At 56.3% G+C, this 64,215-nt stretch overlaps 2 protein-coding genes across 3 annotated transcripts; both read left to right on the top strand.

Moving 5' to 3' along the window:
- The first annotated feature begins 14,303 nt into the window (after positions 1–14,303).
- ALG14 (ALG14 UDP-N-acetylglucosaminyltransferase subunit) lies at positions 14,304–28,413 on the top strand. 2 transcript variants are annotated; one of them, XM_016216310.2, is made up of 4 exons: positions 14,304–14,564; positions 15,823–15,974; positions 22,471–22,602; positions 27,797–28,413. In XM_016216310.2, exons 1-4 carry the CDS (start codon positions 14,429–14,431, stop codon positions 28,025–28,027), a joined length of 651 nt encoding a protein of 216 aa, XP_016071796.2. In that variant the 5' UTR covers positions 14,304–14,428; the 3' UTR covers positions 28,028–28,413. The 2 variants fall into 2 exon arrangements, with proteins under 2 accessions (XP_016071796.2, XP_087683875.1); XM_087827749.1 differs by lacking the exon at positions 27,797–28,413 and adding an exon at positions 26,683–26,898 and having other exon boundaries at positions 22,443–22,602.
- A 14,485-nt stretch (positions 28,414–42,898) lies between these two features.
- Positions 42,899–63,469, top strand: CNN3 (calponin 3). Its single transcript, XM_087828293.1, has 7 exons — positions 42,899–43,059; positions 57,948–58,069; positions 58,267–58,333; positions 59,088–59,225; positions 59,535–59,651; positions 60,881–61,027; positions 62,361–63,469. Exons 1-7 carry the CDS (start codon positions 43,003–43,005, stop codon positions 62,700–62,702), a joined length of 990 nt encoding a protein of 329 aa, XP_087684419.1. The 5' UTR covers positions 42,899–43,002; the 3' UTR covers positions 62,703–63,469.
- Positions 63,470–64,215: the final 746 nt, after the last annotated feature.

The following is a 64,215-nucleotide window of genomic DNA, read 5'->3' as shown; positions in this document are numbered from 1 at the left end:
GTGGATACACTGCCCGCCCATTAGTCACTTAGTCTCGGTTATCAGATCAACTGTTGAAGTATCACAGTGTTCGTGTTCAAGTGACCCTTATTTTATTAATAACGGCTCATTCCCTTCAGTTCATCATCAGGGAGGTGTCTCACATCACTGAAAGGAGGGTGAGTCCAGTACAGTAAAATACTTTGAGATCACATTCCCAACTGTTCTATTTTAATCTCTTACTGTGCCTAGTTTATAAGTTAAACTTTATCATAGGTATGTATGTATAGGAAAAACATAGTGTTTATAGGGTTCAGTACTATCTGTGGTTTCAGGTATCCACTGGGGGTCTTAAAACAGGCCCCACGGATAAAGGGGGACTGCTGTAGAGCTAAATCATTTAGATGGCTTTTTAGTAGACCTGCCCTTTTTTGGTGTGTAATGACCATGACAATAAAAACCAGTCTTTACATTTGGAAGTCAATATAAAAATACAAAGCATTAACTCACTGACATCCCTGTTATTGCTCCATCACCCTGAACCCAGATCGCATCTCTTCTACTAGTTTCCATAGAAAAACTATCTCCAAGAATTTCATGGTTTTCCCCAACTTAACAGGAGATTAAAGGGCTCCTGAGGAGTTGAATGGCCCCCACTGGTTCTCCATTCCTCTCTTCCCTCCATGGGAACTGAGTGAGCACCTCCTGTTGCTTAAGCTCCTTGGGGTTTCCCTATGTACACTAGTTCTTTCAAACACACACACACAGTCTCCAAAACGCGTCCCAGAGCTTCTTCCCCTTGACCCACAACCTTCGCTCTCGTTTCTCAACGAGCTCTTGCCTTCTCCTACCCTTGGTCTTTTCATCGCCAATTGAGATGACCCCTTGCACCTGGTAACACGGGGCATTTTCTGCTTTAACTATGACCTCTAAATTTTGCAATTGACATGTCCCACCCACTGCAGTTCACGGCCTCAGCCGATGTGCACGGGATCCCAGCTTTGGCTTACCTCTGCCTTACCTACTCATCCAACCCACGGAGGTATATCTGACATCAACTCCACTTACACAATAGCTGCCAAAACTCTTGTGAGCTCCAGAACTATAATCCAAACATGCTAGTGTGGGTTCCCAGGTTCTTCAAATGCAATTAGAATAACTTGCTACCTCCACATGCTCCTTTCTCAATTCTCTCCACTTATGGAGTCATCATGCCTCTAACCACCCAACCCAGAAACCTCAATTTTCCTAGACTCATCCCTTCTGCTTAACCCTCTGTGTCCACGTAGAGAAAAAATTCTGTCGATTCTACTCCCTCAAGATCTTTCGTATACGCATCTCCTCTCCCCTCTCCTTTCACTCACCAGGTTTAGGCCCTTACCTCTGACGTCTCTCCAGCACCTTCAAGTCTTGACACACAGTCTACGAGGATAGTAACCCCTTTCCCACCTTCTCCCAGTGCTCAGTACCACGTGTCTCACACACAACCGGCCCTCAATAAATACTCATTAATTACAGAAGAGACTTCAAATCCTTTAGATCTCACATTTCCTCCCTGGTCAGAGACTGCCTCTCTCTCCAACCTCACATTTCTTAGGGGTCTTCTAACTGCAGCTACCTTCTTACCCTTCTCCCTCCATCAAAGCTGGCTGTGCTCTTTACCGCCCATGAAATAACTGCCTAGCGGCCGACCTGCTTCTCCTCAGACCCACCTTTCCGGTCTGACTGTTCACTCTCCCTCTCACGCTCAATCCAGCCAAATCCGACCACGAGTCATTCCCCAGAAATGCTGTGCATCTTCCCACCTCCTTGCTCAAGCTGCTTCCAAAGCACAGAATGTCCTTCCCTCATCCTTCCCTGTGAAAAGCTTCCCTAGTTTTAAGGCCCAGATCAAATGCCATGTTCTTCCTAGAGTTAGATCCCTCCAGGCAGGATTTCTCTCCTCTTCTCTTTCCTTAAAACTTACTTTATAACTTGCTTTGTACAAGTATTTTCTTTCTCCTACTAAAAAAAGTAGTATCATGAGTCATTCAAAGCAGTGCTTTTCAGACCACCTGCAACAGACTAACTGGAGTCCTGTTAAAAACAAGACAAAACAAAATCCCGACTGAATCAGAGCTTCCTGAGGTGGAACTCAGACTCCACATTTGAAAAGCAAGCTCCCCGGAAAGGTGGGAAGGTGCATGGTGAAGGCAGAGGCCTTTGAGCTGCAGGATGAGCCTGGAAATCAGACAGACTGGGAGTCCCATTTCAGTCATCTCTCTGTTAAAAGATAATTTTCAGAAAAAAGCTAAAATCATGACTCTGATACAGATAGGGAAAAAAAGAAGATTTTATTTAACTCATTCAATGAGGGAAGCAGGCAGGTGCTATAACCTGTTCAAAAGAGAATCTGGAAAAGACACATTAACACTGAGTCATAAAGTGGCTCAAAGATGGTGAGAGGCGACATCAGATAAAGATGGTGCGAGATGATCAGATCATCCAGAGGAGGTCCAGTGGCTCAAAGATGTGAAAGGAAGGAGCCAGGTGGCCTGGAAGGTGGCCTCTAGGCAACACGAAGTTTTCTACTGAAACAGGAATAGTTATCTACACCTCTTACTAGCTGTGTGACTTTGAGTATGTTACTTAACTTCTCTGAGCCTCAGTTACTTTATTGGTAAAATGGTAACAAAATTTCATAATTTAAAAAAAACTTTAATGGGATAATGCTCACTTAGTAGGGCAATTATGAGAATTAAATGAGGTCATGAGTGCCAAGAGCTCTGGACAGTGCTGAGCCCATTATACTTGATGAACAAGACCAGCAGCAGTCATATAGTGGTAGTAACACTACTAACTGTAAGTTCCTTCAGATTCGGTCTTGTTCACTAATAAGCATGCTCATTCCATCAATCAACCAATGTGTGTTAAAGACCCACTCGTGCTAGGTTTGGGTGGGTAATGAGACGGTCCTGTCCTCAAGGAGTCCAGGCCAACAGGGGCAATGAGGAGACTTCAGGTCCATTCTGCTCTCCCCGTGGTCCCCTCTGCTCCGGGCTGAAACAAGGGCATCTTCTCATCGATGACAGGGGCTGGTGGGGTGGGAGACAGCAGCCCATCCGACCGTGGTGGTGCAGGGCACACACCACAGGCTCTAGAATCCTCATCTTCTAACCTAAGTGCTCTCAGCACGGAATTAAGCAAAATGCTGGATGCTACAGATCTTTTCGCTGTCTTAACTTTTTTCTATTATTTAACTACAGGCTATAGATTTCTTAGTTCTCACAGAACTTCTATCATTTTAAACTGACTCGTATGTTAAAAAAAAAAAAAAGATCTTAAGTAGGATGTTTTGTTCTTCAGCTAGACCCTCTTCTGCGATGAGTAACATTTGATTAAGATTTTTTCAAAAATGTAGCACTTGACTTATTGTCAAGTAAAAAAATAAATATTATTCCAGTGTGTGGGGTGGGTAATAATAACATGCAACGTGATAAGTGAAAAGAGGGACGCGTGAGCACAGTGGACAAACTGGCTGACTGCGTGTACAATGCGCAAGCTGCTTAGAGAGAAGCGTACGGGTGAACTCTAGCTAAGTCTTGAAGCGTGAGCAAGAAATCACCAAAAAAGCACAGGGTTCTAGCAACTGTTGTGCTGGATCACTGCATACGTCAATCTTACTTAATTTGCCCAGTAGTAGGATACTAAATAGCTCACTCTGAGTACTCACTACTTGTCAGGAGCTGTTTCAAATAACCATCGTTGCCCTGGCACGTTTGGCTCAGTGGTTAGAGCATCGGCCCTCGGACTGAAGGGACCTGGGTTCGATTCCAGCCAAGGGCACGTACTGCGGCTGCAGGGCTCGATCCCTGGCCCCTGTTAGGGTGCGTGAGGGAGGCAACCAATCGATTCGTCTCCCTCACATCGATGTGTCTCTCTCTTTTCCACTCTCTCTGAAAAGCAATGGAAAAAATATCCTCAGGTGAGGGTTAAATAAATAGCCATCTGTTATTTTATGGAGAGAATACCGGAGGCTTAGAGAAATGAAGCAGCCGTCCCGAGACGACGCAGCCAGTGAGCGGCAAAGCCACGATGCGTCCCAGGTAACCCCTCTGCAACGTACGGAAGTATCACCTCAACTTACAGACAGTAGGACCAGGTCCCAGGGAGGTTATAAGGCCTCCCGGGGAAGAACAGTTAGAAAGGGGTCTCCAGTTCTGCAGCCGGGGCAGCCGGGGAGGCAGAGCGCCCAGGAAGGAAACCCAGGGAGCGTGGAGGAGCTTGGCTTGTCCCCAGGGACTGAAGTATTCGGAACTCGATACACATTTGTGGAAATGGAAACAGAAGCTAGGCCACTAAAGTAGGCAGGAACTGTGAAAAGTAAGTTATGCCAAACCAGCTACTTCAGACTGCACAGAAGGTGAGGAAACAACAAAGGGTTTAAGCAAGGGAACTAGATCAAAGGTTCAGAGGCTGGCGCAGGGCCACCAGTTATGGGCGGGGAAGGCGTTACTGAGACCAGAGTCTTGGAGCGAGACAGCCGGCCACCTATCACGGCCTGAGGCAGAGGCCTCCTGAGCAGAGGCTTCTCACCTATAAAATGGGTGTAATGACAGGGTCACCAGGAGGCCCAGATGAAAGGCCACGGTTGGCACCTGCGCTGCACTTCGGGTTTAGTAATAAGCATCGGTGAAGGACGGTGTGGAATCGAGCCACGGATTACAATTTCTGTTGTGACACAAACACACTGAGGCCCTCCCTCAGAAAGACCTAAGGAAGAACACGTTAAATACACTTAACTGGTGCTTTTTTGCTGAGGTTGTTGAGAAGTGAGCGATGCTGTTTGCTCTGTCCGGACACAGGAGGTTGATCTGTATGAAAACAGCCAAGGCCCCTGACCACAAAGAGAAAGCAGCGGGTCCCAGGAACGGGCGAGGTTAAGGGCTCAGCTTACCAATCACGTCCTGTGTCCCTGCCGTGTGTCTAACACAGTACGGCATGGCCCGTACATCAAAGTCATGAAGACGCGCTCTCCCGTCACGAGGAGCCAGGCTCTTCCGGTTGACGTCCCTCACTCTAGAGCCCGGCCGCCTCTCACGTACAACCTCACGCTCACCCTCTGACAGTTAACTGCTTGTGTTCAGGTGACCCTGGCTTCCCAACTTCAGGACCTCCGCCCTGGCCCTGGCCCGGGACCACGTCCCTTCCAGGCCACTCTGCTGGAGAACCTGACTACACCTTGTCTGATCCAAGCCCACCCCGAGTACCCCGCCCAGGGTCCAACACGCCTGCTGCTACCGTGCAGCTAAACCACCCTCGGCAGCTGGCTCTAGGCTTCTCCTCAGAGGACAGTGCCCTGGGGGGTTAAGAGATGGCGTGCTTGAGAGGGCGGTCAGCAGGGCGCAGGGCAACGAGAGGCTGTCCTACCCCCGACACGGACCTGGGGGGAGGGAGGAGGAGGAATGGGCGGAGAACAGCGCAGACAGGCAGAGAAAATAGGCGGCGGGCTGAGCACCTTGGGGCGCACCTCAGTACTGCTTAAATTAAGTCCCCTCACGTCTTCCAAACCTTCAGTGAGCTTCCACTACCCCACCCCTCCCACAGCACACCCGGGGTGAGCGTGAGGTTGTACGTGAGAGGGGCCAGGGGTCTGGAGTAATGGAGATCAACCAGAGGCGTGGGTGGGCAGTGGGTGAAACCAGGCAGCCAGGTCCTGCCGGGAGCAGAGGGGAGACAGCACGCCCAGAACGAGGACACGGTCCAGCAGCCAAGCCCATCGGTCAGCGTGCAGCCCCAAGTAACGCTGAAGCCAAGGCCGTCTGGACACTGGCGGAACACCAGGGACGTACTGAACGTTACCTGAATTGTGAAACAGGGCCTGAAAAAATAGTCTTACCTGGATAAAAACAAAATGTACGACCCCACATGACACCTGCCTCTTGACTTCTTCAGAGGCGTTTGATGGCACAAGCTCCATAGGTCAGAGCTACCTGAGGCCCCCGCGCCAGCCAGCGTCCTCACAGCACCCGAGGGAGAGCGCTCAGGCATGTGGGCCAGGCGGCAGCTACAGACAACATGAGTGAACGGGTGTGGCTGTGTTCCTCTAAAACTTAATTCACAAAATCAGGCGCTGGCCTTGTGTCCTGCTCCTCCTGTTGTCCACCTATGCTATGGTCGGGGTGCTCTGTCTAAATGCCACTCCTCTGTAAGAACACTTGAATGGCTTCCCACTGCTCCGAGGAGGGTCCAAATTCCTTAACAGAGAGAAGAGGTTCATCCCCACGGCCTCCTCTCAGCCACCTCTGGCTCCTAACTCAATGTTTCAGCACTGCTGAACTACTTCGTCCCCCAAGTTCCTGGTTCTCTCTTCCTCCTGGGCAAGCGCATGGGCTGTTGCAACAGTGCTCTCCCCACCCCAGCCATGCACTCCACTCCCCCCCAGCCTAGCTGATGCCTACTCATCTATATTTCAAGTTTCCCACTAATGCCACTTCCTCCAGGAAGCTCTCCCTGATCACTAGGGTCTCACAAAGTGTTGAGGCTGCTGGTTTAACTCTCTAACTCTGCTAGTCGGTCTGAAGCTCCGCGGGGTCGGGAACGGGTCTGCCTCTCACCACTGCATTCTGAGGTACTCAGTGAAGAACTAGTAAACAAACGGATTCTTGACGGAGGAGGGAAAAGGTAAGAACCAGCCCAAAAATTGGCAGAGAACTGGCTGTTAGCTTGAGCTGTCCCCTCTTATCCGAAGTCTGCTCCTACAGCGACTCACGCTCAGTGTAAGAAACACACACCAACTTCCAGACTTGCTCAAGCAGCAACCAAAGTCCCGAGTGGTTTCCCTCGGCCTGGACCTCACAGCTCAACATGTTCACCCTCTTTGGCTCCTGGTCTCTCAGCTCACGCTGTGTTTAGCCTTGTATACGGTGCCATTTACGTTCAGTGATTCCCGAGTGATCCTGGCTCCTTTCCCACCCACGCCCACACTGCCGACACCCTGCGGTGGGCCTGTCCTACGTGCCAGGCCTGCGGGGCTCCACCACCAAGTCCTCACTCAAGCCTCACAGTAACATCACGGGAGATTTCCTCTAATTATCCCCACTTCACAGCTGGCAAAAGTTAAGACCTAAAAGAGGTCAAGGAACTTGCCAAAGACACAGAGCACAGGGCATGGCCGAGGTGACAGGAAGAAAGCCTGACTGCAGAGCTCGAGTGTCTAACCTCCTAGAACTGTAGTCTCTCCAGGAGCCAGTCTGTTTGCCTCTCTTCAGGCTGCTCCTGTACAAGCCCAGAAGTCTCCGCAGAGGAGGGACGTGCTTAAGGAGCAATGAAGTCATTTCAGTCGTGCCCTGTGCGATTAAGGTTCCTCCTGTGGGAAATCCATGCCAAGGGACCAGTGTTCGGATGATGTTGGTCTAGAACACAAAAGAACCTGGCTGGACATACAAATCTGAGAGCCAAGGACATGGAGGTGACAGGTTTCTGAATAAACTAATCAGAACCCTCAGGAAGGCCGCATTAGCTCAGGTAAAGGTAAATGAGATCCTGTCAATCCTCAAACCACGCAGATACGAAAGACCATCTCTCAGGGAGACCATCAGCGGTCGGGCCCAGTTCCTGCAGCCACCTCAGGGTCCTGGCTCTCTGAGGGGAAGAGCGGAGTTCCCGCTTACGTTTGATGTGGCCACATACAGTTCTGTGGCCAAGAAGCTAAAAATAAGCTACTTGATCCCCATTCTCAACACAGAGTTGGCACAGTGGTGGGTCGTGAACAGAATCTACCACAAGAAAAACTTCCATTTGGAAAAGGAAGCGATGGGAAACGCAGCAACAACCAGCAGTCCTCAACAGTCCTTTCTTCCCAGACACTCCTGCCCTGGCCGCGGAGTTCCTGATGAGCCCCCCTGGGTCCTCTGGCTATGCCCACGGTGCCCGGCTTACTCTCCGGAGGTTCCTTCTCGTTCTGGGTTCAGGAATGAAGTGGGTGTTGGAGAGGATGCTTTCCCAGAAACCACTTGAGGACGACAGGCTCTTGCAGGTCAGATTTACAGTTTCGTTACCAATACAATTTCTTCACAGACGTAGTCAGTGTCCAGGCTACTCAGCCCCAGTCTATTCCCTGTGCCAGAAACTCCAGCCAAAGTTCTTTCCTGGAACTAGCTCTTAAGTTTCTTACTTTCCAGTTTCTATGCTCTACCCATTCCTCTCTTCATTGTTTTCATGGTGGTTACTTGGAGGTGATCTTAAAAAGTGTGGATGACACCCTAATCTGGTATCTCCTGCAAAGCCAGATCTCTTTCTTTGGCTGAGATTCTAGAAAGTCTCTGAAACACAGTCTTCTCTCCTCCTGTTGGGATGACAGAAATAGCGGGACTTTCCAGCCCAGGGAGGTGCCAATTTTCCATACCCTCCATCTCCACTTGCAAATTTGTCATTTCTTATGGGAGCTCATTTCTTTCTTGAAAAAACTTGCTAAATTCAGGAAAGAACATTTACATTCTTTTTCTTTTCCAAATGCTTGCCCTAACATTTAGCCATAGAAGGCACATGGTCAGACTTCCAAATTGAGTAGCTGAAATTTTTACCAGATATTTTGCAATGGCATTAAGGGAATCACCTTTTTTCCAGCCCACAAGATCTGTTTCCTCACTGCCAATTGTCTGCTTAGGTAATGCCATATGCTTTAAGATTTCATTAGAAATCCCTCATTTCCAGGCATCCAGGCTAAATTGCTGTAATCAAGAGGCCCCAGAAACCAATGACATAAAGAAAACGGGAGTTTCTTTTCCTCTCCCATAGGAGTTGGGCCTAGTTTGACAGGGCACTCTATTCCATGAAGTCACTCAGGACCCAGGCTCCTTCTATCTTGTGGCTCCGTCCGTCCTCTCCTCGGATATCTTCCTCATGTTCATGGTTGTGCTGGTCACAGACAGGTCCATGAAGACAGAAAGCCATCCAAGGCAAGCCATCTTCCTTGAAAAGCTTAGGGCAAGAGTTCACAAAATCACATACCTCGCTACAAAACCAGGTAAGCGTGGTCTCCAGTGGAGTGAACACAGGACCAGGGAGATGAGAATGGGCCTTATGGTGACAACAATTAGTCCACCACCAAGAGAAAGAAGAGAAGATACCCAAGGTTAAGAATCCTCAGAGATGCAAAAACCAAAAAGGGGTAAATAAGGATTTTGTTTCTTAGAGGGAAAGAAAATAACAGTCTCGCAAAAAAATAGAAAAGCAAAATCTAGCTAGTGGGTACCCAAGTGTCCATTATATTATTTCTACTACTTTTCTGAATGTTTTTATAAATAAAAGGTATTTTTTTAATTTTAAGGGAATCAGATGAGAAAAACCCAAGAAGAATATCAAGATGGAAAAATAGTGATGTGAGGAGAATCAGAAGACAGAGTCTGGCTGTGTTCGTAGGGGCAAGTTGTTCAGCATGAATCCAGCCAAGCTCTCAGACACTTAGACCCTCTTCGGGCTAGTACAGTGTAGGGGTACGCAGTATGCACAGGACAGTGTCAGACTAGGGCAAGGCTTGTGTCACTCAATCTCTGACTTCTGTAATGCTGGGAGAGCCATGCCTCCTCTGTATGCCACGGGGACGTCCATGTACCTGGCCACAGGTTCAGAATGCCCAGCTCTCAGCCTCTGAAACATTACTCTGCTCTGTGCTCACCAGAAGCCTGTGTTCCTTCAAACAGCTAATGGCATAAGAACAGGCCAGGAGTGGAAAATCACCCTGGCAAAGGCAGGAGGTGTGGTTCAGGGGAGGAGTGCATCTCGCTGTGGCCAGGCTATGCCGGGCTGGACGTTTAAAGGCCTTATGCTGAGCCAGACTGATCCAGGGAGGTCTCACTGATCTCCTTTTATTTTCAATGATGAGACTGGAGTTTTATAAGCTACGGGTAGAGACACTGGGAGAGTCAGTGGTTAAAGAATTCAGGAAAGAGACCATAATTGATGGAGAAAACTGACCACAAAAGGTTTTGCTGAGTTTATAGCATCTTTTCAGAAAAGCAGATTCAGATTATTTTACAGTTCTAAGTTAAAAGCACAGATATTTCAGTTCCCTCAGTAAATATAAATCAAGCATTACAAAGTATTAGCTTTCTCAGGTTCTTTTCGGTTATCTTTTAACTTACTTCAAAACAGTCATGATCAGCAAGGGCACCACTGGGGTTCAGAGATGAAGTAGGGACTCTTTAAGTGTGGCTACATCATGTGAGACTTCCAGCAAAAACATCTGTAGGGAGTTAACAAGCCCTCGTGTAACAAGTCGGGAAAGGACTAACCATGAGTGGAGGGCGCCTAGTGTCGCTGAAAGACGAGCAGGATATTAAATAAGTCACGGAGACGCTGAGAGGAAACCAGGTTCCTGCAGCTCTGTACCCACTGCTGTAAGGTGTGTCTGGTGTTATTTACACAAAACTTCCAAGAGGAACCAACACTGACCTTGGAGCAGCACATCTGTAAGCTCCGTTCCTCTTATCCCTTCTTCTCAGCGTGCTCTCTGCGAAGGGCACCCTCTTCCCTGAGTGACATCCCGGGATCCCTGAAGCCCACGAGATGGCCACAGCGTCCACAGGAGGTCCACTCAGAGCGCCAGCAACATGGGGTTAGCGTGGCAAAGCCTCAGTTTCCTCACCTACAGAATGAGGGTAATGACAGCACTCAGGTTCACGGGAGTGGTGAGAGGGAGTTGAAGTACACAGATGCCTCCTCACTGGTGGGCGGAACGTGTCCCTTTCCTCATGTTTAGTTTTAGTTTTATAAATAAAAGTTCAGGCACAGCGAGTATTACATTTCTGTCTTGCTTTCTCTGCATATATAGCATGGCAGCTGGTATAAATACTCTGTAATACCTTCAACCACACTGTAGAAGGTACGAATGGGAATTTGGTTGAATCCTGACTCCCATTTCCTGGCCTCATGACCCAGGGCACATGACATGATCTCCCTGTCCCTTGATGTCCTCATTTATAAAATGTGGGTCATCATAATGCCTGCCTCACAGTGTTGCTGTCAGAACTAAATTACTTAGTTCATGTTCTAAGTGCCTGGCGTATAGCAAGCACACAGTAAATGCCGATGAAGCACATTAACAACTGCCTCAGCCTGCAGGGTTAGCGTTCAAGCAGCTCCGGGAAGTGACTCATCCAGGAAAACGTTGCGACCTAAACATAGACTAGCATATTTGACAGGGAAAGAAAAGGCCTTCGTTACAACTAAGATGACCTGTCACCCACCCAACTCAACCTTGCAGAAGACCTTCAATGGGAGGCATGCAGCCAGTGGTGCTGGTGGCCACAGCTCTCTCTCTGGCTGAGACCAAAAACTCCCTTCCAGCTGCCCCTACCGTGTCATCTCCCCTCCAGCTGCCCCTACCTGTCATGGGTGAACACAATGCTGACCACAGCGGGCTCCCTGGCTCTTGCAGAAAAGCTTCTGTCTTCCTTACCCACACTCTTATTGCCCTCCTGAGGACTGAAGGCTGATGGACTCTAGTGGGAAGGGGCCCGGCTGCCAGGACCCCCAGCAGCCCATACTCCAAGGCAGCCCATGCAGGTGTGGGTTGGGTGCTTTTCTCCAGAAGGCCCTGTTAGGAGTATGCGGCTCCCATAGGCAGGCTCATTGTTAAGTCACTGCCGGGTGTTAGCTGTTGCTGCCTCGCCCCTGCACCCCAGGGCCTGGCCCAGTGAGGACCCAAGAGGTGTGAATCAGACTGAACGGCAATGAACTGAGAGCCTGGCCTGGTCCCTGTTTACTTCAGTCCCCAGGAGCCTCCCCCACTGTCATCCTGACTCTTAGCTCTGCAGTTACTTGTAAACCCCCAATCTGACCCAACTCCCCTTCCTCACCACCCTTCAAACCCTGTCCCTGCACCGCCTGGTCCTCCTGATCCGTGACCTGTGAGTTTCCCTGTATCCTTGGTTTCTTTTGGAATGTCTCCCATGTTCCTGCATGAGCTGCAGCCTCCTGATCCCTATCGCTGCCTCCAAACCATTCCTCCTTCTTTCAACACCTCCAGCTCCTTGGAAGTTCTTGCCATGTACAGGGTTCCCAGCTTTGTTCCGGTCCCTGCCTGCCACCTGGCTCCTCCCTGCAGCCCTCAACTTCCTTGTCAGGAACACCAAAGAGTCTGACCCTAGCCTTAATCCAAAATAACTCAACCCACAACTGCAGACAACGCCTGACACTCCACCCTCTTTGATTCTCTGCATTTACTCGCAGCCTCTAAATGTGTGGTCACCCCCATCCATGTGGGCTGCAAGCCAAATCTGGTCAAACTCATTTTCCCTACATACAGGTAACGATGGCAATAAAGGGATGGGGCAATGGGAAAGGTGAGGATGTCTTCCGGGGCCTGGAGCCTAGTAGCTTTTAATAGGCCTGGCATCCGTATTGCCAGTGTTGGTTTACAAAGCCATCTCAGACACTACCTCCACGGCAACCCAAACACTGCTATTTGCCTACCCAACAATCACGTCTCCTCCACCCTCCTCCACCTTCCTCCTCTCCAAGAGAATGCCCATTCTGTCCAGGGCCCACCCTCCATCAAACGACCTGCAGCAACAGGTGAGCTGTATGTCATCCTCTGCCCTACCCCAGCCAGCCCCAAAGCCTCATTCCTTCACGAAGGATTCTAATACGGCCAGAAGGGCTGAAAGTCTGCGGAGGGCTTCTGGAAAAGGCTTCCTCACCCTTCAAAAGAGCCAGTGGCAAGAGAACCTCTCCTTTGGCTCTGGAGATGGCCTTGTCTGGACGTAATTTCTGAGACCACTCACACCTCCCTTTAAGGATGAGGGGAGCAGCGAGTCTGGAGTTGAAGCCGCCGCTGGGAATGGCAGGAGGGGCAGACGAGAGGAAACTGCACCCTGTGTAACAGCCTTAAGCTGTTCTTCAGACTGTGCGGGAGGCCCGACCTCTGCGCTTCCAACCCTGTGTCGGGGAGCCCAGGGGACTCTGGCTGCACCCAAACCTGAGCGGCGCTGATGCCAAAGCCCACAGCTACAACCTTCCTTCGCCTCTAACTAATGCTAGGAGACGTGTTTCACTTTTAGAGCACCCACTGCTTTGCCTGCAACGGGGGGAATGACATCTACCTGGTGGCCTTACGGAGAGGACGCAGGCTGGGCGTCGGTGATGGACGACTGAGCGCGGCCGCGCTGGAGAACACACTCCGTCCAACCTGCCGGCCTGCGGGGGCCGGGGCAAACCACACCCGGGTGCAGGGCCTCTCCAAGCCCAGCGTTTTCATGTCGCTGCCACGTGGGTTAACCAGAGGCAAAAAAAGCAAAAGTGGGGTGGGGGCGGGGCGGCTTTGCGTTAGGATTAACCGGATGGAAACTGCAGGGCGACGCGGTCGGCGTCCCGCTACCTTGAGCACCGAGCCTCCGCCCTCGCGGATGGGGCGCACCCGGCGCTGTCGCGGGCCACGCGCTCACACGGCCTGAGAGCTGCCAGATCGCCCACGAGGGTTAAAGGCACGAGTGGCGGGAAAGACGAGATTTGGGCTGCGGGCCCTGAGAAGGAATATACCTGCCAAGAAGGACTCCTCGGGGGGTCACTGGGCCCAAAGTCATCGCCAGAGTCCAGCGGCCACAGTTTGCGGGGGCCTCGCACGCACAGCGCACACGGAGGGGACGGACGCGAGCGGACCGCAGCCGCCTCCATCACGCGCTGCCCCGCGCCGGCCTTATAAAGGCGGCGCTGGAGTCGGCCGGCCACCAATGGGCTGAGACCCGCCCGGCCAATCAGAGCTGCACAGCTACAGCCTCAGGTGCATCTTTACTGAGCAGACCAATCAGAGCAGCTCCACAACACCCAATCAGGACCTGTGATTCCAACCAATCAGGACGGTGCTATTTTGGCCAACCACACTGTGCAAATTTGAATTGCTCATTTGCATAAAGGCGGACCAATCAGGAACCGGGGCAGGGCTTTATAAAAGGAAGCCTCGTGCCTTGGTTTTCGGGGTTCGAGGTCGTTAGCGCTGAGTGGGCACAAGGATGAGAGCCCTTAAGTCCTTGTACCAAAGTGCCTTCCACTGCCAAACACTTTCAGTAAATGCATGTGCGACAGAAACACGTCCCTTTGTGTTTCAAAAAGAAAAGACAACAGAGGCGTGGAATGCCCCCGGGCCTCGCGTGGAATTGGCGGGGCTGGTGTAGCTGGGACGCCTTGCTACTGGGGAGTTCCCGGGCCTCCAGGGCACGCAGGTGCCCTGACCTCTCCCGGGCGGAAATCCAACGTCGCCAGCGCTTAACTTCCGGATATGAGCTTCCGCTCCGCGACCTCCGCGCAGACTCCGAAGTCCTCAGAGGCCGGACTTCCGCCTCTGGCCCTCGACCCGCCCAGCACGACATTGGACTCGCCGCGTTTGAGTCTCTTCAGCGCCCGTAGTTCCTGAACTTTGACCGCTCTTCAGGACTGGCCAGAGGCCAGCACGCATGCGTAGTTCCTCTGAATGGGGTGCCTCCTTCTCCTGGCGGCGGCGGCAGGCGCGGTGGCCGTGGTCCTGGCCCTGCGGCTGTGGCTCGTACTTCACTCACGGGTCGTCGTACCCCGGGAGTCTCTCAGCCTTATGGCGGTGGCCGGGTCCGGTAAGTATGGGGCGGGACTACAACCCCCAGAGTGCACTGCGACGCCGTCCTTTGATCTCCTTAGCGCTCTGTGCACGTTGCATGCTGGGAGTTGTAGTTTCCTTGCGTCGCCGGAACCAGCCCTCAGCCAGGCACCTTGCGGGTGGGCTGGCGCTTCCGGGCCTCGACTTGAATAACGTAGGAGTGTATTGCCCTCGTCGGTAATAAAGCCCCTCTGCAGCGTATAGTTTTCCAATAAATGATCTGTAAACAGACAGGACGCAGAAGCCTTTTGATGCTGACCTGCAATTTCCCTGGATACTGAAGGGCTGGTTCGCGTGATTAATCCAGGCGTTTGTATTCAGCTTGGGAATCACGATAGAGGCGGCGAGGCGACTCGTCGTGTTTATAAATATACAAAGTCCGCGAGGATGAAACAGTTACGTAGCACCGTCGGGCAGCCGCGCTGAGGACTTTCTGCCCCAGTAGGAGCCGCGGGCTGTCCTGCCAGGGGACACGTGCAAACGGGGTCCCCAGCCCCGCAGGCGTCAGGGTTGAGTGGCAGCTGCAGGGGACACAGGTCACACTGCGCATGTAGGAGCGCGGAGGCTGCACGCAGGTGGAACGATGCTTAGAGAGAGAAACGGATCGGTTGCCTCTCCGGGGACCGAACCTGCAACCCGGGCATGTGCCCTGATCAGGAATCGAACCCGCGACTTCTGGTCACAGGACGACGCTCAGCGAACTGAGCCGCACCTGCCTGGCCGGCTCCCCGTTTTCCACCTACTCTCCTGACCCTGCTGCACCCTCACCCACCACCCCGTGAACACACGCCTTAGATCTTGCCATCTCAAGTCCTTAAAATCCCACCCCACCCAGGGGCCTCCCTGCTCCTATTAGCTTCACCTCTGAGTCTTCTCCACCTTCACCAGGGATCTCCCCTGACTCCATGGCTTTGGTTTCTCATAGTCATTTTTACTTTTCTCGCCGGCTGGCATCGCTCTCTGTCTGTGTGTGTCTTGCCCCCTCTCCCCTGGGCTTCTTGGTAACGGGAGCCGTGTCTGACCCTTCTCTGTCCCTTCCTCAGCACCTGCTAGTGCTGGTTTTATTTTTATACATTTGTTCTCCTCCTCCCCACATAAAAGTCGTATTCACACAAGGGCACCGATTACTGTTTCCCATGGTTCCTTCTGCTTTGGAGAAATACCTCGAATATAACATCAGTATAATGTAGTCAAGTAGATGTCTAACGTCTAAGGCCTTCCCCTTGTCTTTCCAGGTGGGCACACCACTGAGCTGCTGAGGCTGCTGGAGCACCTGTCCAGTGCTTACTCTCCTAGACACTACGTCATCGCGGACACCGATGAAATCAGTGCCCGGAAGATAAATGCTTTCGAACTCAGTCGAGCTGATAGAGACCCGGGTAGCATGGTAAGGAATTGTTTCCATTTCTATGAAAGTTTCAAGTTGTATATTGAGTTTAATTTTCTCTGGAAACAATCGCATGGTGCACTTCAGTTAAGATGAGGGTGTGTGAGAGAGGTGAGGCGCAGAGGATGACCTGCAGACTTTTGGCCTGAGCTGCCAGAAAGGGGAGTTGCCCTCGATGTCCGTGAGCAAGTTCACAGGAGGGAGCAGGAGGACTCCAGGCAGGACATCTGTGGAGATCCCAGCAAGACATTGGGTCCATGAGTGAAGTTCAGGAGGGGAGGCTGGGCTGGGATATGAATTTTGGAGTCATACGTGTTTATGCGATGGGACTTAAAATAAGGAAGCGGGTGAGATCACCTGGGGACTGGGTGTAGTTAGAAACCAGAAGAGGAAATGACTGGAGCCCCATGCGCTCTGACTCTCCAGGACAGGGCAGTGTGTTTGTCACCGAAGTATCAGCTGTCACCCTCTCCCTCGAACCTGCAGGGCTTCAGACCCCAGCCCTGGGTTTGTGTCACGTCTTCCATCCCCCACCTCGCCTCCAAGGCTGTCCTTCCCTCTTCATTTTCTTCCTGTTTCTGGCAGAGAGGGATTCCCTTCTTCCCAGTTCAAGAAAAAAAAAAAAAGAAACCAAACTAAAAAGGTGGGATTTCCTGTCACCACCCCAACCCCACTCTCTGTCACACGTGGACTTAGAACAAAACATCATGAAATCTGTGCACATAGACGGGGGAGGGGCAGGATGGCCAGCTCACAAATCAGCGTTTTTCATTTAACTCTGTACCGTGATAGCTCCCCATGTGAGACGCTGCAGGTGTGCCCTGTACCTGCAGTACCTGCGCGGCCGCCGGTCATACTGACGCACCATTTCCCCTTGGCTGTGCCACAGTGAACGGTTTTATACTTATACTTATTCTGCAGAATTTTCATAACTTTCCAAAATTCCTACAGTAAGTGTGGGTGTTACTTTGATTAGAAAAAAAGAGTTAAAAAAACAACAAAAGCCCAAATGAGATGACCCACTGACCTTAAAGGGCAGGTAAACCCGTTCCCAGGAGCGCATTCTGCTGACTGTTGATTGGATTCCTGGTGTGGAGGAAACGCGGGGAGCACGCGAGTGAGTTCCAGGCGGCAGGGAGTGAGTTCCAGGCGGCAGGGAGTGAGTTCCAGGCGGCAGGCAGGGCCCGTGGGCCTGGGAGGCCGCCGAGGAGCGTAGGGAGCTGTGGGAAGGGGAAGGTGTGCTCGGGGAGTGACTGGTCTACCTGCCCTTCCAAACAGACCTCTGGGTGGCCCTGTTGCAAGCAGGCTGGGGGTCAAGGGTGAAGCCGGGAGACGGGCGTGAGGCTGTGGAAGCAACCCCAGCGAAAGCGGGTGCAGCTGCACCAGTAGGGACAGGAATGGGGCAGTAGTTGGATTCTGGCTAATTTTTGAAAGTAGAGTTAATACAATTTCCCGATAGATAGGACGTGGGGGTGAAGGAAAGAGCCCGGCAGACCTTGGGCGCCTCTGGTCGGAGCGGCCGTGAGGGCGGGGTCCCATCACCGGCCTGGAGCCCGGCGCTCCCCGCTTCATCCCGCAGCCCGCGGCTCCGTCTCGGCCCCAGCGCCGCCGCCAGGGGGCAGTGCGCAGCCGGCGCCGCGGCCCGGGCCCGGCGGGGAAGGAGGGAGGTTCCCGGGCCCGGCGGGGAAGCGGGGAGGTTCCCGGCCCGTGCGGACGGCCCCGGGGCGCAGGGGCGGGGGGCGCTCCGGAGAGAACCGCGACGGGAAGGGGGAGAAGCGGCCGAGTTACCAGACCGGCCCCATCAGCCTCCGGAGCCGGGGCCGCCCGTGTCTGCAGCGCAGAGGGCCTGGGGAGGGGACAGTCGGGGACGCCCCGCGCGTGGACAGCGCCCAGCCCCCGTTGGGTCTGTGCCCGTTTTCTGAGACGACAATTAGAGAGCGATGGAAGTTTTTTGTTTTTTTTTAAGAAACAAAGCTGAGAAGAGAAAAGCCGCAGGGGAGGTGCCAACCTACTGATGCGAAGTAGGTGTTTCTAAGGCTCCCAGAGCTTGGGGAGGGTCCCCGCGTCCGGGCGCGCGCCGGCTGCGTTCCTGCGGGCGGGATGCGCGTCCGCCGCGGGGACGGACTGAGCGGACCCGCCCCGCTCCGCGCACCCGCCGCCGTCCACCAGGGGGCGCCGGCCCCACGCGGCGGCGGGCGGCCTCGGGCAGGCACCTGGGCCCGGAGGCGTGGGCACCTCCTAACTCCCTGGCACCTGCGGCCCGGAAGCCTGGGTGCCCCTCCTAACTCCCTGGCACCTGCGCCCGGAAGCGTGGGTGCCCCTCCTAACTCCCTGGCACCTGCAGCCCAGAAGTGTGAGTGCCCCTCCTAACTCCCTGGCACCTGCAGCCCAGAAGTGTGGGTGCCCCTCCTAACTCCCTGGCACCTGCGCCCGGAAGCCTGGGTGCCCCTCCTAACTCCCGAGCCATCCTGAAAGAAACGAGTTCGCACAGGATGTGGTCGCAGCCGGGGCTCTCCTCCGTCCGAGTCACGTTCTGCACCCACCCTTCAGCTAAGTGCGTTTCTGGAGTGTGACTAACCCTGCAGGCACTTTCCCTCTTTATAATGAACCTTAACTGTGTCCACTTACACATCAAGGTAAAAACAAAACAAAACGAAAAGCCCTGTAATTTGGAAGCTCGTCCTAGTGAGTGAATATCTGGGTGAGAAAACCTGTAACCCGTTGCAGGTACAGGTCCCGATGCGGCATTTCAGCGAGTCATCGATTGTTTTGGAGCAGTGGGTCAGGTAGACGGGCGCTGGTTCTAGAGCCGTAGGTGGCTACTGCCTGAGACTCCTCCGGAATCTGAACTGCCCACCCTCCGGTCTCCAGGGCGGGCGGTGAGGTTAGACTTCCTCTGGGTGAGATTCTGAGTGGATGGAGTTGGAAACGCTGCCCTCCTTCCAGCCTCTGGTGTTTAGCCATTGCCCTGGGCCAGTTGATCCTCTATAGGATTCTGACAACGGCTGAGTCCTGCAAACCTGCACCCTCACCCTGGCTCCATTCTGCCGCACCAGGCAGTGGAAAGAGGAAGACCGTCTCTGTGGGCACGCGAGAGACCGAAGCTTCTCTTCCTGGGTGCCCAGCAAATCCCTCTTACCTGATGGTCTATTAGCCAGTCGCTGTGGCCGGGCTGAAGGTCATCTGTGCTATTTAAGCCACCGGGCCTACTCTTGGGGGAGGGGGAGCTTGAAATCCCAGCACAGCCACCTGACTGAGACTGAGAAGAGTGACTCACCCCAAGGAACTGGTGACTGTGGGCAGACGAAGGGGAATGAGGGCCAGGAAGGACCCCCGACATCCACTGTGAAGGACTGTAGGCTCCTGGACCAGAGGCCCATAATCATTCCAAGAACAAACAAGTGTTTTCTTTTCCTGAGCCTGAGACCTGTCTTCACAGCGAGACAGACTCAGGCCCGGAGAGCAGCCTCCCCAGGTGCCGGGGACCCAGTCTGGCACCCGCAGCTCCCCCTACAAGCTGCCACGTAGTGGGAGGACCTGGTGCGGTAAGCGCTGGTCGTCCTAATTTCACAACGACTTCCTGAACCATCCAACATCCTTTTGGTATGTGCTGTACTTTGCATTATAAGCAGCAGTGATGAGAGAAACCACTTTTGAATTAAACCTTGCCATTTTAGTTTTGTCCTGTTTCCAGGGCTCTGCAAGCAGCATGGCACGCGGTAAATAAGTGGCGTATTGTGCACGTCTGCCTGTGGGGACAGAGCGAGCGACCTCATAGACCACGCCGCTCTATTGTGGTTTATGACGCCATCGGGAGTCCTCCGAGGGATTATTTCCGTCTCGTCACCAGAACCCTCTATTTAGTTTGTCGCAGACCTAAAGCCAGATACGCCTGTGGTTTCCAGCAGTGATGTCATTCTGGAAGGTTCTTTGACAGTTACGAGCTGTCATATTCTATTAGTGGTTAACTCAGCGTTTTCACTTCATTTCAGAGAAAGTAGAAGCCTGAAAAGAAATTCACTTCTCCACTTTTTTTTATTCTCGAGCATTCTGCCTTTCTTGTCTATCCTGCCACTACTCGTTTAGCTTTGTGTCAGTCAAGTGTGTGCGTGGAACCCTGGGAGGCTCTGCGGGCGCGCAGAGTACTGTAGGCCACGTCCTGCCCCGTTTCAGTCAGCAAGCTTGACCAGGATGGACGGATGGATGGACAGACAGACAAATGGTAGATAGAAAGGGTGTTTCACTAACTATATGGTAGAGAGAGTATGAGAGAGTCTCCCTTTCCCATTCTGTTCCTGCCGTTGTGGAACGAGACTGGGTCGTGCTGCTGGGTGTTCCCACTGCAGGACACACTCTGCGCTCACTGACCAGGATGTCACCTGTTGGCTGCCAGGTAGGGGAAACAGCAGAACTGAGCAGAACTCACCAGAGGGCCTCAGGGGCTAAGGTTCAGCAGAAAGGTCTATTTCTAAGGCTCTGTGTTTTTATTCTGGTTTTCCCCAGAAAGGGAAAAGTGTATCTTCCAGATGACATGGGGCATCAAAGACCCCGGCACCAACTCCTGTGTTGAGCACAGCCAAGCTGAGGGGCCCAGGCTCCCCTCTCCATTCCTGCCGCCTGTATGCTCTGTGGTCTGGGAACCGTTCAGTTTACTTTCTGGTTCAGCACCTCCCACCTCTGTCCCCCCTCCTGGAAGGAGAAGCAGCAGTCACTTGATAAGGGATTAATTAGTAAAGAAAGTAGAGGGTCCAGGCCGAGCCCAGGCCCCTCCTGTGCTGGGGTAACGTAAGAGGAGGGATCTGTCATTGTCCCTTGGGGAGTGGGGCGGCCGCATGTGTAAGGTGTGCACACCCTCCCCCACCACAGCAAAAGCCTCCAGACACAACCCCACGCCGCTTTCTAAACGCCGGAAACTCAGGGCCAGAGTGTGTATCCTCACTAGTTCAGGAGAGGTTTCTGTTTTCTCAAGGAGCAGATGGTTCCTAAGGCCATGGGGGGAGGGGAGCACATTAAATTCGACATCCTTTATCCCAGACTTCGCCTGTGTGGTGTCGGCCCGACGAAGCCCCAGTTCTTCTCCGGCTCCGCAGCCCATGTGCCCCTTCTGTGTGGAACAGGCTGACCTGTTAACCAGCAGGCCTTTGTGGAGATGACAGAGTGACCTTGAGGTCTCGCCCTCGCTCGGATCCCTGGCATCTGGGGGACCAGCTGCTGTATAAGGAGAGCACTCAGGCGCCCTGTGGAAGGGCCTGTGGGCAGAGTGAGGGGCTCTGCCAAAGCCCAGCACTGCGTCCCAGCCGTGCGCTGGCCACCTTGGACTCGGCTCCCTGCCCCGGCCAGCACCTTCTCCAGTTTCACAGGAAAGAACACCCAGCTGAGTGACTCCCGTTCCCACCCCAGGAACTGAGAGCCAAAAACACCAGTGGTCCTGAGCTGCCGAGGGTCAGGTAACCTGTCATTCAGCAGAGATAATGAACCCCAGGAACTCAGATGCCAGGAGGAAACGTTGGTGTCTCTGACTGCGAAATTAATAGCATGTGCTGCAGATTTCAGATACACAGATAGATACAGATACAGGTAGATATAGATACAGAGAGATACAGAGAGAGAGATGTACAGGTATAAATATAGATACAGATAGAGACAAATGGCCTGGAAAATGAAAACACCCTGATGCTACCCCTACAATGTGTGGCGTTCAGGTCCCCATTTCTCCACGCAAATACTAGTCTGTGTGCAGGCATGTGCACAGGCGCGTGTGCATTTAACACACGTTGGGGGTGTTCACTTCAGCACTGACAATGGCCCATCTCGCACACGTTCCTATGTCTGTGTCGCTTGTTGCTGCCCCTCTGTTCCCTGCTAGACACAAACAATGCCCAGTGGGTACCTGCGAGTGAGTCGGGGCAGACGTCTGGAGGCAGAATTGCTAGGTCAAAAGTAGACACACTGAAAATGCTGACATTCCAGACCCCTCCCCAGGAGCCTAGCAGTGTGCGGGACGGAAGCGTCTGTCTCCCAGCCCCACCACGCTGGGCGCCCGGCCTTGCCAGGCAGCAGGCCGACGGAGCCTCGTTGCCTCCTGCGTGTTTGGGTCACCATCTGTCACACGTGCAGTGACCAACTGTTGCCTTGTTTCTACTTGTCTGTCCACCGGCTTTGCTCATTGTGAAGCCAGGTCACGTGTCTTACATGTTGGTTTGTAAGAGCTCGTCCTACGTCAGTATGTTATGCTCTTTGCCCAAAACATATTGTATAGAAAACTCCCCCCAACTTATTGTCAGAACTGACTTTAATCTTTTTAATCATATTTAGGAACTTTTCTGCCATAACCCAATGATGTGTGTTGCGTAAAGCAAGAAAAGGGCTTTTTTACCTAATCTAAAAGCAGTGGGGATGAAAATGAAGACTAATGAAGAAAGCGCTGCCTGCAGACGCTAACTGTGTAACCTTGGTGCCCGCGGCCAGCTGACGGGTCCGTGCTCTCTCCCTCCAGTCTCCCGGACACTACATCCACCGCATCCCCAGGAGCCGCGAGGTCCAGCAGTCCTGGCTGTCCACCGTGCTCACCACCCTCCACTCAGCCTGCCTCTCCTTCCCCCTGACCTACCGCCTGAAGCCAGATCTGGTACGTACACCATGCCCTCAGCAGCCATTAGCGCAGTGCCCGACCCGGCCCTCGACCCCCACTAGCTGCCGCCACTGACCACCCGGTACATTTGCGTGGACCCCACACGTGCCCTTCCCCGCGCCCCGTGGTGCTGATGAGCCATGTCTCTAACCATCTGCACCCCACCCACCTGCAGTTCCTGAGCCCCCATCACACGCTCGGCGAGGAGAAAGCTAATTCTTGTCCGAATACACTGTGCTGCTTTGAGGAAAAAGTGTGTCAGTCTGTTGGTTGACTGTCTGTTAAAAGCCATGCTTGTCTCAGTCAAGCCGATTGTTAGATGAAAAGCTTGTCATGGAACCTGCATCGAACCCTTAACAACAATCGGAAAGGGCCGTCATCTTGGTCGAGGTCATCGAATGCTTTTTAGGTGATTCTGATATTTCAGACGTCAGGTGTTTCAGGAAACATGGCTTTGCCCGGCGTCTGTGACTAGAAATCGTGAGTTCCTAAGACTATTCTTGAGTTTAAAAAGAAAAGGGGAGCCCGGCCAATGTTGCTGAGCGGTTGAGCATCAACCTAGGACCCAGGCAAGCGGGGTTTGATTCCTGGTCAGGGCACATGCCCGGGTTGCGGGCTCGACCCCCAGTCGGGGGCGTGCAGGAGGCAGCTGATCAATGACTCTCATCATTGATGTTTCTCTCCCCCCCCTCCCTTCCTCTGTCTGAAATCAATAAAAACATATTTTTTAAAAAAAAAAAAGTATGGGGACCAGAAGCACTTTCTGGAAAGTGAGCTGCCCAGAGAATAGCTGGGTTCGGGGAGAAGTGGAGCAGGTTTCCTCTGAAGGCTGCTGATGGTGGACTAGAGGACCAGGCCCACAGTGTTGGGGAAAGCGCTGCGCGCTCTCAAGAGCCAGGCCTTGATTCTGGTTCCCACGCCCCTTCCTAGAAAAGTGCCTCGCACATATTTGCAGGATGACTTAAAAATAAGTGAATGAACAGGGTGGTGTGAGTCACCACGGAACAAAGACGCCCACACCCCGAACCGGGGCTCCTCTCTGGGGTAGGAAGAGCCCGAAAGCTGGAAGGGCTCCCAAGTCAGCCGGGCGTGTTCCTGGCTTCGCTCCCACCTGGCCGATGTTAAATGAAATGCCCAGGCAGAGAGCTCTGCGCCCGAAAATGGAACCTACGTTGAATTTCCATCAAGTAAAACATGCATTTCAGATTCTATGTGGGTAACGGGAACTGGGAGAAAGGGAGCATTTCCACCTGTCTGCCTGAGGCTGGGGACAAGTTTCGATGGGTCATCCTCTGAGCACTCCTTCGCCATATGAAAGGAGCCAATTATTCCACCCGGCCACCCTTTCCACGTTTCCTGCCCAGTGTGAGCTCTGAAATGTCTAAGTTCACGGGGCAGCCGGGTGACGTGGACAGTGGGCCATTGTCTGTGACTGGGAGACTGATTTTTTTTTTAATTGGGCAACAAACTGGGTGGCCCCAGTCACCACTGTTTTCGTAGTTTATCAGGTTTTAATTGGCCTGTTGACACGTGTTTGGAACATTAACGAGAGCCCATTAACTTCTCCCTGATAAGCTGGAGCCCGGGCGGAACCTTGTCTTCCCCTCACTGCCGCTGGTTGGATTCCCTGTAATGACCTTCATCTGGTATTTTAGTTTTTGGTGACCAAAAACCTTTGCGACATGTTCAGAGGAAACTTAGCCGGACAAAGGAAAGGTCAGCTGGCCCCAGATGCCTGTGAGAATAGATGCTCAGCTGAGTCACATATGGAGCCATCGGACCACACTGTCTGCTGCCCCGTTTTCCAGGGTGAACAGACTGACCTTGGGAGCCACTCATTTGCACCTGCTTAGTCCCTGCTCCTGTGTGGACCAGTCCTCAGCCCCCATGCACACCGATCACGCTGGTGTTGCTTTCACCCAGCATGGGCCCCTCTGCACACTCACACCCCCACCCCCCCACACTCATTCACCCACTCACACCCACACCACACCCCCACATACACCACACGCACACGCACACACTTGCCGTCTGTCCAGCAGCCTGAATGGAACATGCATTTAGCAAGTCCAGCCATGGTCAGTCGGCTGGGAGACGTGGCTCTGTGGAACCTCCACGTATCTGGCTTCTTGGGGCCGACAGGCTGCTTCCCGGCTGTGAGCCAAGGTGCCTGTCAGTGCCCTGACTCACTGGCAGGGTGACAGCCAGAGCTGCTCCGTCCAGAAACGACGCACTTAAACAGTGTGGTTTCTGCTGGATGTTTTTTAAGACCTCAGAGCAAAATCTGAGTGGAAATTAGGCCATTTTATCAGTGAGAGGTTGCTTTGGATTATTTTTGGTTTTCTCCAGAGCCTGAAAGTGGTCTTTCTCTGCTTTCTAAGCTGCTGCTCTCCCACTTGGCATCCATTGCAGGCTTCCTCCTGCGGAAGGCGGCGTGCCTCCGCCCCCTCACTCTCTCTTTCCGCCCACCTCATGCCTGGAGTTGTCGCCAGGCCAGCCGGGCACGGGGCCCCTTCCTCCCCAGTGACCGCTGGCCTGTTTCCTGAGGTGGAGTGGGGTGCGGAGCTCGGTGTGAGCCCAGCACAGGACGAGGGAGCCTGGTGAACAAGGTGGCGTTCGGGGAGGCCTGGTGTGTGGTCAGAGGCAGTGACCTTGGAGGGACCTGGCCCTGTGGGCAGGCGGGGCTGAGGCAGAGGAGGGAGGTGGGAGGGCGGCCTTGAGGATCTGAGGTTCAAAGGCACAGCCTTCCAGGCAGCCCCGACTCCGAGGCTTCAGCGCCTGGTCTAAAGTGTCCTCTGAGTCGCTTTGGCTCTATTTTTACAGCCTCTGAAAACCAATAGTGACGTCTGTTTAGCATTTTTCAAGCCTCCCTTTGGTCTGAGGGCAAAAAGAAAAGAAGGGAGCCTGCAGGAACGCAGGAGACAGTTGAGGGTGGGGCGGGCTGTGGCCCAGGCCGGCGCCCCTACGGTTCGCAGGCCCCGCAGCGGGAGAGTGTGGGAGCTCGGAACCGGCCGAGCCCCCGAGGCTGCCTCCTGCCCCTGGCACCTGGGGAAGGGCTGGGGCTCCGGGAGTCCGAGTGCTGAAGGCGACGGGTCAGGTGGGGTGGGAAGGAGTCGGGGTATCCGAGCTCAGGGGTGGCCGCTGAGCGCTGTGAAGCGGGGGAAAGGGGAAAAACACGTTGCATAACCCTCCTCCGTTAACCTTTCACCGCCGAGCTCGCCCCGGGAATTTGGCTGAGAGGCTGAGCGCGTTCCTGACGTGTCAGAGCAGCCGAAAGGGACAGACGGGCGTTTCTCACTCACCTGGAGCAGGACGCGGCGCCTCGTTTGCGCTGAGATGGACTTGCGCACGCTGTGCAGCCTCCACCTGAATCCGCTGCCAAACGTCCGCCGGCAGCTGCTCCACTTTACAGCCCGAGTGCTGTGGGGCCACCTGGGCTCTTTATTTTAAAAAAGAAAAAATTATAACTTCGTGTTTTCTAACAGCCTCTGGGGACGAGACGCCGTCTTCATCGTCTTGAATTTCTCGGTTTCCGCCCACGCGTTGTCGGGGGGACTGTGCCTTTGTAGGCCAGAGTTTCCTCTTCGGGAGTTTGCGTTTTGGGGATCCCTGTCTCCCCTGGCCTCCTGCTGTGATTCTCGTTTTTTTCGCAGCACAAAGCCTCCTGGTTGGTCATGGAGCTCTGTCTGGTGTTGGACGTAAGTGGAGCTAAATCAGCTGCAGGAGGATCCCTCCTCCACAGGGAACGCGAGATGCGGGGTCCCGCTCCCGCTCCCACAGGGACGGCTCCTTGCGGGAGGGAAGCCAGCGTGACCCCTTCCACGCGGCCCGCCCCCCGGCGTCAGCAGGGCAAACTCTGATGTTCTCCAAGACCAGTGAGCAAACAGCTACACACCTGCTCAGGGGCCTCACGGCCACCACAGTTCGCTAAGGAGGCAGTGAGGCCTGCAGCGCCTTTAGAGGGAGGGGTTCCGATGGGGAACAGGGCTGGTGTCACCCCCTCTCAAGACAGCAGGAGCTCCCTGCTGCCGAGACCTCGGTGTTACAGAGAGAACGCGCCTGCCCGTGTCTCCCCAGAATGTGAGCACCAACCTCTGAGTTTCACATCGGTGACGTCAGAACTCCGTGCTCTGGACTCTGCCCCAAGGACGGACCTGCAGTGGGACCAGCTGTGAGCTCACAAAGGGCGGCAGGTCCCCCTCATTAGCAAGATGCTGCTGGCTCTCGGTCCTCCAGCCCCACTCTTGCTGAAACCATTCGCACAAACCTTTGACGAGAGTTTTTTAAATGTTTGCAGCTGACAGTCTGTGAAGACAGGTTTGTTCTCTTGAGCTAAATATTTATTTTCTCTAAGCAGGTGTCTGCCCAGCCAGTGTGGCCACATCCTCAAAGCCCCAAATCTGAGTTTCCCTCCCCTGCCACCTCCCCACTCCCTGTCCCTCCTGGTCCCCATAGGTTCACCCAGGGGTCACTCCATCTGCTCCCCAGCTCACGGTCCAGGGCTCCCACCCTGCCTGAGGAAATCCATGCTTGTCCTTCTCAAAGTCTCTGTTTTCCCCAGACCAGTCGGAGCTCTTGGTAACAAACCATAAAGTGTTGACCTGATAGCACCTGTGTTCTTTTTCGCCTCCCTTCCTCTGGCTAAAATCACTAAAAACTTTTTTTTTTAATTAAAAATAGAACTGCCTTATGACCCAGTGATTCCACCTCTGGGTATTTATCTGAAGAAAACAAACACACTAATTTGAAAAGATATATGCACCCCCACGTTCGGTGCAGCATTATTTACAGTAGCCAAGCATGGAAGCAACCCAGGTGTACGTTGGTAGACGACTGAATGAACAAGCTGTGGTACAAATACATGATGGAATATTACTAGGCCATGAAAAGGGTGAAAGCCGTAGAGAAGAGCAACACAGCTGTCCCGTGAGTGCTGGCTGAGCAGCAGGCACTGTGCTGACGCCCCTTAGCACAGGGCAGTGGAGTGACCTCCCCCGGCACAGGCCTGGTGGGGGGAGAGCCCACAACCCGGCCCCACCAAGGCGCACGGTTGGCTACATATTGCATCTTCACAAGGAATCGTTCAAGACTGAGGGGAAAATCCCTTCAGAGATGGGACTGTTTTTCATGCAAACGCCTCGTTTAGAATAGTGTTCTCTCTCAATTCGCTCTTCACCGTTCTGTTTTCAAGGTGCTGTGTAACGGGCCAGGGACCTGCGTTCCTGTCTGTGCGTCCGCCCTCCTCCTGGGGGTCCTGGGGATAAAGCGAGTGACTATCGTCTACGTGGAGAGCATCTGCCGGGTGGAGCACCTGTCGCTGTCTGGGAAGATCCTGCACCGTTTCTGCGATTACTTTGTGGTGCAGTGGCCGACCCTGAAGCAGAAGTACCCCAAGTCCGTGTACCTGGGGCGGATCGTGTGACGAGGGCGGGCTCACTTCTGTGCAGCTCTGACGTCCGCAGTATTTATTACACATGGGGAGGAAGCTGCGTGTTTACTGTAAACCCTCCTGAGGGGCCTGAGAGTTGCTGGTCGTCAGCGTAAACACGTGTAACCAGCGCAGGTTTAAGGTTTCTCTAAAAACAAACGTTAATAACCCATTAAGTGCTTGCACCTCTGCCAGGCACCAGATTTCTCCTCTACACTAAAGTCTGTCACCGCCTGCAGGTTACCTTCTCACTTGCTTTAGTCATACTTTTTGTAGAACTAAGTAGAGAGCCTGTATGTAAAAGTTCCTCTTCTACAGCTTTTTTTTAACCAGTATTCTGCGTCGAGAGAAGAAAAGAGAAAGGAAGGCGTTTCTCCGTCTTCGCTCGGCTCCCGCGGCTTTGTTTCCTGCACGGAAGCCGAGGTCCCCGGGGAGCCCGGCCGGCTAGAGGACGCGGGTCTGTGAAGCTCGCTTCCTGTCAGTTTCCTTCCACAGGCTCCAGAACCTGGGCACAGACCCCGGTCTCCTTTTGTTCTTCAGTTTTGCTTTGTGGGGATTTGGCCTCAACCCCGAAGATCTTTTGAACTCTCTCCTTTAGTTGCTAGAATAAATTAGAAGGGGACCATTGCCATAGTAATAAAACATGGCTCTGTTTACCGGGAATCCAAACCCTCAAACATTTTCAAAGGGCATTTTAGTAAACTCACAATGTCACAGAGCCAGGCCATGGTCATCTCTGCCCTTTGGAGGTTCGAAGGCTCGGGAAACTCCCGTCCAGTCCTGTCCCTCTGAGCTCTGCTCCTTTAACAATGAGAAGACCTCTTGTTGTTGAGGTTTTCATTTTTTCCTCTTAAATCTTTTTTTTATAAGACGTAAACCTAGTAAGGAAATGGTAAGAAATTACTGATGAGGTTGACTTTTAGTGAAAAGAGCCGTGACCACCAACAGGACGTAGAATTAAAATGCTCAGGCTGGGGAACCTTCTTAGTCCTGGGGAACCTCCCGTCCGAGTGAAGTCAGCAGGACGTTCTCCTGGGCGTCTGGCTGCGGAAACGCGAGGCAGGAGGCGCTCGGAGCCTCTGGGCTCCGAGGCCAGGGGCAGGCAAGAGGCAGCTCCTCCTGCCTCAGCTCGACTCCTCAGATCTCAGCTCTGGCTCCACCGACAAGGCCTGGGGTCTGGAGCAGACACGGACGTGAAATGACTGCTTTTCTGGAGGGAAGGCGGCTTCTCAGGGGCCTCGTACGCGCATCGCGTCCATCCTCGGGGGCTCCACTCTATTCTTTGGTCCAAGTGGCACCGGGTAGATGGTCAGTAGTGAAACTGAGCAGGTCCATTCAGTGGCTGCCAGTCTGCTCCGGGCAGCTCCCGGCCCCCAGGGCAGCCCTGTGGCAGAGTCTCCCATCGGACCAGAGCCCATGATGCTCAGGAAGAGAGCTGTGGAAAAGACACCGATTTTTCCAGAAATACACACCCCAGATGTTCTGCAGAGCTTCGCCGAGGCAGTGGTTAGCTGGGACGGGGGAGAGCATCGTGTGTTGTCATGAAGCTTGGAAACCCCTGGGGTTCAGGCTGCAGCTCACACGCACACGCACACGCACACGCAGAGCCCGGAGGGGCTCGCGTCCTCACGCCTTCGCAACCAGCTGCTGTTAGGGCTAATTTGCATCCCTGGTGTCCCTCTAGCCGAGGGGCCATGGTTTCCATGCTGCGGGTGTCGGTGGCATTGAGAAAGGTGGTGCTCAGGTCTCAACCCGAAGGCCATCAGAGCTCACTGGTCCTTCCCAGCTCCTCCTGAAACGCCGGGGACACAGCCTTTACTGGAAGAGGCTGTTCATGGAAAACTCAGGGAAACCGAACATCCTGCCCACCCCCACTTCCCCCGAGATTCGTATCTGCAGCTCAGCTGTCCTCCAGCCGGGCGGCCGGCCAGCTTGGAGAGTCCTCGCTGCTCCCAACAGGATGCCCGGGCGTCATCCCAGGAAGCCGGGGCCTGGGCTGAGGGGAGCCGTGACAGTGACGACCAGAGGACAGCCGTGTGGCTTCAAGCTGCATGGAGGAGGTCCTGGCAGGAGGGGATGGGTCAGCGTCCCTCACCAGAGCCACCGGAGCACGCTGTGTGGCCTTCCCAGCACAGGTTACCTGGGAGGCCCACCTGCCCTCCCTCTGGTTCCTCAGGGTCATCTCTGCTCTTGCCTCTGAGCAGCCCAGCGGAGGGAGCTCGAGAGCAGGCGTTAAGCGCCTTTCACCCCCAGAGCATCACCCTGAGTGTGAAAGGGGACCCTCCTTCCCCACACAGCTGGTGTTCGGGCCCTTCCGCCCCTGGCCACAACCTAGGCCCGCTCTTCAACACACCCCTTGTCTTACCAGCTCAGTTTCTGAGGAACGGAGGCACCGGAGATTAGGTGACTGACCCGAGATTCCACAGCAGGCAAGCGGCAGGGCTGGGATGTGCACAGAGGCCTGAACCCCGGGGCGCCGGGATGGAGAGCGAGGGGCCGGGGCTCCGGGCGGGAGATGAGGCCAGGCCTCGAGGAGAGGGGCGCCCCGGGGAGCCCCCAGGCTGCCGCCTTCAGTGGCCCCCAGCATCGCCTCTCCTTCCCACCTCCCTTTCACTCCCCGAAAAGTCTGCCTGGCCTCGGAGCGCCTCCCCGACGCTGTGCCACGGCCGCCACCCGCGGTCAGCGCCGAGCCCGCGCCAGCTCCGATGCGCCCGGGAAGCGCGCGGGAGGAGGGGAGGGCTTGCAGACCCCTCGCAGCTGCCTGGCCCACGCCGGGTCACGCCGACCTCGGGCCGGACGGAACGCAGGCGTCGGCCGCGGGCTTCTCCCACGCGGGCCCGGCCGCGGTTCATCCAGACCCACGGCTCTCAAACGTTTGGGTCTCGGGACCGCGTTACACTCGTGGACGCTCTGGAAGACGCCAACGAGCTTTCACCGTGTGGGCTGTTGGCCCGCATTTGCCACGTCAGGATTTTAAGCGGAAGACTGCGCAGACGCGGGTGCCTTCCTGTGGCCCCTGGAAAACGTCCTGGAGCCGAGCCGGGGAGGCAGCAGCTTCTTAGTGCGACTGTGAAATAGCTTCAGCTCGAGACCCGGGAAAGATCTTGACCAGATGCCGGGCGTGGGGGGGCCTCCAGGGGTCCCCGCCGTGGGGAGTCCCTGCAGCCTTCCTGGTCCCCGGGGGGCTCAGGCCCGGGATGGGGGGAAGCCCCCCTTCTGCGCCCCAGCCCTGACCCGCAGAGTCCACCGTTTCCCACCACGAGCTCTGGGGGATTTGCTGCAAAGCAAGAGGCCCCAGGGCGGTCACCTTCCCGAAGGGGCCCGTCTGGCTTCATCTTAGGAGGGGAGAGCCCCCCCCCCAGGCGCGGGGAAGACGCGCGTCTACCGGAGGGAAAGGCTCGGCGGGCTCGCCGCGCGCTAACCACAGGCAGGCCCACGGCCCAGCCCCCTCCTGCCCCGGAACGAGGGTGTTTCCACTCGGTGAGCTCGGGGTCGCGTGCGTGAGGCTCAGCGGCAGGAGCGCGGGAGGAGACGGCGCCGAGCTCAGGCCTCAACTCCGCGGAGGAGAGCGAGGCGCTGGAGGGCGCGCAGGCCTCTCCGTCTGACGTGGATCCTTCACCTCCCCGGCAGCTGCTGGAAACTCGACGGGATGGAGACCAGCTGCCCGGCTTTGGGCTGATGGGACACGGGGACCTCAGCGACGGGGCCCGGGGCCACCCACACACCCCACACACCCCACCCCACCCCCCGTCCCCCAGCGGCTGCAACGCCCAGAATGTGCCCCGGAGACCGTCCTGCAATCGAACCCGCAGCCGCGGGAGGGGCGGAGGGTCTGGAATGACCGGCTCCTCCTCTCAACAATAAAGAGAAACGAAGTCTCCGTCTTCAAAGAAAAGGGAGGGAGCCCAGGGCTTTTATGGAACCGCTGGCAGGCGGCAGGGCAGGAACCTGAACCCGCCCCGCCTCGGCCGGGCCCCTGGCAGCCGCGCTGGGCAGGCTCCGCTTTCAGGAGCATTTGCCCCGAATCCCGGGGCCTGTCCGCCGGGCCCCTGCACCCCCCCAGCCCCCCCCCCCCCGCCCCCCCCCCCCGTCCAACCAGCCACGTGCGGGCGGAGCCTAGAGCCCAAGGAAGTCACAGAAACAAAGTATCCGCTGGAGGGCGAGGTCTGAGGTTTGGCTCCGCTGCACCGCCAGGGGCCCGGGCGGGGAGGGGGTGAGGAGGGGGAGGGGAGAGGGGGAGGGGTGGGGGAAGGGGGAGGGGGGAGGGGAGGGTGGGGGAGGGGAGAGGGAGGGGGAGGGGTGGAGAGGGGGGAGGGGGAGGGTGGGGGAGGGGAGAGGGTGGGGGAGGGGGGAGGGTGGGGGAGGGGAGGGGAGAGGGTGGGGGAGGACGGGGGAGGACTGCGGGGCGCGCGCCCAGTGAGTCGAGACTCAGCCCTCCCGACAGCAGGGCCCATGGGCGCACAGGGCGCCTCCCACCAACCTCCTCTCCCCTCCAGCACCTACTCAGGCGTGTCAGCGTCCCCACAATTAGAAGTTTTTAAAACCATAGGTCCTGTAAGAAACCTTTACTGTGTGGATTATGCCTAAAAGGAAACCAGGTTTTCAAATGGGAACCAGGAAGGAAGCATTAAAGTTACTTTCATTTCACGTCTAACTCATGGAAAGCTCAGTCTGCAAACCTGGCTCCTGGCCCTGGGTAGGTTTCTCTGACTGAAAACACTCGGTCCAACCTTTCGATGCCCTGCTGTCAGGGAGGAATGTCACCTTCTCTGTCCACGTGGGCCTGGGCTCCTCGCCATTCAGTAAATATTTGAGGTGCCCAGCATCACCTTGATGAGATCGTCACAGGGCTCAAGGGCACTGACTCAGAGGCGTCACTTTCTCCAGGGACACGCTCCCAACCTCTCAGGTGATCTGTAGCACCGGTCACCTCAGGACGTGACTATCAGAGGCAGTGCGGCCCCCCGGTGCCCCGCTGAGGCCTGGGCTCGGCCACCCAGATTGTTTAATTGCAGTTCGTCTCCGTGTCTCTAGGTTTGTTTCCCCGACACACAACACGGAGGGTTTGGGTGAGACCCTCCCTTCCAGGGGCAGAGTGGCCACAGGAGGGCGATGACAGCAGCGTCCATCGTCCATCCAGGGCTAGTGACCTGTAGGTCTACGCACTGACCTACTGAGCCCTCAGATCCTGAGACCCTCCACTGGCCACTTCCCTCCTCTCGGGGCAGCCAGGCGCCCTGCCCACGCCCATGCTCCCTTCCCTAGGCCCAAGTTGGCTGCTGGGTCCAGAATCCCCCATCTCAGTGGCCCGGCCCTGCTCCTGGGACTTGCCTGTGCCTCCCCCTCCCAAGGATGGTACGATGGTGAGGTGGGAAGGGTGGTGGGGACAAGACCTGCAGGCCCAGACAGACCCCAGGCCTGGCTCCTGGTGCAGGTGGAAGCCGGTGGGAGGAGCAGTGAAAGCTCCGGCCTGAGCTCCCGGGGTGGCCGCACACAGGTGTGAGCCCCTCAGGGCAGGACCATGGGATCAGAAATGCAGAATCCGAAAGCAAAGAAAAGAAACTTGGGGCTGTTTCCCTTCCCTCCATATTTTTTAAAAAGGTGAGTTAACATAAAAACCTACAAACCCACGGAGCCCCCATGCTGTACCTCGGTTGTTTCGGGTCAGTTTTCTAGGTATCGGTGCAGAGTCTCATCCCTTTGCTGAGCAGCCGTCTGTGGGCGTGGGCTGTGCTGAACCCACCCCCGGCAGCCATCTGGCGTCCATCCACCCTGCGTTTTCTAGAACAATCCTAACTTTAAATGTCTTTGGCGTCTTTTCATGGAAATAAATGAACAAGGCAGGGAAAGAAAGCCTTTGTCAGGCCCTCTGGCCAGAGCTCTGTCTCCTGCTTACTTCCAGCTGTTTCTGCTGCCCTAACTTAGAAGCCACCAGTGAAGGTCAGCCCGGTCCTGCAGGCCACTGAGCCCAGGCGGGGTCACCAGGAGGGGTCCCCAGGAGGGCTCTGGGAGTGCACAGGCCGCTTCGCTTCCTGGTTTAGGTGACAGGAGGGGACACCCCACCCTCCTCCAGCATCTCCACGCTGCCCCTCCAAGGCTCAGCCAGAAAGAACAAAAAGTGGCCGTTAGAATTGGGAGTGAGCCCAGCTGGCGTGGCTCAGTGGTTGAGCATGGACCTAGGATCCAGGAGACTGAGGCTCGGTTCCTGGTCAGGGCACAGGCCTGGGCTGGACTCGATCCCCAGCAGGGGGCGTGCAGGAGGCAGCCGATCAATGACTCTCATCACGGATGTTTCTCTCTCTCTTTCTTCCTTCCTCTCTCTCGAAATCGATAAAAATATGTATTTTTCAGAATTGGGAGTGAGGGCTGGGAAGCTCGGATGTGGGAGCTGTGTCCAGCTGGATAAATTATTAGAGGTTTGGCTGAACAAAAATACCTGAAGTTCTGTCTGAACTTTCCAGTCCAGGAAACACCAGAAGCCGGGCCACCTGGTGAGGTGGGGAGCCTCCTCTGACGGTCGCCCGCCTCTCCAGGCGGACTCTGGGGTTGCGAGTTCGGAGAAAGCATTTATGGAGAAGTGAACCTGAACTGGGGCATTCACGGGGTGCAGCTTCAATGGGCAGAGGGGATGGGGGGACACTTCGAGGAGGGCGAAGAGGAGACACGAGCAGAACAGCAGAGGCGGGAACAAGAAAGGAATCGCTGAGGTTTGGTCAGCAAACCTGTCTGACCACAGGGGGTCCTGGGGGGAATAATGGTTTAAAAAAAGGCAAATTAAGTCTGAATTGTGTTTGGGCTGAATTAACAAAAACAAACAAAAAAAGATCCCATCAAACATCACAGTCATTGTTATCGTTGTTATCGATGCTCTGCTAAGGACGTTTGTGCAGGAAAGAGCCGGCACCCGGGACCTGAACCTCTCCGGGAGGACCCGCAGCGTCTGGGAAGCAGGTTTAGAGGAGGGTCCCGCCCACAGCTGATAAGAGCGGCTGCTGCGCCCAGTCTGTTCACACAAACAATGTGGTTCACGCTCAGGTCCGGCCTTCCGCGCGGGGGTCGGGAATCAGGTCGGGGCCCAGTGAGAACCTCGGGCCCCGAGTCTCTAGCGAGCTTCCCTGGTGGAGAACGCCGGACCACAGCATCACCTGATTTAATGTCGATAAACACAATTTTCATGAAGACTCAGAAACACAGAATGTGAGAAATGTCCTTGAAAAAGCAAAGGACAAACATGCGGCACTGTGTCCCCCATGACCCTTCCCTGAGACAGAGGACTCTCGGCCGGTCCGGCCGCTCCGGGGACAGGGACAGGGTGAGGCGGTCGCTCCCCACTGCCAGGTCCTCTCCCTCGAAAAGTCCGGCTGCTCCCCTCACAGTGGACTGGAGTTTGTTCGCAGTGTAAATGGATTCACTGTGATTTCCACTCACAAATCCTGTGTTTTCCGAGTTGAATGTAAATGTATCACGTCGTAGCGATTTCTAGACTCGTGGCTCCAGCGTGGGTTTGGGGGGGACGGGGTGCCTGCCGCCTGCCCGCCGGGCAGACTGCACAAGCCCGGGTCCAGCTGGAGCTGTGCTCCCAGCAGCAGTCGCAGGGCAGCCGGAGGCCCTGCTGGGCTCGCGGGGGCGCGGGGGGCGGGCGTGGAGCAGATGAGCTAGTCCGGGAATTATTTTCCACCCTTTGATGGAAGGCCGGCTTCCCAGGAAAAGGCAAGTTCTTCGGGTAAGAAGTGTCCAGTAGAGCGGAACTTCTTTCCCGCTGGTTAAATTTAGATCAGAGACAATGGCATCAGGCTCGAATCTCCTCTGGGTCTGGAGGCAGCATTTTCCCTCGAGGGTGAGGGGCGCCCTGTGTCTCACCCACGTCCATGAGCGTCTGTCCGCACAGCTGCTGCCCCCCCGCCAGCGCTGACAGACTTCAGGGAAGGGCCGACCCAAAGCTCTTAGCATTTACCCCGGGGAGTCCCCAGCTGGGACAGCCCGGGCCCCTTGCGGCCCGTGTCTCTGGGTGACGGGGAAGCCCGTGGTCGGTAGTGGCACAGAGGTGGGGGCCGAGAAGGCGCGTCAGCCGAGACAGGCAGTGGCCACTCGGTGGGTTTACCCACTGCATCGGCGCGGGAACCAAGTCAGGAGAGGAAGGAGCGTTATCATTAAGCGACTGCCCCTTAGACAAGCCTCTTGGTGTCGAGGGACAGACGGCCACGTGTGCTGGCTGACGCAAAGCCAAGGATATATTAAAAGGGAGGCTGGAGGGGTTGTCCCCAGGGAATGAAATAACTGTGACGGGCCCGGCTGGCGTGGCTCAGTGGTTGAGCATCGACCTATGAGCCAGGAGGTCAGGGTTCGATTCCTGGTCTGGGCACATGCCGGGGTTTCAGGCTCCATCCCCAGCAGGGGGCGGAAGGAGGCAGCGGGTCAGTGACTCTCATCATTGATGTTTCTCTCTCCCCCTCTCTCTCTCCCTTCCTCTCTGAAATCAATAAAAACATAATTTAAAGGAAGGGAGGGAGGGAGGGAGGGAGGGGGATGCCTCTCCATAGGGGTGGTTCCTCGTGTTCAGTAGCCCTCTCCTCCTCAATCCTCTCTCGCACCCAGCACCCAGCACCCAGCAGTACAGTAGTTGACAGAATGGAGTCGAGCCCCTGCGTAGTCGGGCGGGCCACCATCTCCGGGCCACAGATCCTCCCCTTTCCCCTCTGGAAGGAGCGTGAGAGCACCCACCTCGCAGAGCTATGTGGAAAATGCTCTGCGCAGGGCCTGGCACCCGGCGAGCGCTGTGGGCGTGAGCTCTCGCGACCCATCGAGCCTCTAACGACAATTATTCTTTCATTAAGCAAACACTCGCCCGGCCCCGTGTGGCGCCAGGACACCAGCTCCGCTAAGTAACGTGCCTGAAGTCTCACAGCTGAGAACCACTCGTGCTGGGTTTGGACCAAGTGGGTCTGACTCCAAAAAAGTGCTCGGGGGGAATTCCTATCATTTCACACACACACACCCTTTTTTCTTCTTTCTTTCTCTCACTATGGTCATAGATGTGAAAGAATTCGTCTCAAATGTAAGGAACACACAGCCCAGCGAAAGAGAAGTGAGACAATTATAATCGAGTCCGACAGTTTCCGTGGCCAAGGTGAAACTCGCAAAGTCACCGGAGCCCAGAGGGGGCCTTAACCAGACTGGGGGGAGCAGGGAAGGCTTCCTGGAGGAGAGAACCAAGATCCTAGCGAGGGGAGCCAGGTAAAGCGCAGGACGACAGGTGGACAGAGGCTTTCTGGACACAGCCGCTTCACTAACTACTGCGAGCAGGCCACTGCCTGGAACGGAGAAGGTGAAGGCGGGATATACGAGGACGGGAGGGGTTTCTGCCCTTTTGTTTCCCGGGCTGGTCATCAGGGAGACGTCCTGTGTGAGGAGGGTTTCCAACCCCAGGTGCGTGGAGGTCATCCTGGAAGCACAGGTGAGCCCCGCAGTGGGACGGGTGCTGCCACCCCTGGGCACAGGTGTTCTTGGTTAAATCAAAGATACAAGAGCAAACGTCCTGACTTTCCCTGAATCAGTTTAGGTAAAACCAAGCAGGGGAGCCATGACTTTGCAGTTTGCACGGACTTGGCCTTGGTCATGGCTGTGTCTCTAGGGCTCGGACGGAACCAGTAAACACTCAGCAGGTGCTGGTTGAATGAACAAGCCAGCTGGATGAAAAGGTGTGTGTATTTTGAGAGCACCCTTTGCTGACCTTCGTTTGCCCTCTGTGAGTGGATGCTGGCTCGGACGGTATTTTTGGCTTACATCTGAAGGAGCTGGGAAGGTACTAAGTTATGTATTAACCAACCTTTTAGATGGTTATATCAGTGACTCAGCAATCCTCAGGAGGTAACACTGCAGTTTTAACTTGTAAATAATAAGTGGGACTCAGCTAGAAACCAGTAAGGAGCAGATGCACAACACGACCTCTGCCCGGCCAGTGTGGCTCAGCAGTTGAGCATCGACCTAGGATCCAGGAGGTTGCGGTTGAATTCCCAGTCGGGGCACATGCCCGGGTTGCGGGCTCGATCCCCAGTCGGGGGCGTGCAGGAGGCAGCCGATCAATGACTCTCATCTCTCTCTCTGTCCCTCTCCTTTCCTCTCTCTGAAATCAATAAAAACATTAAAAAAACAAACATGACCTCTATCCCATACATTTCAGATTTAAGATGTAAGAGAAAGGCGGAGATAACACCCAAAGAGGGTCAGAATATGCCGCTCAAAACGTGTCGCTCTGGCCTCAGGGTTACTTTGAAGTGAAGGCAATTAGGAAACAGCAGACGCAGGAGGAGCCTCTGCCCTCCCCGTTTCCACCTAAACTCCGGGCATAACTGTCCCTTTGGAACGTGTCTCCTCCCCTCTCCTGTGCCGGGAAGAGACGGACTCGCTCACTAGAGACTCGTCCCTGGTGTCTGCACAACAGACCCTAGAACCACCCCACAGTCACTGTCCCTCAGGTGACCACTGCAGGGCCCCAGCCCCTCCCCTTCCCGTGCCTCCTCCAAGGGCTACGGCCCCGGTCACAACGGCACACACGCCGCCCTCAGCCCAACCTCTTCTAGGGGTCCCGTGTGTGTAACAAAACTTTCCTCCTGTGAATCTGCCTCTGTCTGTTTAATTTGCAGGCACCAGTCACAGAAATAAGAGGGTAGAAGAAACCTCTTCTTGTTTGCTTTTTACTTCCTGACACATGCCTGAAAGCGGGTGATCAGCACCAAGACTGACTGTGTGATGATCACTAAAGGTGGCTGAACTCACTCGTGCCAAGGTAATCCGAGAATAAATGGCGTGTAAGATAAATGAGTGAGAGTTTTTAATGAAGTGTAGTTTCCCCTAGGGAACATATACTTAAAAATTATATTATCATTTAAATCTCACACAGACACATGCGGGATCCCCCGTTTTTTTCCTATGTAACTTTTGATAAGACAGCAGTAAAACCAAGCAGTGAAGAGGCTTTTTTAAAAATGACTTTAGAGGGAGAGAGGAACGGAGAGAGAGGGAGGAACACCGGTCGGTTGCCTCCCGTACAAGCCCCGCCTGGGGCTGGAACCGGAAATGCAGGCATGTGCCCTGATTGGGAATCGAACCGTCAACCCTTCGGTGCTCAACCAACAGCCACACTGGCCAAGGCGAGAAGCAAATTTTAAGAGCTGAAATTGGTTTGTTGTTGTTTTTTTGCTTTGGGAATAATGCCTATAAATTAGCCCCACAAGGCAGTTTGCTTCCAAACTTCTTGAAAAAAGACTAGCTGAGGGCAACGTATCTTTTAAATCTGTAACCTTGATCCAAGCATTTGAAAACGCAAAGCTGGAGAAAGCAATGGAATCCAGAGTGCTGGCCAATTCCAAACACACAAAGGAGTGGACGGATTTTTTCCTATTATGTGGGCCTCCCCTAAGTAATAAGGATTTCGCTTCAACAACCATCATAAATAAGGGGTGGTTCTTTATCTAGAGTGGCTGGAAAAGGGGCCTCCCTACTTAATGTCAGTTTTTGGATGAATTATGAGATGCATCATTCAAAAATTTCTATTGTTAAGTCACCTCAATACTTAATTTATCTAGACTTATTTTAATCTTCTTCAATTCAGAAAACAAGCACAGAGGGTTTTTCAGGACCTCGGATCATCACTGTAGTTCCTTCAAAGCCAGTTCCTCAATCTTTGACCCCTCGTTTGGCCTGGCCTCGGCCCCCACCCCACCCTACTCCTCTCTCTCGTGCTCGATGCCTCCCCGGTTCTCCATACATTTGCCTCGACAGCTGCTTCTGCCGGAAATACATCCGCCCCTAGCTCCCGGACATTCAGGCCTCTGCCTGGGAGGGACCTCCTCCCGACCACCCTCTCCAAAGCGGCACACACTGCATGGGGCTCACGACTCCCTGAAATTATATTCCTGTTGTACTTGCTGACCAAGACTTGTGCCCGCCCCCACTGGAGGGAAAGGCCCTGAAGAGGGACCTTAACTATCTGTCCACCCTGGTACTTCCAGGATTCGAAGGTCCAGTACATGGTGGATACTCAGCAAGTGGCTGAAGAATGAGCTGAATGGAATAAAGGTCTCTCAAATGGCATGCCTTCAAAATGCATTCTTTATGATCCCTTGTCAGCCTGTTGTTTTCCATCCATTTATCAGATAATTGCTGAATTGCTACTGTGTATAAAGTGTGGGAGATACAATGTTGCACAGAGCAGTTCCTGCCCTCCTGGAATTTATAACCTAACCAGACAAATTCAGCTAGCTCAGTTTTCTGCTCACTGTGTTAATGCTTTTAATTACACTGCATGAAATGCCTGTTTTCCAGATGTCTTCATTGCCAAAAGGTAGATATGTTTATTTCAAGAAACAGGTAGGAAGCCACTTTTCTGCATCATCTAGAAATACTGTCCTTTGTCGGGACGGGGCCGTGTGCTGACATTCAGACCACCGAGAAGATGACTCCTCAGAGAGAAAGAACCGCACGTCCGCAGGGAGCTCGGCCTTCACGTCCCGCAGTAAACAGGCTGCAGAGGAATTAAGCTGCATTTGTGTTTTGATACCATCTTAAGTTATCTAAGGTCCTGGACGAGCAGCAGAGGCCGGAATGTGAGACTGGAGTGTGAGTCACTCTGCTCCAGAGGCTAAGCGACGTGGTGTTGACCCTCCCCCCCAACAGCAGCTTTCAAACCTCATCACCGCCCAGGTCTGGAGCAGAGTCGCTGTAAATAAGCCACAGCTGGGCGGCCGCGGGTGACGGGGGCAGGCGCCCGACCTGGACCCTCGCGGGCCCTCTGCCCCCAGCATGGAGGGCAGCAGTGGGAAGCGCAGGCAGGCCCACCACAGCCTTTTGGTTGTGAGCCCCACAGGCCTCGCCCCTCTTCCCAGCCACCCTCTCCCCGCCGGCTGATCTCGAACCTCAGCAGTGGGCACCTTCCTTGGTCCTGAGTGGCAGGTGCACTGCTGGGGGCCTCACTGCTCCCAGCGGGACGAGGCAAGGCGGCGGCAGGAGAGCAGGGGACAGGGGTGAGCAGGGGCTGGGGGCCGCAGGGGAGGAGGCGGGGGGGGGGCAGGAGGCGGTGCCGGGAGAGGCGAGTCCCTGCGCCCTGGTAGCCCCTGGACGTCCCCCCCCCCCCCGCGCCTCGGGCCCTTCCCCGCCTCCCTCTGCGTCCCGCCCCGTGGAAGGGCCCCCGCGCCCGCTGCCTCACGTGGAGGCGGCACCGAGCGCTCACACGGCCTTGCCCCCGTCGCACCACCCGCTTCCCACGCTAGTCTGTCCCCAGCGCCCATTCGACGGTAACTCCTGCACACGGACACACTTTGTCTATTAGTGTCCGTGACAAAACCGAGCCCAGGTGCCGACCATTCCACCAGGAGTGACCTTCGAGTGGGTTAAACCTCCGCGTGACTGCGCGGGCACCGCGTCCCGAGTGGGCTCTTTCCCACGCTCCCGCCCCGGGAGGAGAGGGTGGGTCCCGACCAGCGTCACTCGGCCGGAAAAACAGCCCCAACTGCTTGTGGCTCGAGGAGGGCCCGTGATGTCACCGTGAACGGGGAGAATGACGTAATAACTCAGCCGCTCCGTGGCTGCGTCACCCCCCAGTCCGCAGGCAGGAACAGCGCTTTTCCGCGCTTTCTTTCAAGTTGCCCCTCGGTTTCTGCTCAGGTGGTGAGAGGTTGGGCTCCTCGCGTGGGGCCCGTGGCCACGCCTGGTTCCCGGGGCGCTCTGGGCCCAAGGGCTGCTGTGCCGCCCACAGCACGGTCACCCTGGGCCCGAGGCACGTCCTGGGTGTGCAGCCGGGCCAGGGCCAGAGGGCCAGGGAGGCAGGGGGCCAGGGGGCCAGGGGGCCAGAGGGCCAGGGGGCCAGGGAGGCAGGGGGCCAGGGAGGCAGGGGGCGGGGGGGGGGGTCAGGGGGGCCAGGTGGCCGGAGGCGCATCTTTGGGGGCGGGGGCAGGGCCAGGGCCAGGATGCTCAGGGCTCTGGCTCAGGTCTCACTTCCAGGGACATGGCTCCTGCCTACCAGCGTTAGGGCTGCAAGTGGGATAAAGGGGACGTTGGGGTTCCCCGCGGGGCGGGCGCCCAGGGAGGAGCCCGAGGTCTGTTCCCGGTCCCCTTGCCCTCGATGCCTTTTTCCAGCGCAGCGGGAAGGAGGTGGTGGGGAGGAAGCGGGGCCGCGACGGTGGAGGCTGCGAGTGGCCCGCGGGGTGTTATCTCCACGCAGAGTCCTGACCAGAGGCCTCCAGGCTTTGAGCAAGTTCAGCCACGGAGCTGAATTCCTGACGGAGATGCTGGTGCGCGTCCAGAGAAGGACTTGAACGGCCCCGGGCTCTGCCCTAAGCCCCGCCGGTCCCGCGGCGACGGCAGGTCGAGGTTACACCGACTGCGGGGGGAGCCGCGAGGTGCGGGGGGAGCAGGTGTCGGAGGGGGGCCCCCTTCTCGGCAGCGGGGCCGCGCGGCTGCTCCGGGGGTTCCCTGCAGCGGCTGCAGGGCGCGCTGGGCCCGGAGCCGGGACACCGCGGCGGGTTGGCAGGGCCGGGCCTGGGGGGCGCCCCACCCCGCCCTGCAGGGGCGCAGCGGCCGCCCGGACGTGGCCTGGACGTGGCCTGGACGTGGACTGGAATTCCAGGCTCCGCAGCCCCGGGCGCTCCCTTTCGGGGCCGGCCTCCCGCCCCGCCCGCCCGGAGGAGGGGCGCTGGCGGGGGCCGGGCCCGCGGGGAGGGAGCGCGGGAGGCGGGGGCCGGCGGCCGTCCATTGGTCGCGCGGGCCGGCCCGTCCCTCCAGGCCGCGGGCGGGGGCGGGGGCGGGGGCGGCGCGTGCGGGACTCGGGAGCGGACCCCAGGCTCGGCGGGACCCAGTCGGACCGAGCCGCCCAGGGGAGCGAGCTCCGAGCGCCTGCGCCGCGGCCACTCCCGGGCCAGGAGCGCGAAGACCGTACGAGACCCGAGCCGAGCGCAGCCCCGCGCGCCGACAGCATGACCCACTTCAACAAGGGCCCTTCCTACGGGCTCTCGGCCGAGGTCAAGAACAAGGTGCGCGGGGCTCGGGTGGGGCTGGGGCGGGCGACGGAAACGCCGAGGGCGGGAGTGGCCGCGCGTCCCCGCCGCGGCCGGGCGCCCTCCCGCCTTTGTTCCCCCGCCGCGGGCCGGCGATCGGCGGGCGGGGTCCGGGCCCCGGAATCCCGCCGCGCCGGCCTGGGGCCCCTGGGCCGACCGTCCTGCAGGACGCGCCCCTCCGGACAGGGTCCTCCCGCGCGGCCCGTCGCCCTTAGGTGGGGCTGGTCTGCGCGGCCGCCGACCCGGGAGCAGCCCCCGTCGCGCGCCCACCCCGCGCCCCCTCCCCCGCCCTCGGGCCCCGGGCACCCGCGAGCACAGTGAGGCGGGTTCGTGGCCAGCCTGGGCCCCCATTGTTCCGGGGGAGGGAGGCCGCGGAACGTCCATCCCCCGACCTCAGGCAGCCCCGAAGGGACGGGACGCCCGGGACCCTTCCGTTTCTCCGAATCTCGGTGCCTTGGGGCGAACTGCGGCCGCTTCTGCGGGGAACCGAGACAAAGCCCAGCGCCCGCTTTGGGGTGCTCTCTGCGGAGACTGGAGCTTTTTAAATGAAAACTGCGAAGTCCGCGCGCGGGAGCTGTAACGGTGCCGGGCGCCTTCGCGGTTCGCTTTTGTTCCGGGCGCACTCGCCCCGCGGGTTGCGGTTCGCGGCGACCCGGCGCCGGGCGCGCTCGCGGTGGCCGCTCCGCCCCGCAGGAGTCCTCGTCGGCGTGTCCTGGGACTTTGGGTCTGGGAAAGAGATGAGAGGCGGCCCCCTCCCCAAATCCTCTCCTTCCTTCCTCCCTCCCCGCATTCCAAGTCCATGACATCAGGGGTTTCTGGGGGGAGACCAGCCAATCGGCGCGGAACTGCGCACAGACCGCTCATTGTCTCGGCTCCGCGGCGCTGGCCGGAGCCCCACAAAGGAGCCGCTGCGCCCAGCGCCCGGCCGCCTCCCGGGAGCGCGGCGCGTCGGGTGGGCGCGCAGGGCCCCGGCCCCGGCGGAGCGGTGGCGCGACCCGGCGGACCCCGGGGGGGCTGCGGCTGTGCCCGCCCCGCGGGTCCCCAGCACCGCGTCGCTCAGTGAAGATCCTGGGCCGTCTGTGCGGCTGGAGAGCGTTTCAGTCCTCGCCTCGAAAACGGAAACGCTTAGGCCCCCTACTTTTTCGTGTGCGTGGCCCTTCTTAGAAGAGTTTCGGGAACGTGTGTTTAGAGAACAGAAGAGCGGGCGGCTGGGAGTCGGGGCCCCACCCGCAGGGGCTCCCGGAGGGCAGCGGCCGGGCCGGGCCCAGTGGGTCTGCGCTGCTCGGCTGGCAGGGGCCGGGCCAGCCCGAGCCTTTCACATTGTACGCGGGGCGCCGACGCTTTGGCAGCCCTTGAAGGGACTGGCTTTTCTTGGGTGTTAATATCCATGTTAACTTCTTTTTGTTGACTAATAAAGCAACTTCCTCCCCTGCTTACTGCGGCAGGAAAGGCGCCGACTAGTCAAACCGGAGTGTTCAGAAACTTGGGAAAGTTGTAACTTCCGGCCTGTCCCTTCCAGCACCAAACCCCTTTCAACAGCCCCTTCCACGTCCAGGTCCGTGGCAGCCCTGCGAGGTCGGATTACCCATCCTCAAACAGACCAGGCCGCGGGCGGGCGCCCAGGAAAGGTGTGATTTGCTCAAGATGAAAGAAACGAGAAAGTTGGGACATTCTAAGATTAACTGGAAGGGGGATGTCTTAGTTCAGGGCAGTCTCGGGGACAGACTCCTACAACGGGCGGGTGTCTCCCCCACCGCACCCCACCCGGGTTTTGCTGCCCACCCGCCATTCATTCCCTGCCACCACGAGGCTCCTGTGGTCTGCGATCTGTTCGGGCTGGGAAGCAGTGTCCTTGTCTGCCGGGCCTTCGTAGGAGACCCTGCATTTCAGCTGAGGGTACATGGACCGGAAACCTGGGCTTCGCTTGGGTTGGACACCTTCGAGCCTTCTGGCTTTTTCTTTGTGTATTATACAACTACAAGTCGCTCATATGTAAGGGTTTGTTGGTTTGTCTTCCTTAAAACCTCATTTAACAGAGTGCACAAAGCATAAGCCCCTAGGGAGGCCGTGTGGGATGGACCTTGGAGTCCAGCAGACGGGTTCTGGTCCCCTCTGCGCCACTCCTGTCCTGTATCACACTGGGCAGGTTACTTGCTATCTCTGTTCCAGTTTCCTAATCGGTAAAAGGGGCTGTTTTCCAGTTTCCTAATCTGCGTGGTTGAGATGCCTGGCTTGGTAGTAAGAACGCAATGACTATGCTGTAGCTGTTAGTAAGAGAACATTCGCAGTGGCTCTTATTTCTCAGACTGGGAAGCTGAGGCCTCTCTAAGTATCCGACTATCAAACAAGCCTTTGGTCTTTTTATATTCGACCTGTGAACGCAGCTCATCCGCGTTCAGAAAGTCTTTGATCTTAGATACTTTTAATTGGTAAAGTTCAGGGGGAAATAATCTGTAAACTTAAGATACTGTTTGACAAGAGGATACCACCTGGTAGAAATACAAAGTTACTCTTTTGTAAATGGGCAGAAGATGCCTGAAAGCAGCCTGAAAGGTGGACTCCTTCAGCCTGGCCTGTGGTCAGTGTCTCTAATGGCAACGAAAGGGCCGACAACTTGCTGTCTACAAAGATCGCTGGGGCCGAGGGTGGGAGAAAGCAGCAGCAGGCGCAGGTAGTTCCGGGCCGGGAGGGGTGGGGACGCTCCTGAATTAGGAAGGTCCTGGGTGGATTTTCCAGCCCTTGGCTGCACCTCCCCGGGAGGGAATGAAAAGGGGAACCCCAGGGTCCTGAAGGAAGCAGGCCTTTGCTGACACATGGCTGGGAACCCTGTCACAGTCTGGGGTTCCTTGTGTAGCTAAGGCTGCTGTGGCACAGGTCTCAGCAAACACCATCCGGCCCTTTCTTGCCGGTTTCGGGGAGTGGGGGCCGTTGGTGCTGGGGGCCGTGGGGGGAGGGGGTCTGGCCTGGGTATGTGTCCTGGGAGGAGTCCACTGGAAAGGTTAGGAAGCATGGAATCGACAGGCACAGCCTCCAGCTCCAGGGAGCCTGGGGTCGGAGCGCAGCGGCTCTGAGCGCACAGCATCTCCTTGGGTACAGCCTGGTGTCTGTCCCTCGACAGCTGAACCCACTGGGAAGATGATCACTGAAGCTGAGGCCACTGAGGAAGCGGAACAAGCCTGCAGCGGTAACTCAGCCCGCCTGTGCCGTGCGGACCTGCAGTTGCCTCGAGGGTGCCCCTGGCCAGTGCCCCTGGGGCTCGGCCGTCAAGCGCGTGCAGAGGTGTCGGCCTTGTGCCACTGCCAGAGCCCCAGAACCAGGGTCCAGATGCACAGCCGAGTTTAGCTAGAGGTGGTTTTTCACTTTACAGCTCAGAAATAGGCTTTTAATTCAAAGCCTTTTTGCTGCCCGTCTCCACCGCGATAAGGCTCTCTCTCGTTCAGTGACGCGGCCCATCAGGGTCTCTGCTAGACCTGGACATGGGGTAGATGCCCAGTGAACGCCTGTGGATCTGATCCACCAGGAACGGACTTGCCCGTCACCCTGTTGGAGGCGTCTGTGCAAAGGGAGTCCAGTGCGAGTGTGATGTCTTTGATGGACGTGGTGGGTTTTATAACTTTTTTCTTGGGCATTTTTTTATTAGTTAATATGACACTGAAAACGTATCCCTAAGACCGTTCCTTCCTCATCACTGAGGTTCTTCTTAGGCTCCCAGGTAGGGAGGGGTGACGGCCGTCCCCCTGCGAGCACGCAGGTGAGGAAGACGCGTCCTGCGGGACTGAGCCGAGCCCCGCTGCCTCCAAACGCCCAGGTGCACCTGCCCCGGGGCAGTCCTGATGTCCTGTGACCTGCACTTTCCTCTCCCCTCTGTGGACAGTGCGTCAGCAGTAGCTCGAGGCGAAGACCTGGCTCGACCGTCACCAGCCAGACACACATCCTTTCCCTCCCGGTGGGAGCGTGAGGATCAGGGAGTGTTTCCAGGGAGCAGCGTCTCGTGAGCCACGATCAGAATGATCTGTGATGTGAAGATAAACGATCACAATGGTTCAGTTCTGAGGTTTCGGCTGGTGGTTCCCATTCTCCCCGGGAGACTGAGGGCAGCTCTGTTTCTCTTCTCAGGTGCCTGGGTGGTGGGAGGGGGCTTGTCCTTAGGATTTGGGGCAAGTTCCTGTCTTTTCCAAGCATTAGGCTCCGAGAGCGCACGGACCCCAGGCACTGGATGTCCTAAGCCCTGGACGCGTGGCCATCGGGGCTCTGTCTCCTGTGCTTAAGTTTTGGTTAAGATTTCTTGGGCCCGGGGTCGATCAAAGGTGTTTGTGGGGCCGGGAGCTGACACAGTTTGGGGGTCGTCATTACAAAAATATACAAACTGTTTTCACATTTTATAAGCACATGACCGAGGGAACCCCTTTGAACCTGGAGGTGCTTGGTGGGTCTCCTCCAGGCTGAAGGTGAGAAGGCAGTGCCCTGTGGCTGGGGACATGGGCTGTGGAGACGGTCCGGGTGGCACCTCGGTTCTGGTTCTGGCTCTGACTCTGGGCGAGTATCCTGAGTGTCTCGCCTGTAAAGTGAGGCTGTGGGAGCACCTGCCTCTCCTGGGCTGTCGGGGAAACAAGCCGGTGTGCTGGGAGCCCGCGTCACGTAAGCGTTGCCGCCTGGCTCTCCCAGGCCCTCCGCTGGCCAAGCCAGTCCTGCCCCTGAGCTGCTTTGATCTCCTGATGTGGCAACTGTCTCCAGGCCTCGGACGTCCGCGCCCAGATCTGTCTGTATGTGAAGGAGGCTCTGGCAGGCGGGCCTGTGGTGCCCGGGCAGTGCTTCTCTGTGCATTTCTGTGTCGGGACCGTGACCTGTCCCCGGGGGCCCGTCCACTCCTTCCAGCCGGCAACCTGTGATGTTTCTGTCACTGAAATCCCAGGGCCACTGGCCTGTTCTTGTTCGTCCACGCTGCTCTCGGGTGGGGATCTGGGCAGTGAGAAGCCTTTATTTCTGGGCGTGGCATTACCTGGCCTTTCCTTCCTAAGAGATCGATTTCTGTTAAACACAATCCATCTTTCATGCCCTAGTGTCGGAAGGGCTGGTGCTTCTCCAGGGCGGTGGACTGATGAACACTGTCCCCTCCTGGCCCTTACATCTCGCCCCGGAGGCCCCACCCGGCCCCGGGGATCAGGTCCCTGAGCAGCCGAGACTAACGCTGAGTTTCCCCTCCATGCAGCTGGGGCATTTCTCCCGCAGTTTCTGCCCCGGCCAGGCGTCCAGGGTGTTGGGGGCCTGCTGGGCCCTGGGCCTGCCCAGCACTGAAGGAGGTTCCCCAATGGACGCAGAGTGTGTCTGGCTGCGGCCGGCCCTCCCTCCTTTTGTGTTACGTGGAAGGAAGAGAAAATAATGAATCCCGCGTGTGCCGACGCGTAGTTCAGACACGTGACTCGGCCCTGAGCACAGAAACAGCAGCGGCAACCCTGCCTGTAATCGGGTGTGGGGACCGGCTCCAGGCAGCACCCTGCGCCCCGAGGCGCTGAGCTGGGACCCCGGGGCTGCTCCGAGGCCACGGGGCCACCTCCTGCCCCCTCTCCGCCTTTTCGTCGCCTGTCTTCAGAGACCTGCCTGTAGTGTGCGCCCCACCCCCACCCCCGGACACACCCAGCCAGTCTTTCTGGTGTTTGGGTCCCATTTTCCTCCACTCTGGGCTTGGCTCTGAAACATTCCCTTTCTCCCCTGGTGAGGGCTCTGCCAGCTTCCAGCACCTTCCACAGCAGGCCCCTGGAAGAGACGGAGCGTCTTTAGTCTGGGGCCTCCCTGCCCGGCATCTCACTGGGAGCCTGGGAGCCAAGCTGGAGACGCCTTCAAGGCCTCAGGCCCCGGCGGTGAGGTCCGAGCTCTCGTGTCCGTGGGTACAGAGCTGCTGCTGGAGGCTCCTGCTTCTCCACGGGGCGGGGGGCCCTGGTGTTGAGCTGAGTCGGAGCCAGCACCCTGCTCTGTTCTGATCCCCTCCCCGCTCACAGCTGGAACCCCCCGGCCAGGCTGAGTCCCCCGAACCATGGACGGTGTGGTGCGGCCAGTGTCCCTCCCTGGGCCCAGGCAAGGGGGACCTGACCATCCACAGGGGGGCCCACACCTGGGTTCTGTGGGCAAGTCGTTTCTGCCTGAGGACCACGGGTCTGCATTGGGGTGCCCTCTTCACGTTGGGGTGCCCTTCCCTTGCCCAGGAGAACCTCCCCCCCCTTACTTTGAGAGTGAAAGACATGTTACGAAGAAGGCAGACAGCGCCGGGATATGAGCGGAGAGACCTGAGTGTCCAGTTGCCCTCGCCCCGCCCAGCCCCGGGTGCAGTTTCAAATCTTGTTCAGCGAAGGTGGACACCGGGTTACAGCCTGTTGACGGGTTCCCATCGTCCGTCCTCCTGCATCCCGTCGCCTTCTCCTGGTGGGCGTTTCCCTAAAAGTACTGTGGGGCCCTGGCCGGGTGGCTCAGCTGGTTGGAGCTTCATCCCCTGCACCAAAAGGTGGCGGGTTCGATTCCCGGTCGGGGCACAGACCTAGGTCGTGGGTTCGATGCCCGGCTGGTGCGCATACGGGAGGCAACTGGTTGATGTTTCTCTCTCTCTCCTCCTCTCCCTTCCTCTCGCTCTGGAATCAATAAAAAACAGGTCCCCAGGTGAAGATTAAAGAAAAAAGTACCTGTGTGGAAAAGTGTACGACTTTCGACCTAACAGTTACCTGTGTCACAGGTATGGCCAAATCGCTGTCTAAAAATAAATCAGCTTATATGCCACCAATGGTGCAAAAGAGAGGGAAGATCTCTTGATGTTGAAACTATCAGCAGCCTTGTCAAAGCCCACGCTTCCTGCTTTAGTTCTTCACTTGCGAGTCTTGAGTCGGTGACCTTGGTGGCCCCTCCATCGGTCACCCCAGCAGGTGGGCGTTGGCAGCGAGATGGGACTGCGGAGTGAGATGGGGGCATCTCTCAAACTTTTTGATAATACAGGTCATGTTTAAAATAGAAAGCGAAGGCAGCACCAGAATGATCCCTTATCAAAACGGCTGGGAAGCGGCGTCCGGGGATTGGTTTTTATGACGTTGAATTTGGAGGAGGGAACCTTTCCAGCACCTGGACAGGAGTGGCCAGCGGAGCACAGACGGAAGGACAAGGGCTGACACTTTTTGAGTCCTTAAGATTTACACCAATAGCCCAGCTGGTGAAGCTCAGTGGTTGGGCATTGACCTGTGAACCTGGAGGTCACAGTTCCATTCTGGGTGGGGGCACGTGCCCGGGTTGGGGGCTCGATCCCTAGCAGGGGCCTGCAGGAGGCAGCCGGTCAGTGACTCTCTCCTCATTGGTGTTTCTCTCCCTCTCCCTCTCCCTTCCTCCCTAAAAGTCAATGAAAACATTTTTTAAAAGATTTACATCAGTTAAGTCATCGAGCCCCCCAGCAGCTGCCTGATGATCTCTGGCCCACGGCGGGATGGAGTCTGGCCGAGCACCCCTGCCCCGAGCCCATGCTCCTGAACGTGTAACCTGAGGCCAGGGCCTGGGGGAGGAGAAGGCAGGCTGGGGGGACGCTCCAGGCCCAGGCTGGAGGCAGCCACTGCCTCTGGCTGCTGCAGGTCACTGGTGATCTCTGAGCATGGGCCCCAGGGGAGCACATTTCCAGGGGGAGGGCAGGTGGCAGGAAGGAGGGAATGGAGACGTCTGTCATGAAGTCAGAGAGAATCAGGACAGTGTCTGGGGCGGCAGCAGGTTCAGTCCAGGTGCTCCTGTTCAGGCCGGATGGGGTGGGGTGGTCGGTGCCCGAAGATGGAGCAAGTACAGGAAGGTGCTCACGGTGGGAGCGAGTGCATGGGGGGGGGTCCCAGAGACGCTGGCCGGGGGAGGGGGGCGAGGCTCAGACGCCTCCGAGTCCCTGCGATGGCTGTTTTCCTCTTCGCAGGGAGCGGCTGGTGTCCGATGGCGTAGTCAGCAGGGGCGGGAGGGGGCCGCCAGGCCTGGTGGGGACCCTGCTGAGGCCCCTCTGGCTGGCGCCGCTCTCACTCCTGGGCCCTGGGTCTGGAAGGGAGGCCGCGTGGCCCTGAGGCTCGTGCTGGGGTCAGTCACCAGCCCTCATAACCTCACTCCAGGAGACCTCGGTGCTGGTGCCCGCCAGTCAGGTAAACGTGGGTCTGTGCGGGAGGCATGCGGTGTCCAGGCTCCCGCTGGCCTGCGGGACAGCAACAGAGAAACATGCACGCTTTTTTTTTTTTTTTTTAAGGAAATCTGCCATCTGGAGCTGACTGGTTCCTTTGTCTCGTACACAAGAACCTGGGCTCCGCTTTGCATGCGCCCCCTCCTCGGGGGCACCTGGGAGGACACAGTGGGGGTTCGGTGCCTGAACCTCACTCCTTGCTCCACCTTTTTTCACTCCCTGTTAACACCAAATGAACCAAAACCTTTGTTTTTTTTAAAATCTAAACTCACTCTCAGAAAGTGAGTTTCATACGTCTTTGGGTGTATTGCATGAGGCAGAATGTAATGTTTTAGAAAAAAGGAAGCGGGGAATTCCATCCTTCCCTGTCCTGGGGATTTCACCCCTTCACTGAGGCTCGGTGAGCACACCTCCGGGACCTGGGGTGTCCCAGCGGCATCTGTGTGCCGTGGGCTCAAGACCCAGCTTCCTGCGGGTCCGTCTCCCACTATGTGCTTGGGTGGCACCTGTGCTGCTTCCCATTCCTACTGCTGCTCGTCCGTCTCCCGAGGACGTCACCTGCTTGTCCCCGAGTAAATCAGCTCCCTGGTGTCCAGCTTCATGGGAATAGATGGCACCGGCCCGTTTCTCCTGCCGCCAAAGTCCCTGCTGAGTCGCATGGAGGCCCTGCTGGCTCCGTCGCTCCCAGGGGGCTGCGTCTGATTTTCCTCTTCTTTCCCACCCAGTTTGCTCCTAGAAACTGATGTCTGTCTGTCCGTGTCCCTTTTAAACTGTGGCTCCCAGAAGTGACCAGAGCGATGCCACGGGCGTGGTGACTACCAGGCCACCGTGGGGTCAGTCACTGTTTGATCCATGTAGTTAGTCACCTGCTCAGGTAGACGAGGCTCCTTGTGGAAGGGGGATCCTAAGCCTGCTTTGGCAAGTTGATTTTTTTTATTTTAAATATGTTCTTATGGATTTCAGAGAGAGGAAAGGAGGGGGGAGAGAGAGAGAAACATCAATGATGAGAGTCATTGATCGGCTGCCTCCTGCGCATCCCTCACTGGGGATCGAGCCCACAACCCGGGCATGTGCCCTGACCGGGAATCGAACCACAATCTCCTGGATCCTGGGTCGATGCTCAGCCACTGAGCCACGTCAACCGGGCTGGCTACATGATTTTTTATAAAGAGTTGTGCACAGGCACAGACCGAGGTAGGATTGGCTTTTCTGGCTCACTCAGGCATCGCGAGGCAGCTCTGTGCTTCGGGGCAGGATTTTGCATTTACCTTGAATAACTTGTTTATTAAGCCAGGATCTTTCAGAATCTGAATTTTTACCCCAGTTTTGCTCTCTGTAAGTTTCACACACGTGCCCAATCGTTTCCAAATTGTCAGCTACCAACACGAGAGAACAGATCCAAACCTGAGCCCCCAGGAGCCCCTGCCTGACGTCGGCTGCACAGTGGGAGTGGTTGTCCCCCCCGACTGGCCGCGTCTCCAGTTACTCTGCTGGACTTGAGGAGGGCCGTGGACATAAGGGGCCTTTATCAGAAGTAAAACGGATCCGTCCCTGGCGATCCATCTAAGATTACAAGGTCCAGATGAAGGAGATGCGCTGCCCTGAGAGCAGCGCATTCAGGTGCAGGTGACGCTCCGAAACCAGGGACACCTTCAGGTCGCTGGCCTTTTCCTAGCCTGGTCGCCACCAGCGCAGGAGAAGTTACTTACTGAGGACCCACCTGCACCAGGCATGGTGCTCGGGGCACCACGATGGATAAAGTCCGCCCCGCCCTCAGGAAGACATAGGCAGGTGGTCTTAGGGCCGCTGCGCACCTGTGCTGGCCCCTGGGGGTGACAGCCGGCCCCCAGGTGCGCCACACCCTCTCCAGGCGCCCACTCAGCCTGGCAGCGGGCTGCTCGGCCTGCAGGAGAGGCCCTGGGCCTGGGTGGGGAAGGAGTGGGTGCATCTCTGGGTTCCTGTTCCTGCCCTTGGCCAGGGTTTCTCACACGAGCTGTGAAATATGTGAACCTTTGCCAGTTATTTCCGAGTCTGGATTCTTCTGGAAATGCACCTCTGTGCCTGGTCCCTCCTGTTCACATTTGAACTTTCCAAATCCACAGCCAGCTCTGTTCTAGAGACTCTGTCGTCTGAAGGTCATTATCTAGATAAAGACAGAATAGATGTTCTGTTGGTTCTGAGTTTTTCCTTTCATTTGTTATATTATTTGCTTTAGGCCCTGGACCGACTCCTCTTAAGTTACTTTACAGCTCCCGGTTCCCGTCACTTCTGCAGCATTCGCACACTGCGCCACGGGTCTTTGCAGCTATTCGGAGGGAAGAAATCATGCTGGTGCCACGTGCTGGGACCTTGATCCGAGGACCTGGCTGCACCTGAGAGAAGTGCCCGACTTTAAATGCTGCCAGACGGTGCTCCTGCTGGTCTGAGGCAGATGCGATTTTCCTAGTTTTGAAATGTCACGTGGAGTCAAAAACAACTTCCCCTCCTTCTAAGTTCTGGCCGGGCTAATCAAATTAACACGAAACAGGGTAACAGGAGAAAGTGACTGAACTCACTAGCCTGTGCGTTCAGGGGTGCCGGCAGGATGTGGGCCCCGGACAGACCGACCGGCAGCTGAGGCTCAGGTGCCATCTCGGGCTGAGGAGAAGGCGTCCGAGTTTGGGGCTCGAAGGGGAGGAAGGCGGGTCCCAGGGAGACAGCAGAGCAAATGCTTGTAACGAATGTTTGCTGGGCCACCTGTAACAGTGGACACAGGGAGGACTTTGGTCAAACAGGCCTTGCTAGGTCCTCCGTCTCACACTGGTTCCTATAAACCACAGGCAGTAACCTTCCTGGGGGCCGGGCCATTGGGGGAAGGTCAGAGGTTGGTGTTTTGTTTGGTTTTGAGTCTCTAACCAGCTTAACATAGCCAGTATCCCAGGGGGCGTACTTTGGGGAGGCAAATCTGCGAGCCCCCAGTAGTTGTCTCCCACCGGGTCTTTAGCGAGTTTGGGCCAGAGCAGTCTCCGGTTCTCCAGTGACCTCGAGGGAGGCCGGCCACCGCCCTGACATCACTGTCCCAGAGCCCCCTAAGGGACAGACCTGCTCATAACCTGAACAGTAGATTATTGGGTTAGGGCTTCTTGGTCCTTTCATCAGCAATAGTCCGAAAATGAGTGTGAAATCGGGACCCATCGCACTCTAACCCGAGAGAAGAGCGGAGACCGGCAGGCGAGACGAGGGCGGCGGGAGGGCCGGGAGGGGCTGTGTGCGTGGGGCCACCTTTCCGCGTCGTGCACAGCCTCCACTGGGGTGGGAGCCACAGCCTGATGCTCGTGCTGATGTCTGTGGAGCAGGCAGCTCGGCTGCGAGTCGGGCACTGAGACGGGCCCGTCGGCGCGGCCCCGGGTCCCTCCCACAGCGGCCCTGGGAGGACGGAGCCTCCCAGTGGGAAATGGGCAGGGTTGAGTTACGAGTCAGGTCACAGGGTTTCACAGCGTCTGACGCTGGACTTCAAAGCATGTGACTGCTGGTCGGCTGAAGCCCCGTCGTGGAAATGGACACACCTGCCGGCGCAGGTCCCGGGGGGGGGGGGGACGGACACACCTGCCGGCGCAGGTCCCGGGGGGGGGGGGGGGACGGACACACCTGCCTGCGCAGGTCCTGGGGGGCGTCCAGGTGGCGTGGGTGTCAGGGCCCGATGCTCGTTTCCCCGACGGTGAGGAGAAGGGAGGGGGCAGCTGGTGTTCCCTTGGGGTCGGTTTCCCCGCTGAGCCCCGACTTTCTACTCTGTTACTTCCAACACGCGGCTCTGTTCTGTGTGGGACACACCTCTTCCCACGCCTCCCTCACCTCCTGCAGGGGCTGCCTTGTCCGCGGCGAGGAAGCTGTGAGCTCGTTTGTTATTTTCCATCCCACGTCTGCGTGGAATCACCCAGTCTCCTCCTCCGTCTGACCTGTGTTGTTGTACATGGTGGATCCTTTGCCGTTTTTCTAAGGAGGATTCTTTGCCTTTTGATGTATTTGGCCAGGGGACCTGCTGAGCTTGTGGGGCCTCCCACAGGCGTCCTGTAGAGCGACGGCCAGCGGGCCCTGGTGGGGAGGGGGCGTCCCCCTGCGGGAACCTGGGTGCTTGGGACTCCTGGGGACGTGGGGAAGTGGCGCTGGGACTGGGAAGAACCAGGCGGGAACCCTGAAGGTCGCGGGGAAGGTCGAGTGAAACAGATCCCAAAGCAGAGCAAGGAAGCGATGTTTATGAAGAACTGGGGAGAGTGGTATTTAAGCCAATTAGCACGAAATTTCCATGAGGTATTCATAAGGTTAATTCAAGCTGACGTTCTTGTTGCCAGGAAGAAAATGTCAGCATTTTCCGCCTTGCGTTTGGAAAGGAAAGCTTTTTAGGTGGAAATGGTGGATAAGCTTTACTGGCCGGAGCTTCCTGTTCACAGTGAATTGCTCGACTCTAAAGACGGGGGCATCACTCCCCCAGCAGTAGCCGCTGTGGGTGGAGCCTGTGGCCCTGGTTGCCGGGCTGTGTTCCCATCTGCTTTAGAAGGAGACATTCAGGTTCCTGCGCCCCGTGGAGGCGAGCGCTGCAGGCAGGGGCCCAGAGACCTTTTGAAATAGATTTTTTTCTCTAGATGACTGCATAAGAATTATTTTTTTCATTTTAAACTAGTTTTTTTTTTTTAAAGTATGCATTCCTGAATCCTGAATCCTGCTTAGCTGGCTTGGCTGCAGAAAGCTCACAGCTTTAAAAAATATTAGCATGTTTGGGTGTGAAAGCCCAAAGTCAGACCAGCAGTCGCGTGACGTGGTGACGCCGCGTCTTCACTTCCAGCTCACGGCCTGGCCGAGGGTGTTGCACGTGAGCTGGGAGCTTGCTCTGCAGCAGTTGCCTCTCAGGGTCAGCTGTCCGAGCCCCGCCCTGTGACCCGGCCGTGGTGGGTCAGGTTGGAACCTGGGTCCCTCGGACTCCAGGCCCTGCTTTGCCTCTTGTCCGCCCCGATGATAGTCACAGGACGAAATTTCCTCCCGGGCTTCCTCGTGGGACTTCTCTAGTTGGCTCTGTAATCGCTTCATGGTTTGGGGCATGGGGTTGAATCTTTCACATTTTGAACAAAGGAAACGTAAATGTGCTTTTTCGTTTTGGTTGAACACTAATTGGTCTCCTTCGGCTAAGAAGGACCACCCCCAGCACCCCACAAACACCCCAGAGCCTCCAACTCCACTTTCGCCTCTACGTTGGAAAACATGGAGATAGAATCTCATTACTGTTTTTCCTGATGCACCGAACTGTTTACACAGCTCAGAGGGGAAGCGGCTCGGGGCACCCGCGGAGCTCGGCCTTCCTGTTGTATAGACAGGAAGTGGGCCCGGGCGAGGCCAGTTCACCCATCGCCCCTGGCAGGCCCCTCCCGGGCATTTCAGTCTTGACGTGCGTCTCGTGGTTGAAGTACTTTGCTGTTGAAGGAAACTCAACCTGCCCTTAGAGGCTGCTCTCCACGGCCCCGGGAGACCTGGCTCCTCTGGGCCTGCTTCTGCCCTTCCACCTCCCCCCGAAGCCGATACAGAGAGTTCCTTTCTCTAGCCACTTAGAGCGAGAGTGCAGGGTGGAAACGTCGTCGAGGACTGAATTCTTTCCCACTAGTTTATTTACCCCACTTTTTTTAACCCTCACCTGAGAGTATTCTTTCCCTTGCTTTCCAGAGAGAGTGGAAGGGAGAGAGAAACATCCCTGTGAGGGAGACACATCGATTGGTTGCCTCCCACATGCACCCCGATGGGGGCCAGGGATCCAGCCTGCAACCCGGGTACATGCCCTTGGCCAGAATCGAACCGAAGACCCTTCAGTCCTCAGGCCGACGCGCTCACTACTGAGCCACAGTGGCCAGGGCTGGGTACTAAAGGTGCCCTGTGTGGACAGACACGGCCGAGGTGCCGGGAGACGCGTCACTTGGACTGTTACCGGGGGATGTGGAACAGCAGGGTGGCCCCTCCCTGCCCACGGAGGCCATCGTGTCCTGTGGCTGAACCTCCCAGCACCACTGTGCCCCCCCCCAGCCGTCCTCAGGTGGGGGCAGGAAATCCCACGCGGCTCCGGCTTTGCGCTGGGCCCAAATGTCTTTGCTAAGCCAACGTCCAGGCCAGAATCCAACCCGGGAGACACTGCGGTGTTACCGTGACAGGAAAACACAACTCACTGAGTTTCTGCTTTGTAATCCTGGTTAAGTTAACCGACCGCGTAAATAAGTTACCCGTTATTCTGGCAAAGGGGTGGAGCCGTTTCTCTAACGGGAGGGAAACGACAGAAACGGAGGGGAACAGCTGTGTCAGGATCCTGCCCCCTCACTCGGACTGTGGTGGTCGGTGGCTCAGTCTGAAGCTGGCGTGGCCGGGCCCTCGCCAGCCGTCCTCTCGTCCTCCGTGGTGGGAGTGGGCCTCCGCGCCCTGGGTCCGTCCTTTCTCCTCGGTGCCAGCTCCCTCCACGCGCCGCTCGATGTTTGTCCGACACCGACTCACCCAGAAGCACTGTTGTTGTAAAGCCCTGGAAGCATCAGTCAGTAGTGGTGAGGTCAGCCAGGGACCGCTGGTGCGAGAGTGGCCCCACGTCCCGCCGCGGTCTCGAGAACTGACGCCAAGCGCGCCGCAGAGCAGCCCGTTCGGGGCTGTAGCGGAGATTCTCAAGGCCGCTCGGTCACCTGTGTTCCAGATCGCTTCCAAGTACGACCCCCAGGCCGAGGAGGACCTCCGCAGCTGGATCGAAGAGGTGACCGGCCTGAGCATCGGCCCCAACTTCCAGCTGGGCCTGAAGGACGGGATCATCCTCTGCGAGTAAGTCCGGCCGAGAGGCCTCGCCCGTCCATCCATTGTCCTGCTGCCTGGCCAGGGAGTCACCAGGGTGTCACCAGGGTACCCCGCTGGTGTCTGACGCTCCCTTTACCGCCATTAGAGGCCCCAGATCTGCATCCCACCGTGTCCCGGCCCACGTCTCGTGTGGCCAGTGGGTGACCTGTCACCTTTCTTTCCAGGCTCATCAACAAGCTGCAACCGGGCTCCGTGAAGAGGGTGAACGAGTCCTCGCTTAACTGGCCTCAGGTAACAGCACCACCATCGCCGCCACCCCCGTTCCACGCGGTCCCCCTGCAGGCAGTGAAAACTTGCTTATGTTTTCAAAACAGACATCTCAGCAGAAGTGGGTGCACTTGGCTGTTTTGTTTTTACCGTGTTATTTTTAACGCTTCCATAATCACATAGAATTAGGTCTGAGATTATTAGATGTTTAGTCTGGACGTTTTCTTGTATTTAGTCTGTCTCTTCTCAGAGAAGACTTGACAAGTTTACACAGAAATACAACCAAGACCATCAGGAGAAATGAGGGGAGAGCAGCGGGTTTAACGTAACTCTCGGTGGCTGTAGAATCCGTATCAAGCTCAGTCTTAGTTCACGAGCGTGTGAGTAAAACTGCATAGTTTAGCCTTCAGGGTGTGTTTTGAGATGTCAGAGAATAAGCATTTAGCAACCACAGGTTTATATTTAAATTAAAACATAATAAATTACTTATTCACGGATTATGTACCTTCTGGCAAAGAAAACTTCAGCCCTGGGTGGCTGACAGAGTTCATCTTGCCTTTGAGGAGCTGACAAACATGTCAGTTTAAAAACCCTAAAACCACCGCTGTCCCCTCCGCGAAGGGCTCTCTTCCCTCCGTCCTCTGGAGAGAGCCAAGCGTCGCGCGTGGGGTCAGGAACCCTCTGCCTCCCGCCTCGTGACGAGCCCCCCACGAGGACTCGGTTTCTCAGATGACACGGACGTCACTGTCCAGCTGCGAACGTACCTCTTTCTTCACAGCTGGAAAATATCGGCAACTTCATCAAAGCCATCCAGGCGTACGGCATGAAGCCCCACGACATATTCGAAGCCAACGACCTTTTCGAGAACGGAAACATGACCCAGGTCCAGACGACGCTGGTGGCCCTGGCCGGCCTGGTATGTCCGCGTCTTTGGGCGCCACCCAGGTCCCAGCGTGTGGAGGGCGACCTGCGTCCTCGCTGTCCCGCGGGGGCTCAGACCAGGCCGGGAGGGGCCGTCCCGTCCATAACGGTTAGCTCTGGGGGAAGGCTGCTGACATCGCGGCCTCGCGTGAGACAGGATACATTTCAGAGGCACCGTGTGTGACCCCAGATGGCCTTAGATCGGTGTCCCCCCGGTGGGGGTCGAACCCCCGCGGCCCTGCGGCTGCTCTGCTGCTCCCTCCGATGGGCGGGGCTTCACGGCGCGGTGCGCGTTTCTGTCCAGGCCAAGACAAAGGGCTTCCACACCACCATCGACATTGGAGTGAAGTACGCGGAGAAACAGACGCGGCGTTTCGATGAGGGGAAGCTGAAAGCCGGCCAGAGTGTGATCGGTTTGCAGGTGAGGAGGCAGCGCTGCCCCATCCGTTCCCAGCGGGCAGTGTCCGTCCTCAGCAAGGGGGGACGGACCACGGTGCGGATTTGGGGGGTGGGTGGCAGTTTACACAGCGTGTCCATTTAAAGCCCACGGGGTGATGGCGACGTTCAGGAGAGACCTTGGCAGCCAGCTGACTCCACAAGTGCTTCCCTAGGAAATTGTTTTCTGCCTACCTCACTGTCTCATTCAAGGAAATGCACTTCATAAATTCCTAAGGATTACGGACCGACTGAGGCATTTTACAGAACCTCAGCGCCACGTCGTTTACATGAGGAAGTTGCTGTGAGATTTTGTCGGTTTAATTCCATGGACAGTTTATCTCAGTTTTATTTAGGAGATGCACGTGCGTATTTTGGGGGTGTGTGCGTTTTGTGCATGTGGGTTTCTAGATACCGTAGACACGTAAGGTAAAGCTGGGAGGAGACACGCACACACAGGCGCACACGCGTGCTCACAGCAAACAGCTGGGTGGGAGGGTTACAGTTACAACCCCCTTCCTTTCCGCTCATTCAGGGTGGGGCAAAAGCAGGCTTACTAATTCTCGTATTGTTACTTGTTAGTTATTCAGAAATGGATACAACTGTAAACCTTCCTTTGCCCCACCCTGTATGTTCTCTGAATCTTTTCTAATGAACAGTTTTTACTTTTAGTAAAACATTGTTTCCTTTAATCAGTCTTTTTAAGGAAAAAAAACCCACAAGTGTAGAAATACGTCCCATACCAGTACACGGGGTGAGCTGACTGGTGGGCCCCGAAGCCACGTGATCGGGGGGGGTCACTATCGTCCCCCTGAACGTGGCCGGGTTCACGTCCCTCATGCTGCTCCTCCCGGACCCTGTCCCATGGATGGGACTGTTGCAGGAATAAAATGTGGTTCTTTTCCGACGGAAATGGGGGTGATTTGGATGAAGCTTAAAGCAGCCCTTGTTCAGCTGCAGAGAAGACACCTGGTGTTTGCTGCCGTATTTTATGCAAAACACACCTGGAACGGGAAAGCATGCTGCCCGGCCAGCGACTGGCTCTGTCCCTTAAGTCTCTGAAGCGGGTCCCCTGAGTTTGGGCGTCTGCTACGGGGGAGGGGAGGGAGCAGAGGAAGTTAATTATTCATAATGTGACCAGAAGGCACTGTCTGCATCTGTGCTGTAAAGGTTGTTGACGTCCGGTAATTGATGCCAATTTTATTTTCTTATAAGATGGGAACCAACAAGTGCGCCAGCCAGGCGGGGATGACCGCCTACGGGACCAGGAGGCACCTGTACGATCCCAAAATGCAAACCGACAAGCCTTTTGACCAGACCACCATCAGCCTGCAGATGGGCACCAACAAGGGGGCCAGCCAGGTAAGCGGGGCTGCGTGCCTGTTGCTAGTGGGCGGCCAGTCGGCGCTGACCTGTCCCTAGGAACCAGGCGCAGCAGCTGTTCTGCGTCTGGGTCACGGGCAGTCGATTCCTTCCAGGAAGGAGGTTTTGCTGAGAAAGCAAAAAAATGGAAGGACCCTTCTGCGGCCACACGAGAGGGCGCGGCCTGCCCTTCGGTTGGCAGTTAGAACAGCCGGCCTTTCTGCCTAACCAGAGGGGAAGAAACGTTACCCTGTTCTGGCTCCAACGCCAGCTAAACTGCTCACTCGGATGCCTCTTTTACTTTAAAGGAGCCCTTCATTCACCGGGCGGGTCAAGTTATCTGACGTCTAGGAGCTGTTCAGCTAGATTTCCCGTAAACGTGCGGGTGGAGGCTCAGTAGGTGGAGTGGCTCCTGGGGACACTGCGGGAACTGTCCCTTTTCACCCCGGCCCACTAGCACCTCAGGGTGGCTCCCACAGCCTCTGGGAGCAGGAGGTCTCCTATCTGACCAGAGTGCGCCTGAAGTTCGAGGGAACTTTTTTTCGATGACCCGACAGGAGGTGTGATGTTGTTGACCTTGATGGGACGTAGTCCTTTGTGGCCGGCTCACCCGTGTCCCACGGCCTTTTGAAAAACTCGCGACCTTAAGGACTGCTCTGCGTAATTTTTCTTGAATATATTAAAAGTTGACATTGGTGACCCGGCTCACATACACGGTCATCACAGGCATTCGTGTGCAGCTTCCAGGTCTGCCCGTGAGAAGCTGCGTTTTACACTCTTTAAGGCTCAGCCTCTCCAAAATCCAATGTCTGTGGCATTGCCTCCATTTTGCCAAAGAGAAACCTGAAGCTCACAGGGACTTGAAGGCGTGTAGCAGTTTTACCGCCGAGCCAGGACTGAAGGCAGGGTGCCCGAGCTCCAGAGCCAGTTAGTGTTGCTCTGTAGGAGGGAGTCGCGCCCTCGGGGTACTTGGTAAGCTAGCTCTACCCCCAGACCGAAGGAAGTTATTACTGCTCACGTTCAGTGATTTAACCATTTATAACATATTCACAAGAGCAGATTTTTTTTCCAACCCTCACCTGAGGGTATTTTTTCCATTGCTTTTCAGCGAGTGGAAGGCGGGGGGAGGGAGACACATCAGTTTGGTTGCCTCACAAGCACCCTGACTGGGGCTGGGGATCGAGCCTGTAGCCGAGGTACATGCCCTTGGCTGGAATCGAACCCGGGACCCTTCAGGCCACAGGCTGACGCTCTAACCACTGATCCAAACCGGCCAGGGCCACGAGACCACATTCTGGCTGCTGTTGTAACTTTCATATGATGCCGATTCCAGGCCGGGATGCTGGCGCCAGGTACCAGGAGAGACATCTACGACCAGAAGCTCACCTTACAGCCCGTGGACAACTCGACCATTTCCCTTCAGATGGGCACCAACAAAGTCGCCTCCCAGAAAGGCATGAGCGTGTACGGGCTCGGGCGGCAGGTCTACGATCCCAAGTACTGTGCCGCTCCGACAGAACCTGTCATTCACAACGGGAGCCAGGGCACCGGAACCAACGGGTCGGAGATCAGCGACAGCGACTACCAGGCAGAATACCCCGACGACTACCACGGCGAGTACCCGGACGACTACCCCCGCGAGTACCAGTACGGCGACCAGGGCATCGATTACTAGGCAGGGAGGAGCTCGGGGCTCACGGAGCCGCGGTTTCTGTTCGGCGAGAGCCGAGCTGGCCTTGAGTGATTTTTACCTTGTCTTCCTAAAACACTATCACGCTTATTGTCCCTAAAAGAAATACTGCCTTACGTGCGTACATTCCTTTCCTGTCTCTGCCTCTCCCCTCAATAGTTGCCTTTTGTGCCGTAACAGTTAAATCCTGCAGCACAGCCAGTAACTCGAGCATGAAGTATGAGTAACACTGTGAAAGGGAGTCCTCGTGTCCAGCCAGCTCCCCTACGGGCTCTGCAGTCTCACAACCTTCTACTGAAACGAACGCGTCTTCAGACAACAGGAGGCTTTTTTTTTTTTTTTTTTTACAGTTTAGTGTCTGGCTCCTACGTGGAAGACTAAACTCGTGCTTATAGCTACAGGTGGCGTCCGCCAGCTGAACCGAAGATGCAGCATTTTAGACACTTACGTATCGATGTTCCTGCAGTATTGTTTGCTAATTTTTAAATAAAGTCCTGATCCGAGTGCATTGGTGATGCCGTGCCTTCTCATTCTCGCCCGAGCCGGCGGGACCGTCTCCGCGCGGCGCCTCCCGAGGAGCGTGCGTGAGGGCGGCCCGCGGGCCCGCGGGCCCGGGTGGCGCGTGTGCCCTTCCGTCTGTGCCAATGTACCAGTGTAGACGTGCTCTGTCTTCAACTGTATTTATTGCTGCATTTCTCAGCATAAACTTATCCCATTGTATTTTTTATAAATAAATATTTTTTTTGAACATTCACGTGAGCCGCCAGCTGGTTATTTTAAGATGTAGGCTCTTCCCCAGGAACTGCTGCCAGTAGGTGCTTTAGCTTCATAACCCACACAGCAGCACACCCACTCCGCCGGCGACGGGGGCCGAGCAGAACGAGGGGCCCACCGTTGCACACGGTGCACCGCAGCCAGGAGCCAAACTGCTATCGGGCCATTGCTTACTCTGCTGTGACTCAGCTGCCCCCAAATTCACCTTAAACCCACCTTTGGATAATCTTAAAATCATCTTCAGAAACATTGGTGGAGGTGGGGGTGGGATTTTACACTCATATTCTGGGTGAATAAATGCTAATAAGAAACGCACACGGGGTGGAGTCAGGACAATGGAGTAGATAGACTCTGAGCTCACCTCCTCCCACAGTCATGTCAAAACCACAACAAATCATAGGCCAGCCATCGCTGAGAACCACAGGAGATGAGCGGAACAGAACCCCTGTCACTAAGGACATTGAGACCGACAGGAGGGGCAGGGATTGCAGAACCGGGGGGCCCACAGCAACATGGGACAGTTAAGAACTGGGAGGGATGACGGCTGCGGAGGTCCCCCCCTTCCTGAGGAGCAACGGGTCCCAGCTCCACACCTGGCTCCCCAGAACAGGTCACCAGAGCCGGGAAGAGGAGTCCCTGCACCCTCTGGCTGTGAAAACAGTGGGGACTGTGTCCCAGAGAAGTGGCCGGCGCACAAACGCACTCAGGTCCGGCAGCTTGAGAA

Source organism: Miniopterus natalensis, chromosome 19 (assembly GCF_054644295.1).
Source record: "Miniopterus natalensis isolate mMinNat1 chromosome 19, mMinNat1.hap1, whole genome shotgun sequence".
In the NCBI taxonomy this organism is placed as follows: Eukaryota; Metazoa; Chordata; class Mammalia; order Chiroptera; family Miniopteridae; genus Miniopterus; species Miniopterus natalensis.
Note: the sequence above shows the minus strand (reverse complement) of the source record. Positions and strands in the feature narration are given on the sequence as shown.

What these genes read in the sequence shown, in the direction of transcription:
- ALG14 (XM_016216310.2), top strand. Translation starts at nt 14,429, where the DNA reads ATGGGGTGCCTCCTTCTCCTGGCGGCGGCGGCAGGCGCGGTGGCCGTG. An exon ending in TATGGCGGTGGCCGGGTCCG is followed by an intron (nt 14,565 to 15,822) that starts GTAAGTATGGGG and finishes TTGTCTTTCCAG; the next exon opens with GTGGGCACACCACTGAGCTG. An exon ending in ATAGAGACCCGGGTAGCATG is followed by an intron (nt 15,975 to 22,470) that starts GTAAGGAATTGT and finishes CTCTCCCTCCAG; the next exon opens with TCTCCCGGACACTACATCCA.
- CNN3 (XM_087828293.1), top strand. Translation starts at nt 43,003, where the DNA reads ATGACCCACTTCAACAAGGGCCCTTCCTACGGGCTCTCGGCCGAGGTC. An exon ending in CGGCCGAGGTCAAGAACAAG is followed by an intron (nt 43,060 to 57,947) that starts GTGCGCGGGGCT and finishes CCTGTGTTCCAG; the next exon opens with ATCGCTTCCAAGTACGACCC. An exon ending in CCTCGCTTAACTGGCCTCAG is followed by an intron (nt 58,334 to 59,087) that starts GTAACAGCACCA and finishes CTTTCTTCACAG; the next exon opens with CTGGAAAATATCGGCAACTT.